This window comes from Takifugu rubripes, unplaced genomic scaffold, assembly GCF_901000725.2.
Source record: "Takifugu rubripes unplaced genomic scaffold, fTakRub1.2, whole genome shotgun sequence".
NCBI lineage: Eukaryota > Metazoa > Chordata > Actinopteri > Tetraodontiformes > Tetraodontidae > Takifugu > Takifugu rubripes.
Window position 1 is genome coordinate 4,346 of NW_021821657.1, and position 71,707 is coordinate 76,052.

Here is a 71,707-nt window from a genome sequence, read left to right on the forward strand (position 1 = left end):
TTAAACAATTTCAGATTCTCTTCCTTCCAGTCACTCTCACCTTTAATTCAGCTTATGTTATTGAGGTTGTTGCCTTTGATGATATTTGGGTTGGATGGTAAATCCAGGAAAGGACGCCAATTCATTACCAGGCTGATATACAAACAAGCTAAATTAAGAAATCAATTAACCAAATGTGCCGTTGTTAGACTCCAGGTCGATGGTCGACTTTAAGCAACAACGATCTCCTTTTGTTCCTGGTATATAAGTGACTAACATCTCTAATCACTAACAATAATATACTAATAACACTAATATACAAACGCAACTCTCAGATTTATATAAAAAATATATCCCAGATGCATAGCAGAGGATTGTGTACAGGATCGAAGTAGTAAAAACAGATCATTCAATTGTAAACTACTGCATACTGCCTAACGGATCCATGCTAGCCAGAGAGATAACCACCTGCCACCGCTTCTGTTTTATATTTATTTTCATCACCAAGTTTACACTGAGATTCAACTGCAGTCGTTTCATCAAATTCTGAGAAATTCTCAGACTTGTGTGGAGATTTCATGGGTTTCTCAACATCAATGTCACACTTAATCTCAGTATCCTCAAGAGAAACTCTTGAGTATTCCTCAGGAGAAACAACTGAAGGAAAAATCAGCTGTAAGTGTTTGTAGTGAGTGGTTCAGTGCATTTCCTGTTATTTTCTTGTCCAAAGAATTTGGGCTCAGAACAAATCATTCACTCTGCATGTTAGCGTCATTACAGGCTTTGAGAAGTTTAAAGGCTACAGTCAACTTAATTTGCATGTTTATGAGTCTGCGAAGGCTGCAGTGCCTTTAGAAACACATGCAGGAAGCCAGAATCAAATCTGTCGATGTTTTAGACGGTAATGTCTCAAATACCCAGTTTTAGAATAAAGTAACTTTGCACATAACTTAAGCCCATGTCTTGTTTGTTTCCTGTATGTGCACAAACATCTTGATCGCTGTGAATACAGCTAGTGTGATCTAAGGATGGACAAGCAGTAGCTCCTAATGGAAAATGGCTTTGGCAGACCTATTTTCTTTCTTTCCACTCAACTGTTTCAGTTGTGTACTAAGGCTTGTGTATGATCCCCCCACCTCTCTCTCTTTCTGTCTGTCTTCATACCCTAAGTTGGAAAAATTGTTAATTTGCACTGACATGAGCATTCAAAAGAAAATTCCTTCTATTTTCTCCGTCTGTCTTACATCAATGCACGCAGAGTTAAAATAAATATGGGAAAGGATTTTGTAACAATGTAAATGTATGTAATGTAAAGCAGGTTTATTCCTTCAAAAAAAATAAAAATCCAGGGAGGGCATTTTAGATGGAACAAACCATCAGTCCTGAAAGAGTAAAAGCTTGTTTCACAGCACACTGCACAACAAATAAGCACTACTGCAGCGGCGGCATGTGCGCCTGGACTGATTGCTAACCAGTCAACTCCGAATGGCTGCAACACACACTTCATCACAGCAGGCAGAGCACACCACCTTTACACTTTACACTGCATTACTCTTCATAAATCATAACAGAGACCTCTGAGAATACAAACAGCCGAAAAAAGAGAGGCATCAGTTATTACCTTTGCTGAGTCATGAATAATAGATCAAGCTGCTGAATAATCCCTGGGTGCTAACTAGTGAAAGGCCTGGAAATAGAACTAAAAAAAAACACATTTCCAGCATCACAAGCTCTGCACGATAACCTTCATTCCACCAGCTGTGACAGAACTGCCCTTTAAAAGTTGTGTAATCTGTTTCTTTGTTTGAACATCCATCCACCTTAAGAAAGGGGTCCTGGTTCCGATCGCCACAGCAACAGTGATTCTATGGGGTGTTTTATGGCTGCCGCATAAATCCGCTGCATAGATGGATATAGGTGGCACCTCTGAGGTAAGTGATTGTATTAGAGCTGTTCACCCTGCCACTATTTCAAAGCAACAAACTTTGCATCGCCTTGGAGAGCTGAATAGCAAATACACCCCCGTACCTGTTCCGTCAGCCACAGATCAACTGCGCCCTCACTTGACTCAGGGTGGGACTGCATGTCTCCAGCCTCTCCCCGAAGAGACGCTGGCTGTCTCTGTGGACACTCCCCCGCATCAGATGCAATTCACCATCACACCCTCGTGTGTGTGTGTGTGTGTGTGTGTGTGTGTGTGTGTGTGTGTGTGTGTTTCTTTCTCTCTCCCTGCACAAACACACACTCCCCTGCACTCAGGCATAAAGTCAGGTAATTGATATTTAATTTTAAGAAGGCTGCATTTCCTCCTCCATCTTTGTGGTTAACTACTTTACTTCCCACTCGGTTATTTTGATGATTCGGGAACTGAAATAGCACATTCCGATAAATGGACTTTTAAGTCTGAGAGTGGCTACCACGAGGTGTTTTTATTTTTACCAGATCATTCAGTTCGATAACTGGTTTTGTCGTACGTTTTATGTTGATTCGAAAAGACCAGGGGGCTGCTGACTGATATTGTGACCATGACAGATGAGAAAAGCTGAGCCCCATGTCACATTCATATCATCATATTCATATCAGTCATATCAGCTTTGTCATTTTTCCCTAATGACCTGAGGGTTCGTGATGATGTGTGTTTCACAGTGATTAAAATAACAGTGCATGAATTTGGCTTTAAATGTTTGACACTCATAGTCTTGATAAAATGACTCTAAGAGCAGTAAATCTACTAGTTGGTTTGCATTTGTATAAATGTTGATGTGGTGAAATTGTCATTGCTTTTGTGAAGAAGTTAAGCTGGACAGGTACATTTCACATCAGCTATCTGAAGTTTAAGGCAGCAAAGTTAAGTTCCAGTCATCAATGGAACCCCTAAAGCTCAAAATCATTTTAATATTTTTCAATTTTCAAATGAAATCAATATATGTTTATTCATGATGATTCTCCTACATGTAATAGCAGTTATTTATTTATGAAAAAAAGTTGTGGAAATAATTGATGCATAAGAATTTCCCATTTATTTCCGTTGTCATGGCGCCCTGATCGATTCCAATCTAAATGTCATCTGTGCTTCCTCAAAGTTGTTTTGCCCATCTGAGACTGTCACTAGCTGATGAAATAAGCGTGCATTTATCATGTTTAATACTATTCATTATCTGAATTTCCAATCACTTCATAATAATGTGAGATAAATCACAACCAGATAAAGGTTATGATATTTATCAAGTCTGAAATGTACAGTACTGATAATAAAGTTACCCTTTTCCCACTTGTATGGGCTACATATCTGAACTGTTTAATGTGTTATCTAAATTTGGGTCATTAATATCATGTGCTCTAATCAGTTTTCTGTTCAAAGCAGCAGGCGCATATTTACAATAATGTTAGAAGACATAAACTGGGTGAATTGAGTGGAGTTTTGGCTCCTGGTGTTTAAAATGGTTCTGACCTGCTTCAAGAGATCTATTAAAGTGCGGCTGTGCAGAATCTGAAAGCAAATCAAGGACTGCAGTAGTCCATAAAAAAAGACAAAATAATCAAGTATGATTTTGTGGTTCTCTCTCTCTCTTTGCAGTCTTCCAAACTACAACTGGCTCTGCACCATGCCACAATTAAGACTTATTAATTATTAATTATTATCCGTCTTGTTATTGCTGGATTAGAGTGCCATCAGCGCCTTATTCATTTTTCGGCAAGCCGGAGCCTTGTGTGCCAAAGAACACTGAATGCAGGCTGAATAGCACCATTGTTGCTCTGCTCCCCACATTTCATTCCCCCCTCTGCACCACTCTGGATTTTCCCAACCAAATGCGAAAATTGCCCGGAAAAATCGTTTGTTGACAATTGAGGTGGCCAGTCGGGTGGGGAGGTAAAACGCTGGTGCAATTCCTGAGCCAAGCAGGAGAATTAGGGTAAATGCAGGCGGTAAAGTCAAAAACTGAAAATTACATAACATTATTAAACCTAAAAATTTACTATTTTAACGAATGTATCCTTTGCCCTTTAAAGCACATTTATTCAATATGCTTTTAAGTGTGTTACTTCAGTGGTGATCTATGTTGTATTTCTTTCTTGGCAGACTCTGGCATATATGCTGAAATTCTGGAATCTGTACAAATACAAATGTGGTTAAGAGATGGCTTTATTTTATTTCCAACCTTGTGCAGGAAGTGAAGATTATTTGCTATTGCTACACTGCAGTTTGAATTAAATTGCATTTATAAATGCATAAATCTGAAGGACACTCTGAGTAGTCCACAATTTCTTCATAAAACAGCACAGTTATCAATAGTGTCCTCATTCTGTTTCAGGAAAAGGCTGTTTTTTCTTTAACTGGTCGAGCATAATAAAAGACAATGTAGAATCAGTTTCAGGTAGAAGTTGCAGTCCCACCATCACCCCCTGCAGATATCCAGTTATTATAAACTCTGAGGAGGAACCATGTATCAAACAAAAGAAAGAGAGGGGCAGCAGTGCGCAGCGGCTTGACTTTTACAACACAGTGGCCCAGCCTTCTCTGGTTTGATCCACTGGGGAATACAAATAAGTGGAAAACGGGACATCTGCATTCAGCTCAGCATCATTCAGCCCGGAGAGGGGCAGCTGTTCTCCGAGCAGAACTCTCTGATTATGCTTCACCCTCACAAGGTACACCTTGGGATAATGCATATATAAAGTGGCCCATCTTGTTATTGTTATTTTATACCATTAAATCCCATTGTGCTAGATTATTCCAGAAGTCATTGTTGTTGCTGTTTTTGTTCTTGTTCATGTTGTTGCTGTTGTTGCTACATGGTTGCTGTTGCTACTGCTGCCCATTTGGCGTAATCTATTCACTGTCACTCTTAAATGCTTGCTGGAGCTGCATATGGGTTAAGAGTCCACCCCTGAATAAGTCACTAGTTTATCGCAGGGCCTTATGTGAGCATTTGGGGGATCTGCGCCTTGCTCAAGGGTAGCTCGGCAGTGCTCTCAAGGTGTGCTGGTACTTCCCCCCTGCTACGAGAACACCTCCCAAGTTTAGTTCCTGCCAGGACTTGAACCGAGAATCCTCCACTTCTATGTTCGGGGAGGATTGTAGCTTTGTTTGTTGCTTGCAAAAACAGAGAGAATTCAGATGTCAATCAAACAGATCAAAGAAGAGTGGAAAGGAAGCAAATCAGAAGAAGAAAACAAAGCCACCCCCTTTGAAAATATAGGAGTAACAGCATGGCTCCGCTGTGGTGCAGCAGGGCGACATGTTTCAAGCATTGACAAGCTTCTTCATATGCACTGAAATTTTGAAACACAAACAGGTGTGACTGATGTTTACACACACACACATCAGTCACAGAAGACTCATTCATGTGCAGAAAAGGTGACACTAGCGGCAGCTGAAAGAGCTTATCATGGTGCAACATACTGCATCACCACATACAGGCTCATTCGAAATAATATGTTGCACAATGATTACAGGTCTCTTGCAATCAGACCTGAAGTAGGGCCATTTTGAACTTGACTATTTCATGTCCACGCCTAGACCAGATATTGGATGGGAGAGAAAAATCAGTTTATTCTGTTTTGTATTAGCAGCAACACCTTTGTAGCAAAATATGTACTTAAAACAATATTTTACTTACAATGATACCGAAAAGCATTACACTTCAAGGATAGACTGATGAGATGATAAGGCTGTTGAAGTGAAATGTGGATTCAAACCTGGAAGAGAATGTGTTTCTTTCTTTCATAAAGATAAGCGTACTGCATGATTGTAAAGAAAAGTTAAACTGCAAATAACCTCTGCAGCGTCAACAGCCTGAGCACAGCCCTGAATCTGTTTTAGCCTCATAACGGTGCTGATATATCCTCAGTCCTTTGTCGCTCTTTTATTAGGTTATATTTCTGAGTTTAACGTATTTTGCAACATGCTCCAGCATTTCCACTTTTTTTGCCCTTTCTTTACAGCCAATTTGGTGATACTAATGATTTATGTTCCTGTCTGTCCATCTGTCTCAGGTTAAGACAGCTAATCAAATCCAATAACCAATACATCTAAAAATAAGTGTAAGGGAAGCCTACCAAATTAGACACAAGAAGTGGTGCAAAGAAAATAGCACAGAAGGGAAGACAGGACCCAGTTAAAGACAAGAGAAAATGACAAAAATGAAATGAATGAATATGGAAAAAATCTGCACCGAGTGATGAATCCATGTCTGCCCTCTACAGTACAAAATCAAATTGCATAAAGTCCAGAAGAGTTTGCCTTATAACATCCTCTGATAGACAGACAGGCAGGCAGGCAGGCAGACAGGCAGGCAGACAGATAGATCGATCAATCCACTTTATTGTGGAAGGTGCTGTGTGAAGGTTAACGATGTGCTCCATTCATTAACCTGAGTTAAGAAATAATGTGATCCAACTTTAGCATTTCACTCATTTTTATAAATTCTTGAAATGTGAAAACAGTCATTAATTCTCACCTTTTACTGTGTCAAGTCTTTTAGAAAAGTGACAGCCATGGACACATTGCAGTGGTCATTAATCACACATCACAATGCATTACGTTCTATTCAAGGCTTATATTACAGAGAAGGGAATCAGAATAGAGACGCCAATGTAATATTCTCTGGGAAAATCAACTGAAGTACATATAATTATAAACCTTAAAAACCCAATTTTCCCTTCTTTGAAGGGGGTTTTGTTACTCATGCTCTGTGGGACCACGCCACAGCATTTTGTTTTGGTTTTGGTTCAGGTTTTTTTTTTCAGCTCACAGCAAAGAACAACCCAACCTAGATTATATTGTGTTTTTACAAAATCCTCCAGACACAAACTTCAATCTGTGATGCTCAGTCGGACATTTTGTGCTGCTAAATCGTAGCAAACTGAAAACGAGGGCACGGAACACAAATCTAATGCCAGCCACGGGGTGGTTTTAGTAGCAGCTGTTACATTTGTTCAGCTTCAAAAGAGAAAGACTGAATTTATGAGTCAGGATGTTGTGATAAAATTGCAAAGGCCGGATTATACGTGTAACCACAAACGCTGTTTCCTTTATGTAATAGAGACATATAAAACACTGATCATTTAAATGATATTCAGTAAAAAAAAAACAGCCCCAGAGTTACACTTTAATGTAAAGCGTGGGTGGCAAAAATGCTTGAGATTCGAAAACACCATACTAGTTTGAATAGAGATTTGTAAGAAAATTGACCAAAAAATGACTTTTATAAAAATTCTCTTCCTCGCCCCTTCTGGGCGGTGCCTCCTTCAGACTCGGGTCCTCTACCAGAGGCCTGGGAGTCTGAGGGTTCTGCGCAGGATCTTAGCTGTTCCTAGGACTGCGCTCTTCTGGACAGAGATCTCTGGTGTGGTTCCTGGTATCTGTTGGAGCCATCTTCTCAGGTTGGGTGTTACTGCCCCTAGTGTTCCGATCACCACTGGGACCACTGTTGCCTTCATGCCCCACATTCTCTCCATCTCCTCCTTCAGCCCTTGGTACTTCTCCAGCTTCTCGTGTTCCTTCTTCCTGATGTTGCTATCACTCAGGATTGCTACATATATCACCACCACTGTCTTCCGGTGTTTATCCACCACCACTATGTCAGGCTGGTTGGCCACCACCATCTTGTCAGTCTGGATCTGGAAGTCCCACAGGATCTTGGCCTGCTCGTTCTCCACCACTTTCGGAGGTGTCTCCCACCTGGACCATGGGACCTCCAGTCCATATTCAGTGCAGATGTTCCTGTACACTATGCCAGCCACCTGGTTATGCCGCTCCATGTGTGCCTTGCCTGCCAGCATCTTGCACCCTGCTGTGATGTGCTGGACTGTCTCAGGGGCATCTCCACACAGTCTGCACCTGGGGTCTTGTCTGGTATGGTAGACCCTGGCCTCTATTGCTCTGGTGCTCAGGGCCTGTTCTTGTGCAGCCATGATTAGAGCCTCTGCGCTGTCTTTCAGTCCGGCCTTTTCCAGCCACTGGTATGTTTTCTCGATATCGGCCACCCTCAATTTGCCATATAGATAAAACTCACAACATCTAAATTAAAGACAAACACATCTCAGTATCTTGACTGCATATAATCCATTTACCGTACAGAAAAACTTTAGAATTGTTTTAGGAAAATTGTCAGTCCAAATGTCAGCATTGGATCTGTTACAAACATTGTTTGCACTGAGGCACATTTGAAACCATCTCTTTATTTTTGTTCATAATTAAATGGTATGTGGTGTTCCACACCAGCTTCATTATCTCTTATATAAACCTCTCAGTGTTAAGTATCTGGCATTGAGTGAACAATGCAGCATGCCATCCAACTAGTACAATTAGAACTTCACTATTTTAAGAAGATAATCTGGTTGCTATTACCACCAAATTACTGATAGATACACTTGTTGTATAACACCTGCAAATCACACCATCATCTCTCATGCTCATTGGTCCCCGTTCTGATATTTCTGGTGCAACCATCCAGCTTGAGCTTCTGATAGACAAGCTGCTGGAGAGGCCTCTAACCAACACCACAGTCTGGTTCTTGGACTACATCATTGGCTAGCCATAGTACATCAGCACAGATGAGTACACTTCTGAGGTGATCACAAACAAAAACAAAGTACCTCAAGGGACTGTACTGGTGCCATTCCTCTTCCTAGTCTACACCTCAGGCTGCCACTGATCTGCTGCCATCTGCAGAGGTTTTGGTTTATCAACCGATGAATCAGCAGTGACGATTAAGAGGAAAGGGGACTGAGCTTCACTCAGCGTCACTACAGAGCTTCACTGAGAGCGTAACATCAACAAAAAATGGCACTAATGCTGGAGTTCTGGAAGAAGAGGATCATGTCATCATTGAGGGACAGGAAGAGGGTAGACTCATTCAAGTACCTTTGGGTGTATAGCGATAACAAAACTGGTAGAGCAATACTGGGCCGTTCTTTAATAGCAGACAAAAAAGGGTAGGAAGCTCAAATCATTCGACAAAGTAAAGCCTCTCTGGAGACAGTGGTGGGGGGACAAAATCATTGCCATCCTGGAAAACTGGTGTCCATTTGTGCCCCGTGCTAAAAGACTGTTCAGGATCACTGCACATCAGTCTGTGATCATGATGTTCTACACCCACAACCCCCCCTCCTCCTCCCGTGTTTGTCACACTCAAGAATCACATTGTCATTTTATTGCATACATATTTTGTCCCTTTTTCTCACAAATTTTATTATATATAGTTCATTTTTAATTGCATTTTTTCATATCATTCCTTAAACCCAATGGATGATACTTTAATCTAACAATGATGTCATCTTTTTATTGACTGCAGCTAATTATGTAAACTTCCTTTCTCAGTGTTTCCAGACTGCCTAGGATCAATATTATCTACAACATCTTACTGTGACCAGGGGCCTAACCCAAATGCCAGAATGGATAACGACGGTCTGTGCATGTCTTTCGTGAAATTGATCATTCCAAGCACACTGCGGGGACTGGTTACGTGCTCATCTGTGATTGAACACTGACATCAAAAAAGCCTGCCGACTCAAGTTGAATCAGTTTGCATGTTGTTCAAATTAGTCAGAACATGGCATCTGTGTCTCGCATGCCCTGCAGCAAACAACAATTTTATTACTTAATAACAGGAAGGGGGCAGCAGGTTGGGGTCTGATTCCACTGGTATATTTTTAAAAAGATTCACCCATCCGAGACAGCACATAAAGTAGTTGGTAATAGAAAACAAATCCTGCCAGTGTGCAGTTTTAGAACACACAGCTAGCAGCAATACAATCTCCAGAATGACATGGCTGCGAGATTCTTAAAGATAAACCACTCATCCTTGAAATGACTATTGGCTTTCAAGGATCAGCATGTTTATTCGAATTGTAGAAATCAATCCTACAACACGCAAACATTATCCAATTGAATAAAAAAGAAAAATCTTTACATTGAAAGTGATTGCAAGATTGCTTTAGAATGCAAAATTGCAGCAAAGAACCATGCACTTGTGAGCATGTGCTTCTATGGTAACTGGTAAAGGCCTCATTTTTTCTTTTCTGTTTATCCAAGTGATCATGCGTGACCGATTAAATCCCAAACTGGAGAGCGGTAGAAAAAGTTGGGTCCATTGAGTTTTAAGGCCTGCTCATCATAAAAAAGATCAAATGTGTCTTTAATGCATACGGCTCTTATAAAATATGAGGCTGACACATTAGAGAAACAATGAAGTGGGATAAAATGGGAAATGAGAAATTAACCTCATTATGAAAAATTATCCTAATATCAGTTTATTAAAACCTTACTTTTACTGTTTTCACTGATCTTGAGTGGGTTGGAAAATCATAACATCTGCTTAAAAGCTCCTGTCAAGCTTGAATTTCTAAAATCGTAGTCGTAGATTATAACAACATATCGATATGGAACAAATGCAAAACGAGAATGCGATTTGGGGCTAATGATGCTACAAACCATGGCATCTGTTCCTCCCAATTCCGGGATGAATTTTCAGCTTTATATTTGGAACAAAGGATAAATATTTAATCAGTCTGACAAACACTGTGGAGGACAGACAAAGTGCTTTAACTAGCTTCAAGGTTTGGCAAATAGCAATTATTCATGACACTTTCTATTTGATGTTGGCTGACTTATTGGTGGAAAAGGGGAAATGCTTTGTCTGTCCTAGAGCCTAGATTTAAGACTAATGTGTAAGTGTAGAGTGGTAAGAGGAAGGGGGGAATGGCAGTATTTGTGAACGATAGATGGTGTAACTCTGGGCACATCACTATCAAGGAGCAGCAATGCCGTAAGGACATTGAACTGTTGGCCGTTAGCATGAGGCCTCACTACCTGCCAAGGGAGTTCACACATGCCCTCGCGGTGGTTGTGTACACCCACCCCCCCCACTCTGCTAACGCCGATGCAGCCTGTGATGTCCTGCTCTCAGCACTGAGCGGGCTGCAGACACAGCACCCTGACGCCCTCCTCCTCATCTCTGGAGACTTCAACTATGCCTCTCCATCATCTCTGCCCAAATTCACCCAGTTCGTCACTTGCCACACCAGGGACAATAAAACACTGGATCTGTCCTATGCCAACACCAAGGAGGCATACCACTCTCTCCCACTCCCTCCCCTGGGCCGTGCTGACCACAACCTTGTACACCTCCAGCCTGTGTACAAACCTCTTGTGCAGAGGCAGCCTGCTGTCACCCGCACAGTGAAGAAATGGTCCGAAGAAGCCGAGGAGGCCCAGAAAGACTGTTTCAACACAACCCTGTGGGATGTATTCTGCGACGCCCATGGGGAGGACATTGACAACCTCACCAGCTGCATCACTGACTATATTAATTTTTGTATGGAGAACACCGTACCCACCAGGTGTACGGAGCTTCTCCAACAGCAAGCCCTGGATCACCCCAGACATAAAGGCCCTCCTGAAGGAGAAGAAGAGGGTTTTTGTGTCTGGAGACAAGGAGGAGCTGAAGACTGTGCAGAGGGAGCTGAGGAGGAAGATCAGGCAGGAGAAAGACAACTACAGGAGGAAGATGGAAAACCAGCTGCAGCACAACAACATCTGTGGGGTCTGGAAGGGACTGAAGACCATCACGGGCTTCAAGGAGCAGAAGTCCCAACCTGTGGGAGACCGGGGGTGGGAAACGACCTGAACTTGTTCTTCAACAGATTTGATCAGGTACCCACCCCTCCCCCAGCCCAGTCTCCTCTGCTGCTACCCCCGCCACTGTCTGTGCCCCCAATCCACTGTTCCTCCTGTCCCCCCTCCCCCTCTCTCATGACCTTCAGCTCACACATACCTGACTCTTCACACTCTGGCCCATGTCTATCCCCCCCACCAACACCTCCCTGCTCCAGCCTGTTCCTCACAACACACCAGGTGAGGAAGGACCTGAAGAAAAACAGGGCCAGGAAAGCGACGGGTCCGGATGGCATCAGCTCGAGGCTCCTGAAGTCCTGTGCAGACCAGCTGTGTGGGATCTTCAGTCACATGTTCAATCTGAACCTGAAGCTGGGGAGAGTGCCTGCATCGTCCCAGTGCCAAAGACACCGCACCCCAAGGAGCTCAACAGCTACAGGCCGGTAGCTCTGACGTATCATCTGATGAAGACGCTGGAGAGACTCATCCTCGATCACCTGCGCCCACTGGTGAGCTCCTTCATGGAGCCATTGCAGTTCGCCTACCAGCCGAGCATCGGGGTAGACGATGCCGTCATCTACCTCCTCCAGACCTCCCTCACTCACCTGAGAAGGCTGGAAGCACTGTGAGCAACATGTTTTTTGATTTCTCCAGTGCATTCAACACCATCCAGCCCAGGCTGCTGGGGGACAAGCTGCAGGTAGCTGGGGTGGATCACCACCTCACAACATGGATTCTGGACTACCTCACACAAAGACCACAGTTTGTGAGGGAGAAGGGCTCCGAGTCAGATCGCCTTCTCCACTGGGAACAGATCTCGCTCCTTTCCTGTTCACCCTCTACACCGCGGACTTTTCATACAGTTCATCATCATGTCACCTCCAGAAGTTCTCTGACGACTCTGCTACTGTTGGCCTCATCACTGATGGGGACGATACGGAGTACAGAGGACTTATTCAGGACTTTGTGGACTGGAGCCTGCGGAACAACTTCCAGATCAACGCTGGCAAAACCAAGGAGCTGGTGGTGGATCTGCGCAGGCGTAACAACCCCCCGCCCGCACCGGTGAACATCCTGAGAACAGACGTCGATGATGTGAAGACCTATAAGTACCTGGGTGTTCACCTAAACAATAACCTGGACTGGACACACAACACAGACGCCCTTATCAAGAAGGGCAATAGCAGACTATTCCTGCTCAGGAGGCTGAGGTCTTTTGGAGTGCAGGGACCACTCCTGAGGACTTTCTATGACTCTGTGGTGGGATCAGCCATCTTCTAAGGGATAGTCTGCTGGTCCAGTAGCATCACGGACAGGGACAGGAAGAGGATGGACAGACTGGTAAGGAGGGCCAGCTCTGTCCTGGGATGTCCCCTGGACTCAGTGGAGATGGTGGGAAATGGGAGGAGGATGGCTAAGCTGTCATCCATGCTGAACAACACGTCCCCCCCCCACAGGACACCCTGGCAGCACTGGGCAGCTCCTTCAGTGAGCGACTGCTCCACCCTCGCTGTGTGAAGGAGAGGTATCGCAGATCTTTCCTGCCGACTGCTGTCAGACTGCACAACAAGCATAATGCCCGATAGCACAGACTGAATATTATATATATTCTGTTATGTAATTGTACGCACCCTCTGTACTACATACTGGTATACAGGGGCTGAGTATCCATTTATCTGGATTATTGTATATATATATACATCCTTTTGTATAGTCTCTATTCTAGCCCAATTTTATTTTATTTTTTCTGTGTGCTTTTGCTGTTATTGCGCTGTAAATTTTCCCATGTGGGACAAATAAAGGATCTGAATCTGAATCTGAATCTGAATCTGAAAGTGTATCCCTAATGAAAGGACAGCCAGCAAGTGTGAACTTAAGAGGCCTGTAAGACACAGCACCAAGCTGATGCTCAGCTACCGTAACTCATCTAAAAGTAGCATTGGTTGGCCATGTTATGGCAATATGCTCAACATTATTGGCATTTACTGTTTACTGATAAACAACAACTTATCCTGAAGCACTGATAAGAGAGAATGAACTTTTTGCTTTCAGCTTCAGTGACTCAGAGATTCATGAATCAGGTTTAGTGAATCAGAGACAAAACAAGCTAGGAGGATTTTTTCTGCATGTGTCAAAAAGTGTTACTGGTTTTGCTATGATCTTTCTATAGTTTGATGAAACCTTTATGTGTAGCAAATTACCCCCAAAATACAAATGATGTTATTTCAAATTCCAGCTCAGCTTTCATCATTCATTAAAATATATTTTGTGAAAAAGCAGAGGAGTGGAAAAGTGAAAAACATGCAATAGACCATTTCAATTGTCTCTCTCCAACTCAGCAAATTGTAATATGCAATCACCCATTTAGGGCAAAACTCATTAAGTGTGAACAAAATGTGAGAAACTTCTAACATGCGTACAGGCATTGAGTTCTCTCATTGCAGCCACAAAATGTGATTAAGTCCAGTGGACATTTCCATGTATACACTATACGTTTCTAAAAATGCCCTATAGGTTGCACCTGCTCCCCCAACCCCAGTCCTTACAAATGGGTCATTTAAGGTATCGAGTGCCAATAGATGCTAAGCTTTTGGGATGTCGCACTGTTGTTGGATGAGGAGATGTCCAATTATTCCAGGACACCAAACTTTTAGCCTCATCCTCTCGGGTAAACTTGTTCCACGGTAGAAAGCAATTGAGTTTCCTGGATTTACCCCACCCCCCTCTGCTGCCAATGTATCCGCACTGAGAATCACAATCACCCCTTTCCTCCTCTTGAAGGACATCCAATTTTCCATTCCTTATATAGCTTGTCCTGTTTTTTCTGAGGACACTGGAAGATTTCAGACAGTCTGAGTGGACAGGCTACTGCTCATTACAGTGATCGTTGCAATGTTGTTTCTTTTGCACATCTGCTGCCTCTGAAGGTTAGCATCCTAACACGAGAACAGAAATTGCTTGAACAGCATTTGTGTTTGGGGGAAACAGCTATTTTCGTCAGGAGCGCTCACTCTTGCACTGGCATGGCACTAAAACAAACTGACATTATGATGAATCATGTTCATGATCGTGCAGTGAGTAATGGTCATCTACTCACACCCTGCCACGTAGATCTCAACTCAAAGGACAGTTACATGGTTACAATTGATGTGATTGTCCTAATGGCCTTTAGCAAGGCATCACCTCATCCCTGTCATCTGTCACATCCAGCAAGTTATTTTGCCATTATCCTCGCACCTACATGCTAGACTTCCATGGCTCTCACGGCTTCTTTACAGCACTGATTTCTTCCCACTTTTGCTTCAGCTCGGCATCCCATTTTGTGATCATGGGAACTATTTGATCTTTGGACAGATTCATTTTATCTATGTGACCTTGAGGTTTCTTTCCAACAGCTCTGCTGTGGGGGTGGAGTGGCTGGTCTCACTTTAATTTGCCTGTCTTTAAAAAAAAAATCCTCAGCAGCTGGTCTGAGCCCTGAAGAGCATAATTACTCCCAGTATTTTGAGGCAAACATGAAAACATGCAGCCAACTCCAAATCTTTCTTCCAACATTTTTATGAAAGAGACACTTAATTACTGTATATGCTTTGGATAATGGACTGATATCTGAAATTGGACTTCTTCATTTCTTTTATTAAAGAATGGCATGGATTCTAGGCTGTGTTCTGCACATGCATCCTGTATCCCAGCTCTGCTTCATGGCCACAGGCCTGTCACCGGCAGCCACAGCCTTTATTCACTGGCATGATTAAATCACAGTTTAGTGTTAAAGCCTTGTGAGCCTCAGTCCGACTGGTATTTGAACAAATGCTGAGAGTTTTCTACTTGGTTATTCTGGTTACTCAGGCTTTTAATTAAAAAAAAAAAAAAAAAAAAAAAACGGGCACAAACCTTGATAAAACGCACACAGACCACTTCACCACTTACCGCCCCCTCCTGTAATCTTTTATCATCAAATAATAAATCTTAGTGTGTTTCTAAAACATCAGACCAGGGACGCTACAGTTAATGTCAAATTTTAAAAGAAAGTGCCGCAGCACTAGACAACTTCTAACCAATAAATGGCTTTCGGTGCGTGTTCTTAATCATCACTGTGTTGGGAATGGAAATTTATATTAGGTGAACAGCCCATAGGTCGCAAAGTGGGGCTAAAGCACTGTCCGTCATGTCAGTTATATAAAGCCTAAGGAGACATTGTCATATTAATTTTCATTACTTCATGATTTCCTTAGTAAAACATTCAGGAGTGAGTAAGTGCATGTAATCCATCTACTTACTGGCCAAAGAGAATGTTTTAGCATTATTCTGGAAAGTACAGTATTGCTACAGATACCACTCGGGTCTTACGGTATAATGGCATTGCTTTTGTTTTCTGTGTCGTTTTAACTGAGTAAGAGAAGGATTGTCTTATGGTCATGATACATTAACCTGTAAGACATTACACTGAGGCTCTGTAAGCAAAAGTGCCAGAGTAGCTGGGAAAGGCAAGAAAAGGTGAGCAGACTGTTCCAGGTGTCTTGACAACAACAGAAGATGTGATCCCAAAATGTTTCCTAGATGAGGGTTGAAGGGTTGAACCAAGACATTTGAGACACCAATAGAAAGGCTTTTTGTGTGATGCCTACTAGCTTTATCATACAACATAAAAAGGGATGCACGGGTGTGAAAAGCAGTTGTTCCATGGACAACGGTTCTAACGCTTGCTCTGGGACTCCAGAAGTGCAGTCCACAGCCTTCAGACTAAAACTGTTTCTCAAGCACTACAGTTAATGTAAATCATTTCAATTTGGAAGCCTCACTTTGAGAGTATACTTAAAATTGAAATGTAGCAGCACATATCAAACAGGTCTCACTTTACTCACCCTCGCAGATAGTAAAGTCCATTTCCTCCATGGAATCATCCTCATCCTCCGAGACAGTAAGGGTCAAGATGCAGGTTTCCCCACACTCTGCATCCAAAGGAAGCAGGAATCCAGAACCTCCCTTCTGGGCCACAACACTCCCAGTCCATAAGGTAATGAAGACCTCTACCCCACTAACAAGAGCGGATCAGACAGTGGGAGGTGATGGTGTTTCAAATTGTTCTGGACTGGCTTGGAGAGATGATTGGTAAGGTGAAGTCACATTTCGTCTGGCACCATGTGGATTGTGAATGGCCTGATTAAATTAGGTACCACCTTTTTGGTCACCATCGGGAGGGGGAAATCTCAGGTGGAGAACCACACTTGATAGGTGGGAGCAGGTGTGCAGCAGCGGTTAGAGGTGACAGAAGAGCATCCCACAGGATGACAGAGGATTGAGAGCTCACAGCCATGTCCTATAGTAGCAGACAATGAAGGCCAAGACATACGTGAAAGAAACCTCCTTCTCTTGTGCTAGAAGTAGCAGTGATTGACAGCCATGCACATTTATACATTGAAAAGGTGAGAGACTAGTAGCAGAGCAGACCGTGGAGTTGCAGTCATATTGAACTCACAGTAGTTGAGATGAACAGGAAGAGGGGTTCTTGGAGGCCATGCACCACAGCGCTACTTCCAGTTCTTGGTTCAAACGTCAATGCTCTTCATCGGTCTGGAGATTGAACTCAGACAATAGACTGGTAATGGATCCCAGTGTTTTGAAGGAAGTTTTACAAACTGGGGTCTACGGTCTGACACCACATCACCTGTGTGGCCATGCAGGCGGAGCAGGACCAACCGAACAGTCTCCAGGTTCAGCAAGTATACTCCACGCTCACATTGTGATCAGTCCACACAAGAAAAGGCTCCTTGTACCATCCAACCAATGGCATGTCTGCCACAGCATAATATGCTTATGGTGTCACTCATTGCCTCTTGGGGATAATTCAAGTGTTTTTTCTGATTCTGAGTGTGCTGGTGCGCATAAAAATTATGTAGAATCAAGAGGCAAAGAACTTCCAGCTCAAAGCACACTTTGAGAGGTAAAGACAGGTTCTGTTACGTACAGCACAGACTTTTTGTATTCCAAGCACGTTCATGAAATGTTGTTCTGTAGGCATTACATTTATGTGCCTCTTCCAAATGAAAGTGGTCTTTCAGGTCACAAAAACAATGAAGTCCAGTTCAAAAGTAATTGGTAACTTTCTGAAATCCTCAAAATGAGTGTTTTCATCAGTATGAAATGGTTTGACGTACACCATTTTGGTGTCTGTGGTGATTTAATGAATCATAAATTTTACAATTTTTGCAATCCAGTAGAAAACAAGGGGAAAAAAGCAGATACTGCAGCATGTAACTATCTGCTCACTGCAGATGGGCAACTTTGTCCAAATGTCAAGTGTAAGATAGTTATGCCTACAGCATTAGCTTACAATGTATAAGGATAAAAATAAATGTAAGTCTATCAGAGAGAAGTGACAGAAAAGTTTAAAATAAGTTGTATTCCGACAGAGAGAATATTACGCGTGCAAGTTTTGTGGTGAGTGAATTAATAGCCATGAAGCTGAAACCTCACGCCGAAGGAGAGTTCGTGAAGGAGTGCCTCGTAGCCGCTGCTGAGGCGCTCACGCCGGACAAAGTAAAATTGTTTCAAAGCGTGATTTTTTTTTAGTGGATAACTACTGAACTAAGACATATATTGTTATGATTCCAGTGGCTAACGGTATGTTTTATGGTCAAGGAATCTAAATATGTAGTCAAAGTATATGTGGGACTAATATTTATGGTGGAAAGCACAATATGCCAGGAATTGTTGCACTTGGCGGAGGTCTGCGCTCTCCGAGTGCTTTCTAGTTGTTATTATTATTGTCTTTATCTTTCTTTATTTTCATTTATTTTCCTGATTATCTTGTTGTATTGCAGTTTTTGTGAGTAGAGGCCTCGAACAGGCCCTTACGGGTCTCTTGCCTCAACTCTGCACCTCTTTTTTTATTGTTTTGTATGATCATGTAAACATATTTTACTTGTTTGTCATTTTATTCAATTTTTTTTGGTGATTTTATATGCATGTGTGCTAAATAAATAATTCAATTTCAAATGCAGCAATCATGAGACTTAGTAACACAGTGGTTATAGAATTTTCTTTTTGTCTTTTTTTTGCATCCCTAGGTATGTGTTCATAATAGTATGGCCCTCGGAGGACTTTATAAAAATTGAAATGGCCCTCGATATGAAAAAGGTTCCCCACCCCTGGTCTAGACCTTGAAATGCAATGAAATGTTTTTACTTAGATATTCTGCACACATGCCAACTTTTCCAAATAATTGTTTTGTTTTTGATAATGTGATTTTAGAATACAAAGTTTATGTTTTATGAATTAAATTGCTGGAAACAGTGCTGATACTATAGTTTTTTGGGTTTTAAAAAGCATCTGAACACATGACAGAAAAATTAACCCATTGACTGAAGTGCAAATGGGCAGAAAGGAGTGTTTTCGCATAAGACTCAGATAACAATTTGGATGCTAGAGAAGTGTAACTGTATGTGGTAAAGTGCTGTTTGATTGCAGTCCAATTGTAAAGTAGCACAATTTAATGGCTTGTGTAAAACAGGGCTGCTTGCATCCATTAATGAGAATTTTCCCACTGTGCTGCCAACTGGTCAAGTAAAAAGCCTGTAACCAGAACGGTATATTTGATCAGACTGCGTGGTATAAAAAGCATCCATCCCTGGTTAGGAGGGGGAAACAGCAGGTTTAATGTACAGTATACATTTTAATAAATACACTAAAATAAAATGATAAAACATTTCATGAAATATTAGGAGCACATTTGAATCAGCCTGAGTCAAAAGCCAGAGAAAAAAATGAAGTCTTCAGCAATTATTTGAGGCTGCACAGATGAATGCGATACCATGCAGTGGGAGCTTCTTTGGACATGTTCAGGTGAATAGTTTTGGAGGATCTACAAAAGTTATTGTTATGTTTTTTTCTTCCAGCACTTTAGACAGGAAGCGCAGATTAGAATAGGTCTAATGTCAGCAAAATGAGTTTACATCCACCTTTTTCATTTTGATTTTTTGGGACATTGTTCTGTGTTTGGAAGCTGTTGGAAAGTGGCATGAAGATGTGCATTGACTAAAACAAGAAATACTGAGTCACCTGATTCAAAACCCCACCTTGAAGACTAAATGAGAGAATGCTGTCTGAGGACCAGTGTGCGGGCTACAGTTTATGTACAATTTCAAATGGTATGAACAACAACCGTAGATATATTGTGTTTCAACCTGGTGCCACAGACTGCCATGTTATTACAGAACAATTGAAAGTTAAAAGGAAACTGTTACATCACATCAATTGTATTTTTTTATTGGCATTTATAAAAGATTTGGAGAATATTCCCTGACCATTTTAGTTTAATCCTGTAATCATATTACTCAATGTAGCAAATTATGCAATGAATGGTATTTTTTTCTTACTTTACCTTTAGATTTCTAAGACAGCATGAGATGGTTTGAGCCAGATGTCTGTTCTAGGGATTCCCTTCCCCTGTTTCTAGACACCAGACTAATGCTGTGTGTGTGTGTGTGTGTGTGTGTGTGTGTGTGTGTGTGTGTGTGTGTGTGTGTGTGTGTGTGTGTGTTGTGTGTGTGTGTGTGTGTGTGAGAGAGAGAGAGAGAGAGAGAGCAATTTTGTTCAAACAACTTCTGGACTGGGATTTCTCTATTTTGTTTAAATGTTTCTCAAACTCAGGATTTAAATTCACGAAAGGAAAAGGGTTTGCAATTAAATGTCTTAATGATGTAATTATTTATTTTTTACAAATACTGTTTATTTTTAACATTGGAGATCTCACCCAGGTCTGGAGGACTGTGGGCGTTCCCGTTTTAATAAAAACTTCCTGGACAGCAATGTCACTCTTCTATAAAACTATGTCCTATTGGTTCATTATCAGATCTCTGCTCTGTTTCATCCAATCACTTCGTGATGACCGATAAATGGGCGGGACTTCCGTAAGCGCTAACGCTTCAGCGCCTCAACCGCTGGTCTAAAGGACTGAAGCGCTTTAGTTGCTACATGAACTAGTTCAGTACCGGGTTCAGTCAGATTTATGCTTTAAAAGTGAAACACATTAACATACACGGGAGGTCAGTGTCGTTTTTCTTTTTAACTCCAACAAAGGTTATCTGATATTGTCGCTCGTATACGCTAAATGCTCTGCTCACTTGACTTTCACAAACTGCTAGACTTTGATGTCTAGTTTTTCTTTTATTATTTCGCATGTGATAGTCAATACTGCGTGTATACCATTTCTCAGTAATAAAATAATTAAAAGCAGAATTCATGTATTTATTGTCATCACTTTTAGATCATTTTACTGTGCCCTTTACTACCCTTGTAATTACAGCCTGTGTAATGAAGTAATGATAATGTAATGACGTCATTATTATCACCTTCCTTTGAAGCAACATATTCAATCAATAATTTTATAGTATATTAAGCTGGGAACAATCCCTTGTCCACTTCTTCTTTCACAACTGTAGGACACTCCTTACAGCAAATTCATAGTTTTGGTCGTCCATTCATATTATTACTCTTATTTTTCTATCTTTTTCCGATGAAGACGATGACTGTCTCGAACCTGTCCTTTGCTGCCTCTGGTTTCCTGGGTATCTACCATGTCGGTGCTGCAGAGGCTTTCCTCCGCCACGGAGACAAGCTGCTGGTGTCCCTGAGGGCCTGTGCGGGGGCATCAGCGGGGGCCATGGTAGCTGCTGTGATGGTCACTGCTCCTGACAAATTACAGGTAGAGCGCTCATCTTCTCGCTGGTCCCTCAGAGCAGTAAAGCTAAAAAAAATGACTGGATAAACTTGCTGCTGCTGTAGAAAGTCTTTTTCCACTACAATCTGAATTGAATAATGCAATTTTAATTAGGTGCAAACTTATTGATCTTCCAATCAAAACAGGATAAATACCCTAGAAGCTAATTTAGTTGTTCGATGGTATTATGTACGGTATATACTTTGAGAGTCCAAAACTGCTTGTATGTGGCTCTTCACATACCTTCACACAATAAAATGTGTATGATTTAATGATGTAATGATACAGCTGGCTGTTCCTTAGATTTAGTGTTTCTACTCTGAAATTTAAACTGCAAAGTAGGCTACAGAGAGTGCTGGTAATAATGGGCCAGATTCACCAATATGTTCTTAAGAATCTTCTTAGATTCTTTCTTAAGTTGTTCTTAAGAAGTTCCTTAAGAAAACCCTACGTCGGATTCACCAACGCGTTCGTAAACCCCAGAATTGTTCGCAGTTGTGTTCTTAGATTGATGAATGCCATCTGTTCGTAAGTTGAAAGCGCGTGCCAGGTGAGTCTAATTAACATACGATTAGCATAAGTCACCGCCCACCAATGCCCATAAAAGGAACTGCAGCAGGACCTGTAGACAGAGCAAAAAGCAGCAAAATGCCCAAAGCGAAATGCCCAAAGCTTGCCTCTCCACGGCTGATTTCTGACGCCGTGTTGAACAATCAAGAAAGGATGGCTAACATGCTTGATAAAATTGCCTCAACCCTGATGACTATAGCCAACACGCTTAAAGAAATCAACGAGAATGTAAAAAAAAAATAAGAATGTAAAAAGAATAAAAACGTGTAAAAGCTGTGCTCTGAAACCGGTCTCTCTTATTTTTTCTTTTTGAAGTGAATCAAGACTGTTAGACTAAAATTGTGACAATAATGCATTTTATTCACAAACGGGCAATTAATCGCGCTCGAACGTGAACCGCGTGCCTGCAGTCTGGCCCCATCATTGCGTCAGGACGCACATCCTCAAGGGGTTGTGGCTCTGTGTCCAAACACATCCAGCGCCCCTTTAAAATGCTGATGGTGCGTTCAATGGTGGAGCGACTGCGCGCATGCATCTGATTGAATAAAATTTCCTGTGGAGTCTAAGGGTTGGTCAGTGGTGTCAACAACCAGGGAGCCAGGGCATATCCTCGATCCCCTAATAAAATAAATCAAGATAAAATCAAATAAAAAGACAGTTTTGGCATGGTTTCCAATTTGGTTGATTAAAGTTAAGTCATTGGCACATTATACAAAAATAGGAAATAAATAAATATGACATAATTATCATTGTAATATGAAGAAAACACAACCATGCCAACATGTCGGCACTGAAATGTGCGTAAGAGTACTCCTGAGTGTTCGTAGGATTTGTTCTTACCTACGCATAAATCCAGGATAAGAAGAAATTGGTGAATGCCACAATCTTCGTAAAATGTTCGTAAATGGGACTTAAGAACAAATTTGTTCGTAAGAACGTTTCGTGAATCTGGCCCAATGTCCTCTGTCATACAAGCTGTGATAATAGCGTCTGATTTAAAGAAAAATTCAACATTCATGTTTGTCTCTGATGTTCTTTTTTCTCTTGGCAAAGTGACTTTTTGTTAACCATTTGTCAAACCGTGAATGTGCTGTAGGTAAGATGTAATACCTGAATTAGGATCAACAACAGGTTTTTTTTTTAAGTAACGAGAACAACAAACAGTTACAATAATCATTAATGCTGGATTCATAGTAAAACTTTCTGTTACAGATGACTAAACAGTTTGTCAATGAGCTGGCTGAGAGTGTGAGACATCGGAAGCTTGGAATGGTTGTACCTGGACCCAACTTGATGCTAACATTACGGTAATCATTCCACGGTGATAAAATCTGAAGACATGGCGTAGGCTTTCGTACAGAAGTCTTTAGTCTGTGTGGAGTTTTTATGATCTCCCAATGTCTGCATGGGTCCTCACCAGAAGCTGTATTGCTCTTGACCTGACTGTGGTTTTATTGTTTTGGTTGAATTTTTTGAACATTGTTTTATATTTGACAAAAGACGGCTTGTGTGAATTCTGTCCAGACAGTTGATGGAAGTGGTTTTACCCATTGACGCTCACCATCTGGCTACTGACCGTCTCCATGTTTCCATAACGAATCTCAAAAGTGGGAAGAACCATTTGGTGTCCAGGTTCACCTCCAGGGATGAGCTCATAATGGTACATGCCCCCACTCTCTAAACACAGGGATCTTACTTATACCTTAATTTCATAACACTGGCGCATACATGTAGCATTATTTCATATCCTTTGCTGTCCACATGTGCCATCTTGCTTCTTAATGATGCTTCATTTGTATCTTCACCAGGCCCTGTTAGCTAGCAGCTATGTGCCTGTCTATGCTGGACTTAAACCGGTGGAATTCATAGGAGAGGTAATGGCCTCATCCCATTATAATTGTTATTTATACCTTTATTTGAAAATTGAATAATCATCAAAATGTTTTTAGAATTCTGTTCTATGTGCAAGAGTCAGTTAAATCCAGAAACTCTTGTGTTTTGTTTTTGATTAAAAAGACACCAAAACGGATGCATGCTCGGATTTACATAGATAAAACAAACAAAAGTTAAGGCATATGCATATTAATGTAAGTTCTGATTAAACCTTTCAAATGTGTCTCTTTCAGTAGAAATGGATTGATGGGGGCTTCACTGACAGTCTTCCAGTTCTCCCAGTAGGCCGTACCATCACCGTCTCCCCCTTTGCTGGAATTCAGGATGTGTGTCCCCTCCACAGCGGCCAGTTCAACACACACCTCAGGCTGGCTAACATGAGCATGATGGTAAGAGATGGATGCTTTAATCAGAGCGATCAGGGGAAAATCAAACACAAACAACAGCTTGTCCTGTATTCGGGCACGTTATAGTTGTTATTCTACTCAGGATGGTGGTCGGGAAGATGGCAGTGACATCTGTGTGTTTAATTCCTCTTTAATATGCCAAAAAAATCCTCTTCTGATGTTTAAACCATTATCCGTCGCTCATCGTCGCACACTGACTTCCCTACAATCGTTAATCTCTAAATATGTTAATCTTAAGATTAATATGATTATCAAAGTACAAATTAATATTTTATTTACTGTTCAGCTTTTTTTTTTATGACAGACAACGGACAACCATTTAGAGTAGACTTTAGCTCTGGCCCCCTCATGAGAAGGGTCTGGGCTCAATTTTAATAGGAAAAACAACAAATGCGTCTTTAAAATTGAAAGAGATTCATTGAATTTGATGAAGCCAAAATACATCTTTAGTAGAAGAGGTGAAGTGCCGAATCTAGCACCAAGGTGGGGTCTGAAAGAGGAAGTCAAGAAAGAGGAAGTTTTCACATTTTCCAAACCATCCCATTCTGTACATTTCAGGGAGCAGCCTTTTTTTAAATGTTGTATGTATGACCCTCTATATCTATACATGCTTTGAAAAAGAAATGTATGTGATTGTATAATTTTTTGTGATTATTTTTAGCTCTCGGTGGACAATCTGAAACGCTTGCATCAAGCTCTGTTCCCACCACCCCCCAGCGTCATGCGGTTGTTATGTGAAGAAGGTTTCAGGGACACGGTGAGGTTCCTGAAGAGAGAGGCTTGGATGAGCTGACACTCTCCCGGAACCTTGGAGAATCGTTGAAGGAAGGGGATTTTTCCGCGCATGCCCTGAATTTAGAACTGTGCTTTTAGTTTTGTGTTACCTGATGCAACATTCTGAGGGCGAGTGCACAATCAACATCCTGCACGCCGTCGTCATGGGCGACGAACGCTCCCTCGGGACAGAACCGCCACGTCTGAGGTGCCGGATGCTTCCACGGGATCCGTCTGCTCGACAGGTGAACGCGTGCACTGTTGCACGGGTGTGAGAGCGGCTCCATCATGTTAAATAAGGTGTCTGTTTGTTTTAATCATATACGTTGAGATGAAAAACACAATTATGTGATTGGAAACTTTGATATTGACACACAGGCCAGTTTTTAGATGAGAATTAGCATCTGACCTTGATTTTTGGATGTCAGTGAAGTGTATTTAAATAACTTAGTTTATGTCCTCTGTTGGTTTTATGAACATGCAACTGTAGAAGCTGTTTCCTTTTCCTGTGAAAAGAATGTGCAAAGAAAAGAATCGTTTCTCATTAGAACAACTCATTGCCTCGTCTCATTCACCTGCAGCTAATTGACAGAATGCTAAAATATCAGCAATGAAAACCTCCCTTTAATCAAATGTGGCCTCTCAGACGCATCAAGAATTTATCATAAAGTGTTTGAGTCTAATAAGTTGGATTTTTAACAGGACGTTCACGTATTTCCTTGGATTGAGGGATCCAATTTTGATGTTGATTTGAGATCCTTCTGGAGGCGAAAGGTGCATTTGAAGACGCCGGCCTTCTGCTTCTTTTTCACCTGGATGTCTCTGCAGACACCAGTCGCGCCGCTGATGTTCTCCTCCGTCTGATCCGGAGAACAGAGAGGAGTCAGTGACAGATGCTTCCTCTCCATCCCACAAGGAACAAACCTCTGCGTCTGACTTGTGATCCAACAGGTCAGGAAAGGATCATCCAGAACGTCCAGGGGATCAGCTGGATTCGACATCAAACTTTTAAATGTGGCAATGAGTCGTCGATCTTCTGCTCCTCCGTCCCTTTTTATTCTTTCAGAAGAAATTCTGGAGTGTCTTCTTCATTGAAGTTCTAACTAAACACAAAATCCCTCATGTGTCCTCTTTAATCCAGCAGGTAATCTGCTTGTCGTGTGATCACTTTCAATGAGGCCCAGCTCCTCCACACTGAAGAGGTTGACAGCTAAAGCCATGTGTGAAACCGACACGCTCGTGCTGTAAAGGGACGGCTTCTCTGTCCAGCCCTCCAACCAGATGAGATGACCACCACCCCGTCTGGAGCCGGGCTAATAGTTTTAAGAACAAGGGAGAAGACTACTAATTCTTTTTTTAAATAAATGGTTTTATAAGCTGACAGTGATCAGGGGTCAGGTGGAATTCATCCTAACCTAACCTTTGTTGGATCGCAATATTCTCGTGTGTCACTGCCGATCAGCGTGTTCTCTGAATTAAGGCTTTAAGGAGAAACATGCCAATTTCAAAATGTATTTAGCAAATAGAATCGATTCAAGATACAAATAATACAGAGCTCCAGGCCAGTTCAAAACCCTACAATAACAGAGTCAATTGTCAGGGCATGAAGTCTGACAACCTAACTATCCCTTGACCCAGTCCTTTATAGAAACCCATAGGCAAATTATTGATGCTAATTCAGTCGAATGTTGTCTTCTGATTGGATGACCTCCTCTTCTCCTTCCAGTTCCATTGGATGCTGGCACAGTCCTTGTTCTCCGTTGTTTTTAACTGTTTCCCAGAGAGCCAGGTCAAAGTTCTGTCCAGTGTTACGATGTTTGTTTAACACTTTCAGCCTGACCGTTTCCCCTGATTACAATTAGCTAAACAACAGTCATGTCAAGGAAGGGTCAACTGACTAGTTATCTTCATGAGACTAGCTAATGATTATACTTTCCCTAACATCTAAACTAATTTTAACAGAAAACAGAAACATACAAAAAAAAGCAGACACAATTCTCTTCACCTTGGATGGTGACACCTACGTGATCCCAATAGAACTTCATCCATAAATGGAGTACGGGTAATCCACCTTATGAGGGGCCAGATTGCGTCAGAAATGAAAATCTCATCGAAACGAATCAGCATCTCATTGTAGGTGTTCAGAGAGGTCGTCAGTTTATAATAAATTTGCGCTGAATCATATGCAGCACGTTCAGCTGTCGGTATTTGTATTTGTTGGCTAAAAGTCCTGTAATGCTCAAACTCTTTCTACTCGTTTTCCTGCATTTTAAAAACTAAAAATTGCGGTCTGATGAGGGTGATGATGAAGATGCAGATGATATTCAATGCCGGGAACAGGTGAAGGTCAGAAGTGCAGCGTTTAATAAAGGCAGTTTAAAAGAATCCACACTTGGGTTCTTCAGTGTCTGAGACTTGTTTGTTCACCCAGTTGTGGCACTGGAATAAACAGGTTCTGATTCTAAGACAATGGCGACTTTATTGTGTTTTTAAAGTACCGTAAAGCAAATCTGGATGTCTCCAAATAGGGATATTGTTTTACATCTACAGCAACATTTGTTAGAAGACATCATCAGCTAAAGAAAAATAAAAAAAACACATAAAAAGTTCAAGCTTCTGGATCTCTCAACAATAAATGTATTTAGGCCTCAAAGTACACGTAAAGTATAGTTTAGTGTGGGCCCAGTCCTCTACTAGATGTAATATGAACCAGTAACATATTCATTTAACAGCCATTGAAAACAAATTCAGGGAAATAGGCTGCAAAGGGGATTTAGCTTTGACACTAAAGGCACAGGGAATGCTTCCCACATGGAGTATTACTTTAAAACAGAAAAGAAATAAATGCGATGCGTCTCACTGCTCCACACAGACCAACAGATTCAGAGAGTTTGTAGCAACACTGCAGCATATAAACATGTCAACATATCAGACCTGCATCACTGAAGTCCCAAGTACAGTAAATTTAAAATGGGATGCTTCAGATATTCCCTGAAACAGGGATAATAAAACAGCATCCATTCAGGGTTTTTTTGTATTTGCATCCTCTTTATTTCTCCCCCAGAGTCTTATAGTCTTCAAACTCCACCCGACCATGTTTTATTCAACCCCGCTGCTGTGCAGCAGCATCATAAAACACATTATGAACCCTGCAGTTTAACTAGCAAACAGATCAACATCTAAGAAACTGTGCTGCATAAACATGCGTGTCATATATCCTGCTACAGTTTCCTCGGAGGTGTTGCGCTCGCTCACCTGCTGACTGCGTTCGTAAAGCTCAATTAATGATTCCCTAAAATTAGTTTCCACTCGGGGTGGATCTACTCGTTTGGAAAATTCTGCCTCAGTAATGAAGCCACAGAGAAGCCTGTAACATGCCGACAGGCCGGCTCCAAATGCCGATTTACTAGTGCAGGTATGCAGCTGCTGACTTCAGGGTGTTCACCCTCCATAATGAAGTAAAATGAAGGGGGAAACGATGTTGACACGTGTGAAACATTAGATCCTGACGTGCAAACAAAAAGCAGGTGAGATTTACGTATGAGTTTCATGAAACACACCCCATAGGAGGGTGTTCTTTTGTGGTTTAAATGACCTCCGACCCTGCTGACCCACTCTCCTCTTATACCAGCAGCTTGGACGATTAATGTATTTCTATGATATCTACCTCTCCTCTCTCCTCTCCCTCTCCTCTCCTCTCCTCACCTCCCCTCTCCTCTCCTCCTCTCCTCTCCTCTCCTCTCCTCTCCTCTCCTCTCCTCTCCTCTCCTCTCCTCTCCTCCTCTCTCCTCTCCTCTCCTCTCCTCTACCCCCCCTACCCCCTACATGAGCCTGGTCCTGCTCAAGGTTTCTTCCTGTTAAAGGGGAGTTTTTCCTTGCCACTGTTGCTTGTCTGGGGTCAGGCCCTGGGATTCTGGAAAGCGCCTTGAAACAATTTTGATTGTAAAAGACACTATATAAATAAAGATTGATTGATTGGTTGAAATTTCAGAAGTTTAGAGATTTTTCTTTATGCTCTTTCAGAGGTCAAAGGTAGAAATCACAGTCGGCCTTATTCCAGTTGCGCATTTGACGTGAACTCCTTGAATTAGGGCCACCGAGGGAGGGATGCAAGTGAAGGAATAATGAAAGGAATGCTGAATATCCAGTTAGGATTTAAAAATAACCATTAACTGCTATTTTGGAGTTCCCTGTCTCATTCAAGTCCACATGGACATGTAGTATGCAGAGGTCCGGGATCAAACCGGCAACCTTTTTAACACTGCCGTGACTACGGTACCACCACAAGCTCTGGACACATCAGACAACTGATGTGACAGTCAGAGAATTCTTCCATTCGTGAAGAAAACGTCCAGACAGGCCTGTGAGAAATGAGTCTTGCTAAAGTCTATAATCAAGCTAAATGATCCATAAATGCAAAAGTAGAGCGGCGCATTTCAGGAAGGATGGAAGCGCTCTCATTTTTCAGAGTTCATGAATATTTATGGCTGTTTTGGTGTTTACTGATACCACTGAGAGATTTAGTGGGAACAGTCCTGAACTGCATAGATGTATAGTCTGGAAATGACCTTAACATGCTCAAGACCTGTATATGAAATATTATATTGTAAAGAACAAGATACAAAACATTACCGATGAGCCCAAAGGAGGGTTGTTTTTTTTAATGGTGGTAAATTTGGCAGCAAAGTTGAAAGAAGAGGTTTAGCTTTACATGCCAGTTTGACTCTATGGAGATGGGTCTGTGGACTCTGCGTCTAGTTGGCATTAACCTCATCAAACCCATCGAGCGAGGCAAATAAACACCAAATTGCTTCCACTTATTCCCAGTCAACTTATTTTCATGATGAAATCACATCTGAGCTTATTACGCTTAACAAATCACTACCAATTCAAATTGCTCTGCTCGGTCCAAATTTAATTAGCCTCAGCTCGTTCAGAGACAATCGCTTACACGCAGCAATTTAGGGCGTAAAACCTACGACATTGATCGAGGCTAGCCTTACTTCAATATTTTCAAGTGCATTTTTTAATTGTTGTTAGCCAAAAATACATTTACCATTTATCAGTAATCAATTACCTGCATGATAAGTGTTTTTAGCTGGATCAAGAAAACCAATAAAAAGGGACAACGGCCTAATAATTCCACCTTAAACATCTCCCGGAAACCTTGAAACAAATTCATTCTATTTTTAGTCATTGTGAGGTGGCTCCTAGAGTCTGACTGGCAGCAGCCGTTACACATCACGGGAACTGTTCCCAAAGGCCAACAACTCAGGGTTCGCTTTTCAAACTTGTTTGGTGGGGAATCCATTTAACCACGCCTGACATTTCATCACTTCATTTTAAAGGTTCGCTGAAGACCTGAACGTAAAAGTCTGTCGGGGAAATGATTAAAACTGCAAATCGTTGGACGCCGTTGTGGAAAAGTGCTCTAATGACTTACGCAGCAAGTTGTGGGAGCTTTCAGCTGTAATTATGTCAGTTCCAAATAATTGTTTTTTTATGGATTACATCTCCTCTTGCACACGCAACCTGCAGAGCTCAGTGTGCTCATTTACAATGTTCGCCCTTATTGTTTCATCCTCATGGCTTTGTTGCCGAAGCACAGAAATGAACATTTACAAACGCAGTTGTTAACTTTTCATTATCGTCTTAATTATTGAAACCGCAATAATATTCCCATACAAATAAACCACATTAAGGAATTTAAAACACAAAGTAAGTAAATCACAATTTTAAAAAAAAATACATGGAAATTGTAAACAAGAGGGAATCTAAAATAAACAAGATCCTTAAGGAACTCCAAAAAGCAAAGGTGCACAGAAGGTGGAGGCATCTTTTTATAAAATATCTATCCAGCAGACAGAGAATCAGCCTGTTTTGTTGTTTAGCAGCTGTTTGCGTTAGCTTAGCACCAACAGGCAGAGAGAAAAATTAGCTTACGGCAAAACATTAAAGTCAATTTCAAAACTATTTTCATCAGTCCACAATCAAGCAGTTCGAATAAATCAAACAAGACCAAACCAAAAACATTTGGTGATGTCAGTAGAGCTAATGAAGCTAATCCAAGCAGCGATGAGATTAGTCCCAACAGCCAAGATTATGTTTTTATACCTGGTGTTTAGTGTCAACTTGGGTGATTTGGAATCTAAACATTAAAGCAGGCGGCATTAAAGAAGTGAGTCAGTACCAGTTGCTGTTTCAGATTAAACATTTTTATCATTTCGAGGATACCCGATTCTGACCCTGATTAAAGTGGTCCTGCTGTTTCAACCCTTGCATTACACTGGCGTTGCGCTGGCTTTCTACTGACAGAGCTGACTGAAGCTGGAGCGGCACGGCTGCAGCCACGGCTTCCATACCACGTTCCCCAGTGACAGCTGGCTTTCCACAGGCCTCACAGTCCTCTTGTGTGCCTCCACAGCCTCCTCCATTGCGCTCAGGACGGCGTGAAAGGCCGGCTCCGTGTCAGGAGTCAGCGGCGTCGTTTCCGACGGGTCCCGCGATAGGTCGAAGAGCAGGGGAGGACTGTGGTAGGTCACGTGCTCCGGTGTGCAGAAGCAGACGTGCGTGTGGAAACAAGCCGTCTCGTTCTCCGGGTAGAAGTTTGGTGTGAAGTAAAAGGCTTTCCACACTGAGCTACCTAAGGGGAAGGGGATGAAACTGCAGCATAACAAATTTGCTCGAGGCTAAATAATGTGGAGGATCATGTGATTAACAGTCTGGGTGACCACAGCTATTAAAGCAGACTAAAAACCAGCTGTTTCTTTCTAAAGTAACTCACTGTGATTGTTCAGTCTTACTGTTTTGGGGGCGCCATCTGACTGCGTTCATGTAGCTGTTGCAGTAATGGAAGAGAAATTCGTGGTTGGACCGTTCAACTCTGCCCTGGAGCAAATCCATGAGGTCACGGCCGTCTATCTCCCTGCGGTCAGATCATGCAGTGATGCAACATATGTGTGTCAAAATGGTGAAGCAGCACTCATGAAATAGTACAGACACTTGACAAGGTCAAGTTATACTTCTGCAGCCTAAAATCCAAATCAGCTTTCTCGTACTCACGAGCTGGACGGGCTAGTTCCCTTAAACCTTCACATCTAGTGAGGGAACAGTATTGCAGGGTAATGCGAGGAGCACACCTCCTCGGGGAACTGCCACCCTGTGTTTGGGCTGGGGTTTGAATGCTCGTTTAACCTAAAAGAGCCATTTAATTCCGCTTGTGGGATCTCCCGAGGCAGACTGGTCCAAGGGGAAGAGCCAGGCAAAAGGAGCATGAAGAACAGACTTTACCCTCGGGGAGCCACCCAAAGATTCAGTCCTGGGTGTTCATTTGGCGAGAATCTAGGTTGATTTAACATCAGGACATGGGTCGGTAGAAAAACCCAGATCTAGATAAACTGATGATGTAGACGGTTTTGATGACAGAAGTCAAAGAGGAAAAACAAATGCAAACAGGCCGCACTGTCTTTAACTGGACTTTCTATGGGTCGAAAGAGGCGCTATTAGGACTCATCTGGCTCCGAAAGAGCTAAAGTATTGATGGGAATCTTCAGAGAAGACAAATTTGGCTTAATGGTGCCTGAATGTTTGCCTTCAACTGAAACAAGAGCCGCAGCAAATTGAAGGAACTCTGTTATAAGCTGAAAATGAAATGGCCATCAATCTATCCTGATCCAGATTCTGATGTAGTACGTTTTCTCCTCTGCACAAATTCTGCACAGTCTTGTTTTAAACCTGGACATAATTCAAGGATACAGTGGATTTTCTAAAACTGAAGAGTGAGCGTGTGTGTGCGTGTAAATACAAGTGTAGGTGTTTGCTACATTTCAAGTGGGTGGTTGTGGACACGTATTACTGCTGTCCATTTGTCTCCACTCTACTATACCTCAATGCCTCCTTTATTAATATATTACAGTCATTACGTTATCGGACAATAAGCTCTTATTTGTCAGTTGTACAGTATTCGGGGGTGGTTGAGAGCATTACAATCGCTGGTCATGTCACAATCGCAAGTGTGAGTCACAGTCAATAAAAGTGGAAACACACTTCATTAGCGAACACATTCTGCTCCACTCGCCTTTTTAAAATGCGACCCAGATTTCAGGCTCTACTTGTGTTGACTGATGCCTGGAAGGAGTATCTGTGTCACGGCTCAGACTCACCGGTCCAGCGGGACGGAAGCTCCGCTCAGCTGCACCACCGTAGGAAAGAGGTCCATGTTACTGGTGGGCTCATCTATCTTCCTGCCGCCTGGAATCTTCCCTGGCCAGCGCAGGATTCCAGGGACCCGGATCCCTCCCTCCCAGTTGGTGGCCTTCCCTGCTACTCAGAGAAGCACATTAACAAAAGTACAGGATTAGTTATCCAGAAATGCATGTCAGAATGCTTCATCTCCCAGCAAGAGTGGGATGATAACAAAGGCACTGAGATTTTTCCTCAGGACAGGCCACTCGCAGACATAAAAGAGCATCTCAGAGCGTCTAGCAAAAGTCTCCCTGCTCTTTGATTCAGTCCAAACACAAAGATTTCATCACGTCTCCACACTGTGAGGCTTTGTTTGCCTCTCTGAGGATGAACCAGTTCACAACTATTCTAATGTGGAGAAAGATGATCCTATTTTCAGTCTGAGGCTACAGCCAGAAACTACTTTTTGGCACACTTGCATGAAAAATAATGTCTAATTTTAGATGAGCTCCAGTTCCTCAATCTCTGCGAAGGATTCTTGCAGGGAGCCTTGAAATTTGGTTGATTAATTTTCAACCCTTCGTCTGTTTTCTGATGACCATAGTTTCCTATTCCAGGGAGCTGGAATCTGTATGTGGGGCAGATCATTAAGGCTGCTTACAAGGAAACAGATTTCTAAAGTGACGAGGTGATTTATGTCATATTGTAAACAACATGAAGTTTATACCCAGATCAGATAACTACGGTAATACAATGATCTGAAATCTGATTAACTCAACTGGATTTCTCCCAAATACGTTGATGATACGCATCATTTTGATTTGTTTTATTTCTTTACTGGAGTGACTACGGAGGAAATCAAAAGACAAGAAACAGCACATGGGAAAGCTAACCATCAGCCACTTCTGGAGTAAGGAGGGGACAAATTTTAGGTTAAGTGGAATAAAACCCCACAACAATCCAACACTCATTGTGCTCAACGTGACAAGGTCCAATGTTCTGCAAATAACAGAAAGTTGAATTGTCACTTCGCTTATAGGAAATAGAGCGGATAAACAGCCTGAAACATTTAAACACGGGTTTGCTGCTTTTCTGAAGTATATCTACAAACTTTGGATAAAAACTACAATTCAAGGTAGTTTTCTCTGTCAACTGGACTGGGTTTCTTCTCTTGAAGACGTTTCGCCTTCTATCCAGAAGGCTTCTTCAGTTCTGAAATCGCTGGGGAGAGAGCTTGAGAATATATAGCCCCTGGACCATTTGCATGCTAATGATCTGGGTGGTCACCTGAGAGTCGTTAGCAGGGTCGTTGGTCGGGTCGTTGACCTAGTTTCTGTTGAGATGTCTCCCCTTTGTCTGCTGGGTCACATGGTGATGAGTCACTGGGTCTCTTGGAATGGTGTGAATGTTTGTTTTGCTGTTGGAAGGAGTGGAGGACTGCATTGTATGTGGGTGATAGGAAGTGCCTCAGGCCACCACCCCTGTTTAAGGATGGTTTCTCCAATTTAACATGGATAGCTTCCTTGACCCCCCTTTCGAACCAGCGGTCTTCTCTGGCCAGTATCCGTACTTGGCTGTCCTCGAAGGAGTGCCCACTCTCCTTTAAGTGTAAGTGGACTGCTGAATCCTGACCCGAAGAGGTGGCACGTCTGTGTTGTGCCATTCTTCTGTGTAGAGGTTGTTTGGTTTCCCCAATGTACAGTTCCTTGCATTTCTCCTGGCACTGTACAGCATAAACAACATTACTTTGTTTGGGTCTTGGTGTCTTGTCCTTTGGGTGTACTAACCTCTGTCTGAGAGTGTTGCTGGGTTTGAAATGAACCGGTATGTCGTGTTTCTGGAGGATCCTCCTAAACTTCTCCGAGACTCCAGACAGGTAGGGGATGGAAACGCTGCGGCGTTTGTTTCTCTCCTCCTCTCCTTTGCTGAGGTCTTGCTTTCTTGAGGTTTTGGTGAAGGCCCAGTCTGGGTAGCCACATGTTTTGAGAGCTGTCTTAATGTGGTTCTGTTCCTTCTTTCTGCCTTGGGATGTGGTGGGTATTTCCCTGGCCCGGTGTTGGAGAGTTCTGATCACTCCCAACTTGTGTTCCAGTGGGTGGTGAGAGTCAAACTGGAGGTACTGGTCGGTATGTGTAGGTTTTCTGTAGATTAGACTCAAGGTAACAGCCGCTCTTGCTAGTGCAAAACCTCCCACCTCCAATATCACGAATGAGGAAAAAAGAGCCATTGCATCCTTAGCCAAGGACAAGAACATCACCATCTTACCAGCTGACAAAGGTAGGTGCACGGTCGTACTCAATACCACTGACTATGACACCAAAATACTCAGTCTTCTGACAGATACCGCCACGTATGAGAAACTCAAACGGGACCCCACCAGCTCATACAAGAAGAAGGTGGTAGACTTACTACAGAAACTGGAAAAGGATAAAGCCATTGACAGACCACAATACTACCGTCTATATCCAGGAGAAACCATCCCTTGCATTTATGGATTGCCCAAGATCCACAAACCAGGGACCCCTCTCAGACCCATAGTAAGCAGCATCAATTCGGTAACCTACAACATTTCCAAATACTTGGCCTCCATCTTGTCGCCCATGGTTGGCAACACCCCACACCACATCAAAAACTCCCAAGACTTTGCCCAAAAAGTCGTTGGACTCACACTACTTCCAGAAGAGACTATGGTATCTTATGATGTCACGTCACTCTTCACGTGCATCCCCACCGCCAGCGCCATAGACACCATCCACAAGCACCTTCTATTGGACAAGAATCTTACAGAAAGAACAACCTTAACACCGGCCCAAATCTGCACCATGCTGGACCTGTGTTTGAACACCACCTATTTCCAGTACAGAGAAGGCTTCTACAGGCAGAAACATGGCTGTGCCATGGGCTCACCAGTATCCCCTATAGTTGCCAATCTATACATGGAGAAGGTGGAATCCCAGGCCCTGACATCCTTCACAGGAACTGCGCCAAGCCACTGGTTCAGGTATGTGGATGACACCTGGGTCAAAATTCAAATACAAGAATTGGAAGCGTTCTCCGATCACCTCAACAAAACAGACGAGCATGTAAAATTCACCCGGGAAGAGGTAAAAGGAAACAGTCTGGCCTTTCTGGACTGCGCAGTCAAGATCACTGAGGACAGAAATCTCACCATCGAAGTCTACAGAAAACCTACACATACCGACCAGTACCTCCAGTTTGACTCTCACCACCCACTGGAACACAAGTTGGGAGTGATCAGAACTCTCCAACACCGGGCCAGGGAAATACCCACCACATCCCAAGGCAGAAAGAAGGAACAGAACCACATTAAGACAGCTCTCAAAACATGTGGCTACCCAGACTGGGCCTTCACCAAAACCTCAAGAAAGCAAGACCTCAGCAAAGGAGAGGAGGAGAGAAACAAACGCCGCAGCGTTTCCATCCCCTACCTGTCTGGAGTCTCGGAGAAGTTTAGGAGGATCCTCCAGAAACACGACATACCGGTTCATTTCAAACCCAGCAACACTCTCAGACAGAGGTTAGTACACCCAAAGGACAAGACACCAAGACCCAAACAAAGTAATGTTGTTTATGCTGTACAGTGCCAGGAGAAATGCAAGGAACTGTACATTGGGGAAACCAAACAACCTCTACACAGAAGAATGGCACAACACAGACGTGCCACCTCTTCGGGTCAGGATTCAGCAGTCCACTTACACTTAAAGGAGAGTGGGCACTCCTTCGAGGACAGCCAAGTACGGATACTGGCCAGAGAAGACCGCTGGTTCGAAAGGGGGGTCAAGGAAGCTATCCATGTTAAATTGGAGAAACCATCCTTAAACAGGGGTGGTGGCCTGAGGCACTTCCTATCACCCACATACAATGCAGTCCTCCACTCCTTCCAACAGCAAAACAAACATTCACACCATTCCAAGAGACCCAGTGACTCATCACCATGTGACCCAGCAGACAAAGGGGAGACATCTCAACAGAAACTAGGTCAACGACCCGACCAACGACCCTGCTAACGACTCTCAGGTGACCACCCAGATCATTAGCATGCAAATGGTCCAGGGGCTATATATTCTCAAGCTCTCTCCCCAGCGATTTCAGAACTGAAGAAGCCTTCTGGATAGAAGGCGAAACGTCTTCAAGAGAAGAAACCCAGTCCAGTTGACAGAGAAAACTACCTTGGATACAATGACCTGGATGACTGAGAATTTACACAGACATCTTGCATCACATTTTGGGAGAGATACCCTCCGGTTGGTGCGAGAGCTTGAGAAAACAGCCAAGAAGTTAGCGGACTTTAAGAACCACCTCCGCTACAACCTCAGATGTCGACAGCAGAAGATGACTCCCACCTGTCTACGCATCAGATCAACAGTAAAAGGACACAGAGCCCAGGTAATTCTTCACATGACGGAAAAACGCTTACTCAATGAAAGGATCAGACAAATCCACTTTACCATAAACACCCTGGAAGCTAAGTTAGATGAAAGAAGGGAGGAACTACACCTACTGCTCCCCTCTGAAGTAATGGAAGAAATAGCCAAACTCGTTTCCAGGACTCAGCACACCCAACACACCAGGACCAAGGAACGTCAGATCCGAAAATTCACCACCCTACTGGCAAAACACAACCCCAGCGGAACCAACCCCTTCTCCAACCATGTCACATCCCTGTCTGACTCACAACGGGAGAAATGGGTGAAAAACCTATCAGACAGGGAGCTCACACAAGCCGAGGAGGAAGTGCTGTCCAAAGGTTTGAATTTTTCAGTCACCCCTGAAGAGGTACCGACTGTCGAACTCATCACAGCCACTGAGACTGCCATTAGAAACAACAAACTCCCGGAAGCAGAAGCAGAACAGATTAGACTCAAGGTAACAGCCGCTCTTGCTAGTGCAAAACCTCCCACCTCCAATATCACGAATGAGGAAAAAAGAGCCATTGCATCCTTAGCCAAGGACAAGAACATCACCATCTTACCAGCTGACAAAGGTAGGTGCACGGTCGTACTCAATACCACTGACTATGACACCAAAATACTCAGTCTTCTGACAGATACCGCCACGTATGAGAAACTCAAACGGGACCCCACCAGCTCATACAAGAAGAAGGTGGTAGACTTACTACAGAAACTGGAAAAGGATAAAGCCATTGACAGACCACAATACTACCGTCTATATCCAGGAGAAACCATCCCTTGCATTTATGGATTGCCCAAGATCCACAAACCAGGGACCCCTCTCAGACCCATAGTAAGCAGCATCAATTCGGTAACCTACAACATTTCCAAATACTTGGCCTCCATCTTGTCGCCCATGGTTGGCAACACCCCACACCACATCAAAAACTCCCAAGACTTTGCCCAAAAAGTCGTTGGACTCACACTACTTCCAGAAGAGACTATGGTATCTTATGATGTCACGTCACTCTTCACGTGCATCCCCACCGCCAGCGCCATAGACACCATCCACAAGCACCTTCTATTGGACAAGAATCTTACAGAAAGAACAACCTTAACACCGGCCCAAATCTGCACCATGCTGGACCTGTGTTTGAACACCACCTATTTCCAGTACAGAGAAGGCTTCTACAGGCAGAAACATGGCTGTGCCATGGGCTCACCAGTATCCCCTATAGTTGCCAATCTATACATGGAGAAGGTGGAATCCCAGGCCCTGACATCCTTCACAGGAACTGCGCCAAGCCACTGGTTCAGGTATGTGGATGACACCTGGGTCAAAATTCAAATACAAGAATTGGAAGCGTTCTCCGATCACCTCAACAAAACAGACGAGCATGTAAAATTCACCCGGGAAGAGGTAAAAGGAAACAGTCTGGCCTTTCTGGACTGCGCAGTCAAGATCACTGAGGACAGAAATCTCACCATCGAAGTCTACAGAAAACCTACACATACCGACCAGTACCTCCAGTTTGACTCTCACCACCCACTGGAACACAAGTTGGGAGTGATCAGAACTCTCCAACACCGGGCCAGGGAAATACCCACCACATCCCAAGGCAGAAAGAAGGAACAGAACCACATTAAGACAGCTCTCAAAACATGTGGCTACCCAGACTGGGCCTTCACCAAAACCTCAAGAAAGCAAGACCTCAGCAAAGGAGAGGAGGAGAGAAACAAACGCCGCAGCGTTTCCATCCCCTACCTGTCTGGAGTCTCGGAGAAGTTTAGGAGGATCCTCCAGAAACACGACATACCGGTTCATTTCAAACCCAGCAACACTCTCAGACAGAGGTTAGTACACCCAAAGGACAAGACACCAAGACCCAAACAAAGTAATGTTGTTTATGCTGTACAGTGCCAGGAGAAATGCAAGGAACTGTACATTGGGGAAACCAAACAACCTCTACACAGAAGAATGGCACAACACAGACGTGCCACCTCTTCGGGTCAGGATTCAGCAGTCCACTTACACTTAAAGGAGAGTGGGCACTCCTTCGAGGACAGCCAAGTACGGATACTGGCCAGAGAAGACCGCTGGTTCGAAAGGGGGGTCAAGGAAGCTATCCATGTTAAATTGGAGAAACCATCCTTAAACAGGGGTGGTGGCCTGAGGCACTTCCTATCACCCACATACAATGCAGTCCTCCACTCCTTCCAACAGCAAAACAAACATTCACACCATTCCAAGAGACCCAGTGACTCATCACCATGTGACCCAGCAGACAAAGGGGAGACATCTCAACAGAAACTAGGTCAACGACCCGACCAACGACCCTGCTAACGACTCTCAGGTGACCACCCAGATCATTAGCATGCAAATGGTCCAGGGGCTATATATTCTCAAGCTCTCTCCCCAGCGATTTCAGAACTGAAGAAGCCTTCTGGATAGAAGGCGAAACGTCTTCAAGAGAAGAAACCCAGTCCAGTTGACAGAGAAAACTACCTTGGATACAATGACCTGGATGACTGAGAATTTACACAGAAAAACTACAATTATTAGATTACTCCCAGGTATAAGACTTTTATAGTCATGTAAATGTTGCCATTAAATCCACATTAAAAAGACATATTTCAATACACCACCTTTATATATGCCATTCCATCCTCCCTGGACCACCCCAGTGGCTGAGATTTCCTCCACATGACCTCCCTGGTCTGAGGTCAGATAAACCAGGGTATCGTCTTTCAGATTGAATTTGTCTAGAGCCTGCATGATCTGACCTGAGAGCAGACACGGGGGACATATTAGAAATTTAAATAAACACCCAACATTCAAATACATTCTTCATATTTCTACTCTACTTTGGTAAGATGATAGCAAAGGCGCTACTTTCCAGAAATATTAAGGCATGTTTTGTTTCTTCATTATTTATATAAAACACAATAATTATTTGCCATGCAGGAGTCTCTAAATGCAGATGTCACCCTGAAGAGAACAAAAATATCAACCATAACAGAAAAATCACTTTTTGTTTAAGTTCAGTGATTAAAAACCTTCAGCCCTCAGCTTTTCCGTCTTCTAAGTGCGCTCCTTCTGGCGAATGACCAGGTCGATATTTTTGATGGTTCGACATAATGACAATCACAGACTCACCTACACTCCAGTCCACTTCATGCACAGCATCGCCGTAAATGCCATGTTGGCTTGTTGCTCTGAATGCTGCTGAAGCAAACATGGCTGTGTGGACTTGGAGGAAGGAGAAGAAAAGAAGGAAAGGCCTTGCAGAGTTCCTTTAAAAAAAGATGGTTTGAATAAAACAGCAATGAAAAACCAATAGCAGTTCAGAGGCAACCTTTCACAGTCTCTACCTTTCTATGAAGTCCACGGCCTCACGCGTCATCCTTTGGGTCAGATTTTCTGATACAAACGGCTGCTCCACAATGCTGTGGTCCTTCATGAGAACACAGTTGAATAACGGGATAATCATGATGAATCCTACTATGAAACTCACGACCAAAACCGCTGCAGCCAGAAGGCAAAAGGTCCTTTTTCTGCTGATACTGATGAGTCCACTGAAGTACAGTAAGACTGTAGAAGCCAACACGGTGCCTAGCGTCCTGTACGGTAGGTACTTATGGATCTGAAAGACCGTACCATGTCCTGGCTGGCAGTCCCGGAGGTTGGTCAACGGGATCCCAAAAAAATAGTTAAAGCCGTGAGCATTGGGGTGGTGGCAGTGATCATCTCTGCTCTCACAGTTGAGTCCAAGGTGCCATTTCCCTGAACAACAGAAAATACGATGATGTAAAGCTTATAATATATTAATTATACTGCAGTGCAATAACCAGTAACACAGCAAAGTGTATATATAAAAGATGCAAATGCAGCATATCACAGACTCTAACCCAGAGCCATAATCCCAAGGATGGCAGGCAAAATAAATTGATTAACCTCAAAACTGTGCAGATGTCCTTCAAATTGGATCATTAGATGTCATCAGATATGGTATTGACAGTTTTCCCACTCATAATGTGTTAAATGTAATGTGTGTTATGTTACTATACGTACAGTATATTAATATAACTACACATACCTATAAGAGCTGTCTCGTAGCCTTGTTGCTGGGCAATCTTAGCAAAGGTAACCTCTTGGCTGGGAAGACCTCCAGATGCCGCATTAAATATAAAAACACCTAATCTCAAATTTCCAGCCATACCTGTAACAGGAGGAGACGTGTGAATAGAAACGACGACGTTAACACAACACTGATTCCAACACGAATGTGATGATAGTGATGTCACTGAACTAGCCTGATCGTACAGGGTAGCGCCCCGTGAGAAACGCTGCCCTGCTGGGAGTACATAGAGCCCCCGCTGCAATGTGGTGAGTAAGCTTCACCCCTTCCTGCGCCAATTGGTCAATGTTGGGAGTCCTGCAAAATCACAAGAGTAGCAGCCAACGGGCTGTTTTAACATTTAATTCACAGGCAACGTATCATTTAAAAGAGCTTTTTATTTACCAGCCCCATCTCATGAGCAATTGCTCATAATCACTTACCTGACATTTTCTGCTTAAATGCACTAAAATTGTTTGTGAATATGAATTGAAATGTGTTAACACTCACAACTGCCCCTGATCAATGAGAACATATTCCGACAGCCAAAAGAGAGCGGATAAGTAGATGTGGTAAAATCAAATTGATTGGACATAAACAAGAAAGCAAAGTCAGTGCATATTTACACCAAAGAAGCTCTTGTAAATTAGACCATTTGAGACTAATTCAAATTCAAATTAACGCTGCTTACAAACTGCTTTTTTCACATTTAAAAAAAAAAATGGTGTTGAAGCAAATCTTTATTTGATTCTTTCCATCAACATCACTGCAAAATTGTGAAGTACAAATTATTTTGTTTTATTTAGTGATGAACAAAAATGTGTGTTTGTGTAACAGGCTTCTTTATTTTGCTAAGTGTTAAGAAGACACAGAGCAGTGAGTTTATCATACTTAAGTGTTGTGTTGCCGTAGCAGCCCAGGTCCCCAATTCCAAGGTCATCCACCATCATCAGGACAAAGTTTGCTCTCCGGGTTTTCTGTAGAGACACCAGCTCTAAGAACCCCAGGAGCAGAAGAGAAGGTGGCCACCGTGGCTTCATATTTTTAGAACAAATGTTGACTGCAGGCAAAAAAGAAATTTAAGCAGTGAGAAGACTGTCACACAGGTTATTGCTGCCTTCCAGAAGCTCAAGTAAAGCCAACCGGGTCAGGACATAGCAACAGTTTAACTAAACTTGCCCCATTACAACCATACTGTAGAAAGTGCAGGGTCAGCCCAGGCTGTCTGTCACCCAGTAACTGCTGGGATGAGATCCCATTGGCCCATGAGCCTGACTAGGAATAAGCTGCAGTTAACACATAGTGTCTGCAACATCTGCAGTCAAGTGTGTCAAGGCAAAACGAGAGCTACTTGCAATTAGTTTCAAGATCAACTGTTAATCACATCACACATGTGTAATACACTTCTTATTACATGACACCTCAGACTGCAGTTCAAATAAGCCATTTGGACATTAATAATGTAAAACCACAGTATTATATTTATGATTTCAAGCATATTTTGCATGCACACTTTAAGGAAGCATACAAACGTCTACAATGTCATATGTATTACTTTTACCTTAAACTCAGAGAGGCGACGGGAAACATTTCAAACCTTCCGGAAAAGCGCGAGCGAGACTTAGCGAAATCTCGCGATCACGTGATCGTGTGGGTGAAGTTCTGCTAAATGACGTTGCGATTTGTTTATTTGTTTATTTTTAAATGAAAAGTCTGTCAAATGGATTTTTAAAAAATTAAATCTGGAAAAATAAAAATGATTAAAAATAAATGTGGAAATAAAGAAAAAAATTGGAGAAATGTAAAAAGGAAATAATAATACAAGTAAAATAAAGCAGAAAAATAAACTAACAAGTCAATTAATAAATATACATATCTACATCTCCCAAATAAACTTATTTTTTTGGTTATTTTTTTGGTTATTTGTTTGTGATTTGGGGTGGAACAGGGAGACATCCTTCAGACCTGCTCTGTTTTTAATAAAAGAAGCTCCTCTCTGAACATACAGTCAGCGTCCAGATGACATAATATGACAAAAACATAAAAAAGTAAAGTTTGAGGAAAAAGTCATCCCTACTAACTTTTGTGAATGTGAAAAATAACTATATGTACAAAAATGCATTTAAGGATACTTAGATGTTGCAAAACACTTAGTATTTTCCTGCAATCACCCTTCCAACTATTTAGAATTAGGTGCACTAAACCTTTAAACTGACAGAATCAATGTTGTGAATAAACCTTCAAAGTTGTAAGAAGAGATATTTTATCTTTGTCAGAATCAGACTTTACTGTTCTTCCGAAGGAAATTCTTCAATTAGAAGCTTTAGACTTCTTTAACAATTAAATATCGGTAGCTGACACATATAATTGAGGCAAGTGGTAACCCAGGTGAAACAGTTCTCTACCTGGTTGTTCAAAAAAACAAAAAAACATCAACTGCCCTCAAGGCCTAAAAACATCTGTTATGCTTGGATTATATTACGACCACAATAGCAGAGTCAGACGGTGACGAATGGCGGAAATAAAATCTTTTAATATACAAAAATGAAAAAGCAAGCCAATGGACAGAAAAGACTAGCTTTTGGGTAGGAGGTGACTGGAAACAAGCTGGTCACGGCTGGCGGTAAGCAGGAGGTTTCAAAAACCCACACAGTGGAGGGCAGCAGTGAGGTTTAGACAGACAGGACGGGATTATCTGGCAAAGTGGTGGCGAGCCATAGGTGTGCCTGACTGCAGGTGGAGTGTGCTGTAGCCACGCCTCTAAGCCACAGGAAGACAAAAAGGAAGGAGGTAAAAGTTGGGGAGAGCAGAGAAAAAAACACACAATACTCAGACTATGACAGATACCACTGCTATAAAATATGATTCGGTTTATGTGGGAGGATTTTAGAGATTAGAGGCAGTTATTATTGTGCCTTTTTTTTATTGCCTCCCAAAGTTTCACAGCTACAAATTCTTCTTCACAAAGACTTCAGTAGTTTGACGGGTGGAGGACAGAGAGGGTAAATTTAGTGGTGAGTTTGGTGTGAGTGATTTTTAAAGAAAACTGTAGCATAATTAGGTCCCCGTGTTTTTGTCTCATCTGGTGTCATCTTCATCCGCTTATCCAGGGCTGGATCATGGAGACAGAAGTCGAAGCAGCGATGCCCGGACTTCCCGCACTCAAGACACTTCCTCAAGCTCTTCCAGAAAGATTCCAAACAATTCCCAGGCCAGCCAAGAGACATGGAATTTACAAAGTTTTGCATGTACTAAAACAAATTTGATGTCACCCACAAAATAATGTGCAAGCTGATCTACTAACAGTGTACAAAGAAGGTTCTGTCTTTGAAGTGAGCGAAACAACAGACACTGTCCATTTCGCACCTTGGTCTTAATGAATATGGAATATAAATATGGAACATTTTCTTCCTGGGTTAGCAAAATGCTGGGAGGAAGAAAATGCTAGTGCATGCAGTATGATTTATCACACCTGGGGGTATTTCCAGTGATTGCGATTGTGTTTAAATACGTTAGTATGTCGTAAGGGCAGGCACAAATCGCTATTTGCACAATGGAGGTTGTCATTTTGCCAGGCGGAGACACGGGAACAATGAACAATTTTCTCAGTATTTGGAATAACTGCAGAAAAAAAAATTGAGACTTACCTAACCGGCCATGCCACCTCGCAGCTGCTTGGAGTTTTGCTCCCAGATGTACTAAATACGATTAACTAAGAATGAGCAGGTACATAAAATATCCATCCACCAGGGAAGCACTGAAACCAAAAAGGTTTTATGCGGTTGCAAGTACGGTTGTGTTGGCTAGGCCCTACGCGGACCAGCTGTTTAGTGGGCTCAGTAATGGACTGGGAATTTTTTGTCCTGACAGAAACTTGTAGAGAGAGATTTTCTTTTGTTCTGCTCTGTGAGCCTTTCCCTCAGCCACCTTTTTTTTACTCCTTTTTTTACTTCCTCCACTGTCCTGTTTGTTTACGCACGTTTTTTCTTTGGCACAGATGTCACGACATACCAGATTTCTTTTTGTGATGTTTAGATTTATCTGTTAAAGGTCACAATTTTCCTCCTCTGCAAGCACTTTTAACTCAGTTGAATAGAATATTGTTTGGTATTTTCAGTCTTCCTCTACACTCACCGTGGTGGGAAAAGGCTGTAAACTCCTTATTTAAATAAAGCACCTTACAGCTGTAGTCACTTGGCTCATTTATTTTAGTAGATCACATGTCATTTACTATCTTACCATGATCATGCAATTTAGCGCTCCTTATCAAACATCTTAGTAAATCAGGCCCATAGTTTTCTCCCCCCGCCTTCTGTATCCATCTACAGGTCTAGTCGCCTTCATAGCTGCATGCTGACCTGATGACCTCTGACCCCGCTGACCCACTCAACTCCTATACCAGCAGTTTGTTACAATTAATGTACTTGCATGATCTATGCCTATTCTCTCTACCTGTCCTCCCCCTTTTCCTCTCTCTCTACCCAGCCCCCATCAGCAGGAGGGCCCCCCTACATGAGCCCGGTCCTGCTCAAGGTTTCTACCTGTTAAAGGAGAGTTTTTCCTTGCCACTGTTGCTTGTCTGGGGTTAGGCCCTGGGATTCTGGAAAGCGCCTTGAAACAATTTTGCTTGTAATAGACACTATATAAATAAAGATTGATTGATTGATTGATTGATTGATTGATTGATTGATTGATTGATTGATTGATTGATTGATTGATTGATTGATTGATCGGTTATTGAGTGATTGATTGATTGATTGATTGATAGTCTTCCTCAGGGCCTCCTGGGGGACATGTGGGACATGCCTGGAACACCTCCTTAGGGAGGCATCCAGAACCACTGTCCAAGTCATCTCAGCTGACTTTTCTTGATGCAAAGGAGCACAAGCTCTACACCAAGCTCCTACTACAGTAAGAGTTACTTTTAAAGGTGCCACCAGGCCATCCTGCAAAGGAAACTCATTTTGGTCGCTTGTATCTGTGATGTTATGGAAGCTAGACTGGCCGTTATATTGAGGGCTTCGCCTTTTGACTCAGCTCTTTCTTCACCACAATACACTGGTAGCATAACTGCAGAGGGTGCAGCAATCCACTTGTCAATCTCACAGTCCATCTTTCCCTCACAAGAAGAAGACTGAGCCCTGAGATACTCCTCAATTTGAGGTAGCACTTCTTCACTTAATGCAAAGAGGCCGGTTCACCCTTTTCTGTTTGGGAACTATGGTCTAGGACTTGAGAGTGTGGATTCTCATCCCAGTCCCTTCCCACTCAGCTGCAACCCAACCTAGTACACAGTGAATGAAGTCAGCAGGACATCATCTGCAAAAAGCAGACATGAAATTCTGTGGTTCCAAAACAGGACCTGTGAACTGTGTAATGTGAACCAAGCAGAGACAGATTAGCCCTTAGCAGAGGGCCTTGGACCCCATACTCGTGAAGAAGCCCGACAGGATAGTATGAATAACACATTTGGATACCTTTCCAGATCAGGAACGCACATGTTGACTCATTTGGCGAACTCCCTGGAATGCTCAAGCACTCTGTCAAGGGTCTAGAGCTGGTCCAGTGTTGTACGGGACGCAGAGTGTTCAGAGGTGTTCAGTGAGGCCGATCCATAGTCCTTCGCCATGGGTCGGCCTCACTGAACTCCTCTCAGACCCCTTTTTGCCTCCAGAACAGAAGTCCTTTTCCCCTTACTTTAGGTGTCTGCGTTTGGGGGTTGCCGCCACAACAGGCACCAGAGAAATTATGTGCACAATTCTGAACTGTCACATTGACAATGGAGGCCAAGAACATGGTCCATTCCAACTCAATGGCCCTAGCCTTCCTCAGAATCTGGGAGAAGTTATTGATACCGACCTCCATAACAGAGGACTCGGCCAAACATTCTGAACAGACCCTCACGGTAGGTTTAGGTCTCTCACGGTCTGTTCAGCGGTCAGCTTCATCCAATTCCCCACCAGATGGGAATTGTTTGATAAAAGAACAACAAATCTTATTATCAACCTCCAGGCTCGGGTGTCCTGGTGTCACTGATGGACATGCTTCTGCTTGAACATAGTGTTTGTTAAGGAAGCTGTGACTAGCACAGAACTCTAATAATAGAACACTACTTGTGTTCTATTATTAGAGTATGTCCAGTATACATTAATGAGATATTCATAGACATATTGTCTGTCTATGATAGTAACTGGAACTACTGAATTAGTAAAAATAAGCTTTTTCAAAGAGGTAGGTTTTGAGTCTGATCTTAAAAGTAGCGATGGAGTCAGCCTCCCGTACCTGGACAGGGAGCTGGTTCCATAGCAGGGGGGCCTGGTAGCTAAATGCTCGGCCCCCCATTGTACTCCTGGAAACTCTGGGAACCACAAGTAGACCAGCTCACTGTTGTTGCCCACATGAGCATTATATAACATTGCATTCACCAGTCAGAACATTATCAATTAGCATCCCATGGACTTCAAGAAGACAGGGTACTCTGCACTGTTGTTCAGTTTGGTGTGAGGTCATCACACCATTGCACTGGCCCCTCATGGACCTTACTGCAGCTGTTGAGCCTACCGAAAGGCAGACCCATGTCGCTATACCGAGCCCATGGTCAATGGAGCAGAAACCAAATGCTCGCCTGCGAACCCCAACCCTAGGTCTGGCTCCAGGGTTCCAGGGTTCAGAAACTTGGTCTTTTTGGGTGAGGCTAACCACACAAATTCTCAATGTATATTAATTAAAACACACACATGCACAAGGACAGAAAGGGATTTTTGGGTTGTATCCAGCAGAACGAGGGCAAAGTTTGAAATCATGCATATGACAATGAGGATTTAAACGCATGCAAGTCAATGCATCTAACACAAAACAGAGCTGCTGTGGAAGAAACAACAACAATAACAACAGCACCAAAATGAAACAGACTAAATCAAAATTCCGGACCTTTTGGGGTTTCTGTCATGCAGCAAGAAACATTTTAAATTCTCTCTGACAAAGAAAGTTCCCCCACAAAGAATAAAAAGTTAATGAAGATGAAAACACATTTCTTGTGATTCAGGGACAAAGTCTTTCTCCCTAACATTTGTTCCCTCTAATCTTGTTTTTTTTTTAATCTTGTGTCTATATTTATCTACTGATTGCTGAGGTTGAGAGGCTGATTCTGAGTCTAAGTCTGGAGGACTTTTTTATCAATCGCCACAGTCAGACTGATGTTCAAGGATCTTTTGCAGGCAGGGACAATTTTCAATTGCTCTACATCTGCAAGCAGCTAAACAGTATAAAAAACATTTATCAATGGCATTGTATTTTTTTTATTATTGAGGCATTTGCTTTTTTTAAACTTTACTGTTTTTTTTCTAAATATTTTGTTTTGATGTCTATCATTGGTCTATTAAAGAATGTTATTATGGTATCTGAATAAGCTTGTTTAATGGCTTCTTTTAAACTTTAAAGAGACAGATACCAAATGTTTATCAGAGATGTGTAGAAATGGAGTCGGAAGCTGAAATGTCAAAATGATGTGTTAACAGCCCAGCTTACATTTGAAAAATACAAGCATCAACATCAGCAACGCCAGCAGTTACCTAACATTTATAACATAATATATGTTAGAATTACATAATATTTGTAATAACACCCTTGTGCCTAAAATATGCCATGCATGCAAATATGCTAATGACCAAATTCTTCACTGAAACTGATTATGATTGACTGGAAAGAAACTTCATCACAACTAGTAGCATCTTCCAAATTTGCACCTGGAAACGCTTGACAGTGAAATATACCATTAAGGCGGTGATACCTGTAAATTAATACAGAAGGGGGGGGGGGGGGGAGAAGCAGAAAAACTACACAAGAATCAGCATAACTAGTCTACTTGATGAGGAGGAGGAGAGGAGAGGAGAGGAGAGGAGAGGAGAGGAGAGGAGAGGAGAGGAGAGGAGAGGAGAGGAGAGGAGAGGAGAGGAGAGGAAACCATGACCCAGTGGGGTGACAGAGGCCTGTCAGGTGATCATGTTTCCGGACCCCGGCAGCCTTGGCCTATAACAGCATAACTAAGATGTGACCTAACGATTAGACGAAGTATGATAATTTGTCTGTCTATGATAGTAACTGGAACTACTGAATTAGTAACAATAAGCTTTTTCAAAGAGGTAGGTTTTGAGTCTGATCTTAAAAGTAGCGATGGAGTCAGCCTCCCGTACCTGGACAGGGAGCTGGTTCCATAGCAGGGGGGCCTGGTAGCTAAATGCTCGGCCCCCCATTCTACTCCTAGAAACTCTGGGAACCACAAGTAGACCAGCATTCTGAGAGCGGAGCGGTCTATTGGGCTGGTAAGGTGTCACTAGCTCCTCCAGGTAGGATGGAGCTAGGCCTCTGAGGACCTTGTAGGTCAAAAGAAGGGTTTTAAAAATTATTGTAAATTTAACGGGCAGCCAATGAAGCGATGCCATTACAGGAGTTATGTGATCTCTTTTGTCAATACCTGTCAGAACTCTGGCTGCAGCACTTTGGATCATCTGGAGGCTTCTTAAAGAGTTGTTTGGACACCCTGATAATAAAAAATTACAATAGTCCAGCCTGGAAGTAACAAATGCATGGACTAACTTTTCAGCATCATGCCGCGTGAGTAGCTTCCTGATCTTTGTGATGTTCCTCAGGTGAAAAAAGGCACTTCTAGAGACTGTTTTAATGTGTGAGTTGAAGGAGAAGTTTTGGTCAAAAGTTACTCCTAGATTCCTCACAGAGAGACTAGATGTTAATGAGATACCATCTAGAGTGAGCATGTGATCTAACCTATCCCTGAGAGGTTCGGGACCAAACACCATGACCTCAGTTTTTCCTTAGTTAAGGAGAAGGAAATTTGAAGACATCCAGGACTTTATGTCTTTAAGACAGGTCTGAAGCTTCGCTAACTTCTCTGTCTCCTCTGGGTTCATGGATAAATAGAGCTGAGTGTCATCAGCATAACAATGAAAATGTATCCCATGCTGCCGAATAATGTTCCCTAAGGGAAGCATGTACAAGGTGAAGAGGAATGGTCCAAGTATAGAACCTTGAGGAACTCCATGGCTAACCCTACTGTATGAGGAGGGAACACCATGGACATACTGGTATCTATCAGATAAATATGATCTAAACCAGTCTAATGCTGTCCCTTAAATCCCAATCACATGTTCCAGTCTATGTAACAGGATGCTGTGACCAACTGTATCAAAAGCAGCACTGAGGTCCAGCAGAACCAGCATAGAGACCAGTCCATGATCTGAAGCTATGAGAAGATCATTAGTGACTTTAAGAAGTGCTGTTTCTGTGCTGTGATGAGCTCTAAAGCCTGACTGAAACATCTCAAACAGGCTGTTTCTCTGCAGGTGATCCAGTAACTGAGTCACCACCACCTTCTCAAGAACATAACCTGTCACTAAAGAACCATTGATCTGGTCCAGGACAGATCTGCCTATCAATGGAAAAACATCCTTCAACAGGTGTGTTGGGATGGGATCTAAAAGACACGTGGTGGTCTTGGATTTCTGAATTAGCGATGACGCCTCAGAAAAATATATAGGGCTGAAGGAGTTTAAGGGCTCATTGGAGAACCTGTATGTTCCCACAGTCAGCACATCTGGTGATGATCCAGTTGTTGGGACGGCCTGGTTAGTTTTCTCTCTGATGGCTAGAACTTTATCAGTGAAGAAGCTCATGAAGTCTTCACCACTAAGGGAAGAAGGGATACGTGGATCTAAAACACTGTGACTCTTGGTTAATTTGGCCACAGTGCTGAAAAGAAACCTGGGGTTGTTCTTATTTTCCTCAGTTAAAGAAGAAAAATAATCTGTTCTAGCCTTGCGGAGGGCCTTTTTGTAGACTAATAGACAGTCTTTCCAGGCTAAATGGTAGCTGTCTATTTTACAAGAATGCCACTTCCTTTCCAGTCTTCGCACTTTCTGCTTGAGGGTCCTGAGAATGTGAATTATACCAGGGGGCACACCTCCTCTGATTTACTATTTTCTTTTTCAGGGGGGCAACAGAATCAAGCGTGATTCTCAGTGAGGTTGCTGCACCTTCAGCAATAGAGTCAACCTCAGCAGGGCTAAGATTATAATGATTGATCCCTGGGGAAACACACAGTGGTCCTGGGATCAACGCAGGTATTGTTTCCTTAAACTTAGCTACAGCATTATCTGAAAGACATCTGTTATAGTAAGACTGTGCTCTGAGCATAGAAGAATCCTTAATTATAAATGTAAAAGTGATCAAAGAATGGTCTGACAGGACTGGGTTCTGAGGGAACACTGACACATGTTCTACCTCAACACCATAAGCCAGAACTAGATCTAGGGTGTGGTTGAAGCTATGAGTTGGTTGGTTTATCTGCTGGAGGAAACCAACTGACTCCAGTAAAGAAATGAAGCCATTTCTAAAGCTGTCATTTACAACGTCTATATAGATATTAAAGTCTCCAATGATAATGACTTTGTCCGTTCTAAGGACCAAGTCAGATAAGAAATCAGAGAACTCAGACAGGAACTCTGAATGTGGCCCAGCAGGGGGCCGATATACAACTACAAACAGAAGTGGCTTTTCTGCCTTCCAGTTCAGATGGGTGATGCCAAAAGTCAGGCTTTCAAATGAACTGGAGCCATGTTTTGGTCTAGGATTAACTAATAACTTGGAGTGATAGATTACTGCCACTCCCCCTCCTCGACCAGTAACACGAGGAATATGATCATTAAGATGGGTAGGAGGAGTAGATTCATTTGTCCTTTCATTACACATTCAGTTGGCATGCATCTCTCTCTTTCTCTCTTTGTACATGTGCAGATGTGTCATCAGTTCCTGTGAATATCCAATAAACATGGATATTGAGCAGAAAAGCCAGTGAGTGATTGCAAACTGTCACCAAGCAGACGTTGGTGCCTGCAGCTTGCTTGCAAAAATCAACAATCCATATTGACGAGGCCCCCAAGCTACTGACTGCTGTGCTGGATCTCTCTCCAAAGAGCAACAATGTTGCCTCAGTAGAGGCTACAAGTAGAATACTCTCAGATACTAGCTTGAAGCTAGTAGCTTGAATCCATTTGATTCAGTTTTGGGAATTTAGTGACTTCAGAGTTATAAACTCTTTCAATTTCTTGGTCTAGGATACATACCGCGTAACGGCATGAACGCATCGCAGTAGTTGTGGCCTGTATTGTTACTGTGTGTAGTAACGTTTCTAGTCATGTTAGGGGACAGTGTTGAGGGTTTGTGTAGAGATAAGACCACAGGTCTCTTGGTGTAAGACTCCCCACGGAAAACAGGAAATTTAGGCAAATAAAGGTAGGAGAATCATCCCACAACAAACACGTAAAACATTTTTTTTTCCTTTTCCTTTGTGTTTTCATTTGCAAAGGATCATAACAGTTAAGTGGATCTTATGAATCAATATTAAAAATGGCCACAGACATCATGTTAGCTGAGACTTATGCCATATCAGTGAAGTATCCTATTATTAGTTCTACATCTTAAACCATGAAACTTGAGAAGCTGTAAAAGATCTTTTTAATTAAATGCATGATTTATTTGCATATCTATTTGCACATGCAAGTCACCGCACACCTCTGTCACTATGTGCTCGACAGTTATTTTTCACGGTCCATCTGCTTAACACTTCCAAATAGTGTGGAAGAAGCAGCTGGTGAGGAGGATGGAAAATATTATGGGCAGTACAACTTCAGAACCTTTTGTTCTTACATACACGTACATTGATGAAATTACATGCAATTATTGTGTGGTTAACTTAAAGAACTTTCAGGATCTTTGTGTTCGCAGCTGTTAAATGCTTGCGCTATTAAAGATTTCATGTTATTTGAGTTGTGGATAATTGATTTTTATCATACAGCAAAAGCGTAAATTTAAAGGGATACCTTTCACGCCAGCTTTGTGAAGCTTCAGGCACCTGACTGGGCACCATTATTCTCTCACCTGAGTCTCTTGGCTATCTCTGAGTGTTCCGGAGCAGAGATACATCAAGAGGTCATTCTTAAGGTCAACACTTTATCTTTAGCCCAAAAATTGTTCTCTAATGACTGTGTTTCAAACAACAGGACATTCTACATAAATGTGGCATGTGTCACATGTCACATTTGTCATTCTGCTCCATATTTAACCATGCTAGTGCTGTGCCTGGGTGAATATATGATGCAATATATGATCAGTAGGTAAATAGATAGGTATGTTCTCTACAAAAACAGCACAGAGGACGACTTCAGAGGGAAGGATAAATCCCATTGAATGAAATATGTAAGTCTGCTTGTTCATTATGGAGAGCACGTTCATGCTACTTCTTAAATATGATCAGAAACCGACATTTAAAACCATCATGTATAATGTGGAGGGTAAACGTGGTCAACATGGAGACATAAAACATTTCCCCTTTCTGCCCCCTGCTGGACTGGCACAGAGTCACCCTTTCATATCGTTCCTGAAAATTATCATTTCACACAGTTCATTTCATGCATCCCCTTTGATGCCTTATACATCAAAAATCCATTTTTTTTCCCTCTCTCTCTCGGCCAAACCTGGTTTGGGCGTAAAAAGAAGAGAACAAGTTGCAAACCTCTCGCAGCATGGGAGAGGTCGGGAAATCTGCATCCTCAACTTTAAAGAATTACTCCGGGAGGCAGAAAATATAAATGCATATTTTCTAAAGCAACCACCTACAGTAGAATTGTGCATCAAAAGAATGTGAAACCACTCGGTACTCTGGCAGTCTTTGACCTTTTCATATGTGGTGGCAATATCCTGAAATCAGGCATCCATTATTGTTCTTATTAAGTCACATTGTGTACCTAATTAATCAATATGTACATGAAAATATTCAGTGCATAAACATGCACATGCTTTGTAGTTATGTAACTAAAGATTATTATTAATTAATTCGACTTCCTATTTTCAAAACAAACAGCCACAAAACCACAGAGGCTCCATTGAGATCCAAGTCAACCCTGCAGAGTCATTCTTGTGTTCAGCAAACCATTCCTGAAGCCTTTTTTTTGTTTCGCGGCATTATCCTGCTGAAAGCGGCTATCAGCCATTATCAGAGATTTTTATTTCCATCTCTGGGTGGACGTGGCGTGCAACAGTGCTTGGGTGGGTGTTTCATGTCAAATTGCGCTGTGTTACGATGAATCTGTACCCAGCCATCCACCAAAAGAGATCAGACCAGTAATTCATCAGACGGGGCCATCTTCATACATTTCCCACTGGTCCGTTTCTGATGATAATGTGCACGCTGTTGGCAGTGGGTGGGAGCGCTCAGCATTGGCGCCCTAGACAGGCCTCTGCCATGCAGCCCCATAAGCAACAGATTGTGATGCAGAGAAACCCAGTAGGTTGCTTGTTGTGTTACACCACAGGGGTAATACATAAGCATCTATCAATATTTTAGCCCGGCATCCTTTCATGAGCAGAGCCCTCTTCCATCCTTGGAGCACTTTTGATGGACACTGGCCAACACAGACTGGGAACCAGTGCTTCAGTTTGGAAGGTGTTCTGACCCGCTCATGTAGCAATCTGCGCCTGGCCAAATATTTCCATCCCTTAGGCTACCCAGTTATCCTGTTTCCAATACATTCACTTTGAGGATAAAACAAGTTGTTTTTGTTATATATCCCAGGAATCATGAGAAAGAGATAATCGACCTATTCAACGGAAGGTGTGCATATGTGTGTGTTCTTGCAACATAGTGAGGAACAAAATAGACACATAATACACACAAAACACACTAGCAAATTGAGGACAGTTGACCGTGAACCTGTGTGTCTGTGTGTGTGTGTGTGGGTGTGTGTGTGTGTGTGTGTGTGTGTGTGTGTGCGTCCTCAGGCTTGTTTTGTTCTCACCCTGTGAAGAATAATGGAGGCAGCCTTTACACCATCATTATTAAATTTTCTCAACGGACAAAGGTCAGAGCTGGAAAGTGGCAAGAAAATAAGACGGTAGTGAAAATCAAATAATCTTCGAGCCATGCATGCACACTGGCATGGATCCTTTTCTTTATTAAAAAGGAAAGAAAAAACACCATACTTTACAGGATCTCTGGTTGTATTGATATAGGTAAAAACATAAAATTCAGTTGTATTTTTGCAGAATGCCCGGTCTCTTTTATACCACCTCTAATAAATAATAAACATTTGTACAGAATTTACAGAGTAAAGAGGAGCTATCGTTGTAAACAACAAACAAATCTTATCACTCAATCAGTTGCATCAATTGTTGGTATTTGCATGCATTTAGAGGTCTTTTTAAAGGTGCATCAAGGGGAAAGCCCTGAATGTACTTAAGGAATAAAGTCTTCAAGTCAGCAACATGGATGCAGCCGGGATTGATTTTTGGTTTGTTTTTCTATCAGTTTTTTTTTTTTACATTGCTTCCCTAATTGTGTTCCACCAGTTCCAATTCTTAAATGTAATTAAGACAGGACTAGTCCTTCATTATTTTAGTCCAATTTCATAATTTGGATTCTCCTGGTCCTGTTTCCAAAATGTTCTCTTCATAGTCCCACAGGTCACTTGTTGCTGCTGCTACTACAACATCATGCTACATTATGTACACTCGCACATCACAAAGAACCTGCCTACTGGTACCGGGTATTCATACATTAGACGCCGGGTTTCGGGTCAACGAAGGGACTGAACAATAGCATGTATGGTCAGCACGTCTTTTGTTCCATCTTCTATAAGCTATCAGAGATTTTCCGTTATATTTTGGTTGGATTTAAATGAAAGTGCAGACATAAGCTTTCAATGACAATGTCAATAACATCAGCCCGGTGTTGAGGCTCTGCATTCTCGCATTCCGATGAGCTGACAGCACTCACTGTCTCTCCATGATGGGTTGTTTATGGTGCTTCCTCAGCCTGGACCCTACATTAGGGAATATGGAACAAAACATACATTTTGAAGCTGCTGTTAACAATAATAATGATGATCACGCATTTTAATTAGAGTAGCATTACACAAGGTATTGTAAGATACTGTCTAAATGTACATTTCAGCTGCAAAATCTGGAACAGACACACAATGCTGTTTGTCAATTGATTTCTCACTGTGCTTGGGGATGCTTTGGCGTGTAGGAGTCTGGAAGGTTCTGGAGGTTGTAGGTCCTTCTCCATCTTCAGTGATAGCCTGGACTTCCAGCCTGTACAGACTTGCAGGGTGCATGTCTGATACCACCAGAATATTATGGTCCTAAAAAGACAAGGAGAAAACACAGGAGCGCTAAGGTTAATGGACCCTGAGGTTTGCCTGCACATAAATGTTGATGTGGGATTCATTATTGTTTTCTCACAGCTCACAGAAACGCTGGTGCAGAGGAAAAGAACGATTTTTTAAACAGGACCTTATACACCCTTGTATGGTAGCAAAACATTCAGTAATACTGTTATATTATTGCCATAATTTAAAACAAAGGATAAAACTATTTTAAAATCAGCTACTTTTGAGAGAGGTGTTAAGAATCAGATAGACGCTGCATTAATTTACCTCATTTATACATCTCACATACTGATCAATTGCACTGAGAATCTGGGTGGCACTGAATTGGAATATGAATGCAGATATGAAGGAGCAAATGTGTGCTAGGGAGCGGCTGAGGCAGGAAGATGCAGTTTATGTTGCAAGAGCTCAGCAGAACCACTCTTCAAACTCGACTAACCCTCACTCAGTGGCTTCAGCTGTCGCTAACTTTACACCCTTTTGTAGCAGAGTTTGGCTCATTTCAAATGGGTTGATTCCATACATCACATCTAATTTAACAGCCTATTCGAGCTGTCGTCGTAGCTCAAATTAATGCAGCATGTAAATGTACTGAGTAATATATTAAAAAGGCTGTGTAAATGCCACATTTACAGTAAATTGTCCTTTACTGTAAGTAAAGGACAATTTACTGTCAGCAAAAATGCAGAGATTCAATTTTCTCTCTGAAAAAGATCACTACATTTCTCATGCTGGGGAATAGCTGATTAACGCTTGCTTAGTGTTTTGTTTCATATGCCTTTTTTATTTCTTCAGGCTCTTTCTGTCTGAACCATTAATTTTTATGGAACCTTTATTTCTAATAATCTACTGGAGGATTGTGGGGCAGACACGATGGGCTGTGCAAACATTCAGTCTAAAATCGTAATGAAATGGAAGTAAGTCTGTATAATATGTTTTTACCTTATATTATCAAATAGAAAATGGTGCGAATTGTTTTGAGCAGTTTAAAAGTAAATCTTCATGTAGTTATTGGAAAATGAGGAAAATAGCAGCACTGACCGGTGGTAGAATCTGCGACTGTGATATGAGGTTTTGAGACATCTTGTTGCTGTGGTGGTTGTTGGGGACGAGCTCCACCCAGGTCACCCGGTAACCTGTAAGTGGCTGATGGGATGGATTTGTGATCACATCCCAGCTAAAAATGCCTGTGACGTTGCCACCCCAGAGCTTGAAGGACACCATCAGGTTGGCTGCTTTCGCCACAACCTTCAGATGGGACTCTGCTGGAGGAAGCACAGCTGGTAGTTAAACCAGTGCTGAAGGCAAATAGAGCTGACACATAATGTGTGGTTTAACATACAGCGGGTCTTCAGAAAGGCTCAGAAACAATCTAATATCGATAATAAAGAAAGAAATTGGGATGAAGGTCCAAGCATCTCACCTTTTTCCCCAGGACAGATGATGGGTTTTGGACTTTTGTCTTGGATGGTCAAGCAGGAAGGTGTAAAGAAGCTGGTGCTCTGAGATGTTGAGTGACTCCTCTTACTGACTGGTTGCAGGAGCACTTTATACTTACAGGAAAACAGCAAACCCTGAAGGATGACGAAGCTCTCCTAGGGCAGGAAAAACTAGAAAGTATGAATATGGTTTCGTCCTGCTGCCCCTGAAATCAACATACCCGACAGTCCCAAAAGCCCCTTCTGCGAAGTCCTTTGGGCATTATTGCTTTGATAGTGACAATATTGCTGTCGATAGACTACCTGTGAAGTGGTCTTTGCCATGGGTTTGGTCTGGTTGTGTCCGCAGAACTCCGGTCCCCAGCGGATTATGTAGTATTCAATGGAAGGATCTAGACAAACAAGTGGCGTGGTCATGTGAGCGGTTTATTTTGTCTATCTTACCCAGAACAAAAGGTTGGTACCAATTTATTTGTCTCAGACAGAGGAAGGTCACAAACACGCAGCTTGAAAGCTCAACAAATACATCTAACAAATCCCCAGTAGTCTTTTTCTTTCCCACACATTGTGGCCCTCCAGCTAAGACCAGAATTTTTTTTCAAGGCGTCAGCGCTGTGCATACAGAACACAGACGTGAGATCGATCCTCTCTTCTGCTACCAGCTATACCGGCCACTGATGTAAGAAATAACCCTGAAACTGGAATATACTCAACAATAATGTCGATACGGGATAATAATTAGAGTGTTTAGAATTCTAAAGACTTCTAGAGACTGAGATGTTTTCACATTTTAGTGTGATTTTCAAGTTAAACAAGATAATAATGAAAACGGGTAAAGTGAATGGAGCCTATATGGGTGAAGGCAGGGTACCCCCCCGAATGAGTCGCCAGCTCATCGCGGGCCCCTATGTGAGCATTTGGGCGTTCAGTACCTTTCCTAAGGGTTGCGCTTTCAACGCTAATTTTTTGGGGGAGATGTTTGCTTGTTTTTTGGCACACTGAGAAAGCACTCAAGAATTGTACATTTGAATCTCCTTCACATACAAGTCACAGTCACACATTAGCCTAACACAAAAATCCCACCCTACAGACATGTCGTTGCCTACATACCCAGAGGTTTCTGCCAGTAAACATGGACCTGCAGTTGTCCATCCTGGTAGAATGGTGTTCCCACATCTACAATGTCACCTGATGAGTTCCCTGAATTTGTGACTTGAAAGGGAAATGAAACTTCATGAGGTGAAGCCAACCTCTACTGTAGTGGCATATAAAGCTGATAAACATCAATTAAGACCTTCTTTAATATTAAACATCAAATCAGATATAGCATTTGTCACTTATACTAAAAAGACATTCAAAGAAAAAAAATGTTAGAAGCATTGTCACAATTTATTTAACTAGAAATTAGTTTTCTATTTTTTGCATATTATTAGATTTACAAAATATGTGAAAAAAATCTCAATCTCAGAATCCAGGGGTTTTTTTGCAGAAAGAGCTCTGACTCTGTGTAAAGACTAATCAAGGCCTTCCCAGAGGACTTTCTCATCTACTTGTCAGTATGTCATTACCATGTTTCTGACTTGTGGTCCGACCACAGATCAGTTTGCCACTTCATCATCATGATCAAAGAATATCTGCTCTCGAGCTCCTGGATCTGGTTTGAATGTGGTTTTCTTAGCTGTCTTTTTAAATTTCAGAATGTACTGCAGGGAATAAAAAGAGTTCTTTGCTTTTTAATATTGAGGAATATGGACGTTCCTTGCGCTGGTACGATAGTGAAGTCTCAACCACTCGGCATTATTTCAATATGTTACATCTAATTTTCTTTTTTTGTCACCATTCTTAGCTCATTTTTGATTCAGAACAGGTTTTTTAAAATGAAGGCCCTTATAATATTTAACGTTTGATTTGATTCAATACTACTTTTCATTAACAATTTGGGATTTTGGACCTGACTACAGGTTTAGGCTGTAAACCATGCAGCATCCTCTGGAGTTTTACCAGGGCTACACACACTGTAAATGCTTGTGCAGTGTGTGAGGACGTACTCTGTTGTGTGCTGAAGTGGATGATGGCCCGAGGGCCTTTGAGTGGAGTCTGACCCCAGAAGGACACCGCCTGGACCTCCACACTGTAGGTCCTATCAGAGCGCATGTTGTCCAGATCCACATGGTTCTGCACAACCAACACACACACGCACACGCACACACGCACACACAGGGTTATTACACTTGATTTACACAACATCGGAAGAGTCAAGTGATCACAAGGAGCCCTGAAATCTTAACTGCTGACCTCTGGGAGTTTAATGTGCAGTCTGAAGTGCTAATAAACTCAGCCAATCATGCAAAAACCTCAGAAGAACACTCAAATTAGACTCTTAATGACACACAGTGAATACAAAGTAGACCTCCTGCATATGCTACTTTTAGTTGATGTGTGTATAAGCAATGCACATGTTGATGGTCGTGCATAGCACAAATATTACCTGTTGGACTGTCTTTCGTCTTTTGTTCACGGATGAGGCAGCAAACTGTCCAGCGTGGCTCCAGCTCCAGCTCACCTTGTAGTGGTGGACAGGCACATCCAAGTCTGCGGGCATACTCCACTGGAGCCTGGCCGACACGACTCGTCCAGGACCGAAGCTCATGTTGGCCACTCTCAGCTCAGTGGGAGGAGGAGGATTGGAGGGGTCTGAGGAGGAAAACCAAACTCTTTCATGAATAAAGGACATATTGTCTGTCCAGGCACTTCTGATTAGGCAATGGCATTTTTAGCCAATGAATTAGTATATCTAGTGCTGCAGTCACTGGGCAACAATTAAAGTTATCAGTAATTCTATTGTCTTGTGAAAGGACAGCTAAAAATGAAGGCCACCTACTGTCCTAGTAGGTTTCAAGATACATGTCTAAACTGTGGTGAACATACAGGTACCTGCTCTCAAAACCACAACAAAGTGTTAAAACCAATCAGAAGACAGAAATGGGTTCTCCACCAGTTAGATTTGAAGCTGGTGAAGGGGGCGGGCCAGGCAGGTTTGTTTGGTTTTGAGAATATCAGAATTGCTGCGAAAACCTTAAAGCAATGCATCCTGATAAGCCATGGTAAACGCTTATTATATCACAGCTAAGGGGCCTTGTTCAGCCTGACAGTGTAGCCTAGGATCATTTAGGCTAGCATGAATTTAAGTTTGGAGCTTGTCATTGTTTCTTAGACATGGAGTGACGTGCTAACAGTGTCTACGCTCATTATACCACAGCTAAAAACCAATCAGATGGCTTCAATTCACCTTTCCACCAAAGTGATTCACGTTATGGCTGCTTTTGGTACCGTGTAAGGGACCGACGCGTTTGGGGAGGTCGAATATGCAGGAAATCAGAAAATAATTTGGGAGCCCTTGAATCTTGACTTCATCTACTTCATCCTCAGCAGCTGCATCTTATTATATTCAGCTCAATTCCTAGAAGTTTTATTATTGATAGCATGACCAGCATCATTAGGGAAGCGTGCTTTTTAGTGTTTCTGATTTCCTGTTGACTAAGCGTTTACCCTCAAAAATGACCAGAACAAACTCATCTCTTTCACAAACACATATTGTATATATCAATGAATAATGTGAGCGTAGGACCTCTGCTGGCGTGGATATGCCTGCTGGGCGTGGTAAAACCTCTAGTCCCACGGGTGTTGGTTGCCGCAACCCTAAACTGGTACCAGCGGCCTGGTCGGATGTCCACGAGCCTGGCCCCCTCCTCTGTGGTCTGGGAGGAATCAGCAAGAGTTGTGAAAATCCACACAGTTTCAGAACAGAGTAAAATACTGACAATAATCTCATTGTGTGAACACAAAGTGTGACGAATCACAGTGGGTTGAGTGACTTCAAGCTGGGTTAGAGAAAGGCCTGCTCATCTTTGAACGTGCAAAATATTCCTATTCATTTATTCTGTCTGTTTCATTTATTTTTAGTTCACATTTCTCCCACTTTTGCTGTTTGCATACAAAACGTTGGTAGAAGTTTAGTCTCTTGTTCACTCTGATCCTTGAAAAATGTTTACTGGTACTTCTCAGTGTTTTGTGTTCCTACATTCTGGCTGAAAACCATGATATGACTGAATGTTTCATTAACTATTGGCCTCAATATATTTATAACCCCCAAGAAAATCAATGCTACTGTATTTTGTTCACATAAAGGACCTGTGATGGTGATGAATGAACTAGCATTAACGTTGGTAGTGTGATTTGTATGGTTCCATAGTATTCCAGTGTAACTGAAATGTCTGCAGAGACACTTAAATTATACTTAACGATTTTACAATATAACTTTTATGATTTTAATTTTAATATGGAAGCATAAATACTAAATCAAAAGTAGAAGACAAATGCAATAGTGTGGAGGACCGAGTTGATTTCCCCTCCAGTTCAACAGTAGACTGACAAAAGTGAACTGACCTGTAAGACCACCCGCCAGGAGGTGGCGGTGTCCTCGCTGGGCTGGATGCCGAAGTTCCACCTCCTCTGTAGGACATAGACGACCGGCTCAGCCGAGATGTTAAAGCGGGAGGACCATCGTACTTCTAGCACACCAGAAGGAAGCTCCTTGAAGCTTAGTTCCTTCCGAGGCCTCAGTGGGACACCTGCAAAAGCAGCATCATTGGTTTATTGTGATGCTGCAACCAACCACGAGGATGAATATGAGACTCAACCTTATTTATAAAGAATTTTACCATAACTGTGCTGATGGTCTGTACACAAATAATAAACTAGATAGATAACTTTGTATGGAAATTACTGATTCAAATGGAGTCTAAACTGCCTGTTTATCCCTAAACTGTTCAATTATTATACTCTCTACTAAAATATGAACGTCTCTGACCTTTTCTAAAATGCCAATACAAGCCTCATGGAATCGGCAAACCGAGTCGAATTATTTATTTCACATCACCCTCTACCGTAATTCTCGGCCAATTAGAGTACACGGAGGTCTCGGTCAGGTCAGCTCACATCCCTCAGGGACTGCAGAGGTTCATGGCCCCACTCAAAGTGAAAAGTGAAAAGGCAAACAAAGTTTCCAAATATCGCCGTTATCCTAACAAGTGTGTTACCTCGAGAAAGACTGTACTGCGAGAACTGTTTTCCTCAGCTTCCTTTGATCTCCCTTCTGACAATTGAGGACTAAGTAGGGCAAACTCCATCTGACTCACAGCCGCAGAGCCACACATTTGTTTGTTAGCCAGACATTTCCCACCTGGAGATACCTCATTTATATGAGTAAAGCCCCAAGAGGCAGAAATTACATCTTCTTCCAGGCTGAGTAAATTTAGGACAGTTTTAGAATTTCAGTGTGTATTAATCACGGTAATAACAAAGACACATTGTTGCTCTCAACTGAAAACAAGCAGATATTTATCAGAATAGTGCTTAGTGGAGATTTTTTTCAGGATATTTTGTATTTGCATATTCTTCCTGTGGCTAGGAATAAACAGGGTAATGTGTTTGCTCCAAAAATCTTGAAAGCACATTAGTTTGATTGAAACCTCTGGATTGTCCTGCGGTGTAAATGTGTGGGTGAATGTTGTGTCCTGCAGTGGAGTCACGACCTGTCCAGGGTGTATTCCCGCTGCTCCCTCCATGAGCATTGACGTAAACTACACCGCCATTGGGCTGTTATTCTAGCGAAATGGTTTGCAAAGGTGTCACATGATCCAAAGTATTGTAATGGAATATGTAAAGACATACATCTACTATACTATACCTATAAAAACTGTGATACGATCTGCAACTGTGTTTAAAATTAGCAAATGTGTCAACACTCAGCTCAGGTGTAGGGACCTCTGTAAACCCTCACAATGAAGAAGACTTTCAGGAATAAATTCAGGAGGGGGGGAAATTCATCAGTGATGGAAAATATTTGGCTAATCCAACCTCTGAGACTAAACAAAGCAAAGTGCAAGTTCAACATCCCCGTCTTTGCTTTAAACTATTTGGGAGAACCAGTTAGGCAGAACTGTAGGGTGGACAAATGACAGGCAGGTTGGGAAGTTTCAACGTTTATTCGACAAGATGGTGCCATAAATCACTCTAGGCAAACAAATCTGGGCAAATACTCAGACTGAATTAGGGCAGAAGTTGAAGAAATGTAATGGTAATTATATGATCCAAACAAGATGCAAGGGTCTTTGACAACAGGGGACTAGGGCTTAAATCCACGGGGAGGGGAGCAGGGACTGTCAGGTGCAAGGTAGATGACATGATAAGGTTACATGACATGATGATAATCGTGCTTCAAGGCTGTATCAGTGACATGATGTCCCTATCGCTGACAGATGAAATATTCCCAGAACAGGACAGTGCTCCTTCATCAGCATGAAAGGGGAACATACATGAATGTCAGAAGAATTCCAGCCCCATCGGCTGGGTCCATTTCTCATTTTGACCAGTGTTTAAAGGCCAAACATGTATAACATTAAAATGTACATGAATGTAAAACATAAAATTAAAAGCCAGGCAGTTTGTAAAAGTTTGGTGTTTGCTGCCATCATAACCTGCTGCTTTGTTCAGCAACGCAAAATCAGACATGACACCCACTGATACACATGCTGTGTACGTGCATGTAACTGGCACAGAACCCCACTCCTGCCCTTTGATTGGCTGGAACACTTTGTCGTGGTTTTGGGGAGGTTAACAACTGCTTGTGAATGTTTCTTGGCCTTTCACTGTCATCTCATTAGACAGGTTACAAAGTTTCTAAGGATAAATGTAAATAAATAAATGTAAGAGCATTGATTTTTTGCAAAAAATTGCTAATACAATCTTTAAGACAGGTAGGGAGGAAAGGCAAGGTCCTAGATAAACAGGACAGATGTGATCGACATGTGGCAAAGGTGAGCCCAAATGAGACAGAATATTTTTAACCAATTTGGAATAAACTAAAATAAAGTGTGATTAAAATGAGCGTACAAAGTTCACTCACCCTTGTAAAGGTCTTTAGGGGCCTGGCAGGTGTGCCCACAGCCGTTGGAGCAACATTTTTTTTGGGCGGAGCATTCTTGGTCATGATCACAGCTCTCCACGCAGGCTGCTGCGAAGCCGCTGGCCCTGTCTGGAGGGGGGCAGGTGCCCTGCTTCACTGCCAACACAGACTGGAGGAACTCACAGCTGGTCACACACTCCCAGTTCTTCCTGGAGAATGCCCGCTTTAAGGTTGGAAGGGGGGGAAAGTGCAGCATTGATGAGATGCCCCAAAAATGTTTGCATCAAATTATAGGAGACGCCCAACAATTCACGCATAGTATTTCACTGGAAGAAATGAGCCAATTTTATTTTTTTTTAAATAATAATAATAAAATACCTTCCATCATCATGCTACTGTTTGCTTGGATTGATAGTTTTTGTGTAATCATTTATTGTAGAGAAACTGAAATTAATGTACTTTGGAGTAATGCACCACAAACCGCTCCATTGTACTTTTGTCTTTGGGAGAACTCTCAATAACACAGTTATCCCAACCAAATGCCAAACACCTTCAACTAAATCCCACTCTAAACGTAACCTTAGAGCTCAAAACCATGCAAAAGCCCTTTAAAGATGTGCGGACAAAATGTCAGCTCTCTAATGCTATGCTATATTTTGGTTTTTGTTTCTTTTTAAAAAAGGCCATCCTTCCGCTTACAGAGAGTCTAGCATCATATATAGAAGGTGCAATATACCTCACAGAAGTCTTTGCAGTTAGTTTTCCTGTCCATCCCACGGGATTCTTTACAAGGTTCCCAGGCCACTAAAAAATAAAAGAATTGCAGATATTTGGGCCCACATAGTCAGGTGACGTAGCCTCACAAAATCAAGAGAAAATTGCACAGGTAGACTGCAGGTGATGCTAAAGCTGCCCTTTGCCCTGTGGGCCAAGCAAGTGCAACAAGTGCCCTTTGAAAGTTCATTTGTCTGTGTTTTTTTTTTTTTAACAGTGTACGAATGTGGCCCATGTTGACATGATCATTGACCAATCCTCGATTAATCCCCCCCCACCACCCCACACACACACACATCTTCCATTGTCAAGGTGAATACACAGAGCTGAAAAAATATAAATACTTGCATTTATTTGCCTCTGTTATGAGGTATTCTGTCTCACACAGTGCTAAACAGCTGAGCCTAAATTAGCTGACTGTCCACTACTTAAGAAGCTAAAACTCTAGCCATAATTAATAATAGATAGAATATGATTACCACTACAGAACTAATGTCATTAGAACTTGTCATGTGAGGCTTTTAGTCTGCTTATCTGGATATTTTGCATTGCATTGGCTTAAGTTAGAGTACATAATTAACACTTGGAGTAACAACATTAATACTGTTCAGACTTCATACTGTTGGTCTCTTTCATTTAGTAATCGCAGTATTATGCCTAGAAAGAAGGGCTAAGATCAAAATAAGAAATAAAGCCAGAGGATTTCACTGTGTGGATGTCCCAGAGAAATTAACAACAGTTTGACTAATCACTGCCCTAGCCAAAATGAAGGGTCATTTTATTAACATATTTACATAAATAAATATACATTACATTCAACATGTGGCCTGTAATGTGTTTTTTTGGGGTTTTTTTTTTAAATCTCACACTGCTATGATAAACCAGCCAGCTGTTCCACGTGCCTTAATTTTTTACTGAAGACCTGCCCCCACAAACATGCCAACGGTAATAGATGATCCAGGAAGCAGCGCAGCCTATGATAGTGTTTGTTAAATGTCAGCTAAACGCTGCTGAATATTAGCCCTGTTTTCAGAGCGTTTCTGCTCTGCGCACCACAACACTGCATCCTTCGCCAGTAAGCACAGGTGGCCCAGGGGAGAGACTGTACACCGACTGTAATTTCATGCTGAAGTGAGAAACAGTGGGGAGGAAAGCAATCTGAAGAAGCACCACAAGGATGAGTGACTTTCTCTAAAGTTAGAGAACTGCTGAATATTTTTATGTTGGCGGAGGTCGGACGGCTCTAAATATCTCAACAGTTTGAGAAACTCCAGCACAGACAGGATTTAGATGCAGTAATTGCATTTAAATTCAAGATCTAAGAAGAGAAATGTAGAGCATTAAGGACAAAAGCTTTGAGAACACAATCATTTTAAAAAGGAACCGCTTCCTCTTTTGTTTCCAATCAGATGCTCACATTAATCATCATGTAATATCCAGTTTGCATATCTCATGTAAGTCAGTATTTTTTTACAGGGTTTTGGTTTATTAATAATAAAGCCACTCTCAGGTGGAGGGTTAGACACCGACGGTTGGATAATTAAACTGATAGATAATCACATGACAGCCATCTCTCTCTCAGTCACTGGTGTAGTTCAGAGTATATAAAGGTTTATGATGTATAACCACTATTATTTTCAGGCAGCATTGCATTTAGCCACTTCTAAGTCCGTTCCTGAGAAGCACCATTCAGTAGTATCTGCACGCCAAATTGCTCATTTTGTCGGTAAAGCCATGACTCGCCCTGTTCTGTCTCTAATTGGCTAGTACTCGCTGCCTTCACTGGTTAGATTAATTAGCTTAAGGTATGAGGACTGAGGAAGCAGCAATCAGGTTACAAGTACAAGTTCACTTGATATGTTTTTGCATTTAGAATACATAAGGAACAGGTACGATAAAAATGACATTCCAAAGGTTTGTTGTCACAACTACAATGTCCTAACGAATCCACCAGCCAAGACCTCAGCTTAATGCTGGTGACATTACAATAGTGCAGGTAGCCAGGAGCTAAATGATATATCAAAATTAGCCAAACATCTTTGTTGCTTTAAATATTTATGTTTCAGTGTAGTTATGCCTATAAACAGTACAAATAAAATGAATGATATGAAATTACAAATGTCAAAACAGAGACAAAAACATTTGCTCGATAACTTAATGGGTGGTGATTCTACAGCTAATACATGTCAACAAGCTCTGGAGACCCTATGCAGGGCTGTCCTCTCTCAGGACGGGGCTTCACAGCTGCTTGGTGGCTATAGATAAAGACGTCTTCTGAGGACCCTGTCATTTGCGTGAGTAGGCCACTTGGAGGACAATCTGGTGCAAGCGCTTCTCGACGATTCCAGCACCAACATCTTATGAAGATTGAGCAGATGGATTTTGAAGGACGCCACAGTTGTTCCTGCTGCCACCAGAAGGTTGCGGCTTCATGTTTGGGAGGTTTGCAGGTTACTCCGGGAGTCCTCTATGGTTTTTCAGCTGGTTCTCATTGTCGTTTACCGTCTGGCGAGATGGGATGCAGAGGCTGACGCTCTCATCTCACATCAAGAAGGTTTTGGCTCCTGTGCTCAAACTGGGTTTGCATGTTCTTCCGGGTGTTCGGAGCTTTCTTATAGGGATATAGCTGGCGTAAGTGAGCTTCATGTGTATGTCTGACTATGGCGGCACCCTGAAAGATCAAGCGTGATGGCTTGACGGATGCTGTGCTTTGTCAGCTCAGAATCCTGTCTGCAGGTGTCAGTGACAGAGGAAAGCCCGGAACCAGAACAAACTGGTGCACCGGGTACGCGCAGGTCCGCACCGTCGACACACCAGTCAGTCTGGGACTATGGATTTATCTTTATTATGCATAATAACTTAAAAGAAGATGGTGAAAGATGACCTTTACATCATCATTAATTTACCACACTTTAGTATGCTATTAAACGCATCAGACGTAAAATGAAACATTTCTTTAAATTTCCTGACTGCGTTGTGTTGCAGTTTTGGAGAAAACCATAATCTAACCCCTTCAGCCCAAACGTGGATTTTTCTGTTTGTTTGTTTTTTTTTAATTTGGAAAAGAAGCACTGTTTCAGAATGCAACCTTGATTGTGACTTGATTGTGTCTAATATAATCCTATAATAAAGGTTCCACCTTCTTTGTGTTGAACAAAGGAAACAATTGTGTTTCTATTTTTCATTTAAGTTTACTGGTTTGGCCCAAGCAACAGCTGACAGTCCAACTGAGGCACTGTCAAGCCAGTAAAAAAAAAAAATATTAAAAAAAACACATTACCACCATGAGCATTACAAGGGAACAACTTGCTGCTGATCCTCTGATGCTGGATATTTCTGGACAATTTAAATAGTTTAAAACAAGTCATGTAGACCTGATTCTCCCTCCATGGAAAAGGCTGCATGATGATGAGGAAACCCAGTGCTTAGTGGAACTGCACAGCAGGGCTTAAGTACTAGAATCTAGTAATTGCTGCTAAGTGTCATTACAACAAGGTCAATGTCAGATGTTTAGATATAAACTAAGACACTCAAGATTCAAGATTCAAGATTCAAGATAACTTTATTGATCCCTTTAGGGGGTGTCCACCAGGGAAATTAGCAATGTGCATTCCATGTGCATTTCATGTGCATTCCAACACGGGTCTTACCACTGTAACCACTCTTCGAAGAGTCGAATTGAGCTGGATCATGTGTGTTAGAGCTGCTAATCAGTTCTGGCATTTGCAAATGGCCGCCTGCCTGAGAGCGATAGCGACACGGGGATTAAAAAGTACCCTCATTACCACGAGGGTACGTGAGAATAATGAGGGGCCAAATGGTTGCGGCGCGTCATGGCAACAAGCCTCTCAAGATCTGGACAGTGATGCAAAGCAGAGAATAGAGTTTGAGTGCTGCAAATGTGTTTTTTCTTTAAATAAACAATGGAAAAGGGTAAAGCTTTTCTCTGCTGGCTGGGAACCGAAGAGGCCAAAAAGACTCCTCCGCCCATCACTTAGCAGGCTCGTTAGGATTGTGTGATGCAATCACAACCGTTACCACAGTACTGTTGCAATTTTATTAAACATCCTCTTGTGTTATTTAAAGGCTTTTTTTTTTAAATTCGGTGGACATTCCTGACCACATTGGTGACTATACAGCCTAACCACAATGAGCAGCATCTGTGGTCTTATTAATGCTCCAGAATTGTCTAAACTGGTCCTACAGATATAAGGTTTCAGGCAACATGGCTCTCGTGCTTACATTACAGATATTTTTAAAGCAACTGTACATCCAAACATCTATTTCCTGCTAACCACCACATGTTTATAATCAGTCTATCTCAGCAGCCTCCACACTAGAGGCAGGAATACATCCTGGACAGGTTAGTTGTTGAAATTATTTGGCTGCCACTGGTGTTGTGTAGCTTGACTTTGACCCGTTAAGTGTCTCTGACAGGGTAGACAACACCTTAAGACATCTGTCAGACTCTACCCAAAGACATATTTCTGCAGAAGCTCAAGGGTAATCCATTCCAAACCACAGCCTGACACTAAAAGTAGCTCACATAATGTAAAATAGTCCACGCTGTGCAACAAGGAACCAGTAATGAGCACTGAAACCCGCTGTAATGCCGACTAATGAACCTTCAGATGCACAAAACAAGCAATGCATCTGAGCCGAGCCGACCGTTGCCTCTGCGTCCGCTAATCACGGTGGCCTTTGATCAAGACACTGCCATCATGATGAAAGAGCCCCGAATGGAGACGCTGTGGATAGCGAGTACCTGTCATCACCGAGCAGCACCACTGATGGAAAGCTGGTCCATCAAGAGGTGCGGCTGCTCTGCTGCAGAAGAAGAGGAATGTTGTTTCACGTTGCACTCCAAGGTTCTCATTTCATAATTAACCACCAGTTAGCTGGTGTGTAATTGGACAGACTCTCCAGTTTGAAAGCCACCACAGGAACCGTCAAGTCCTCTCACAGACCAGACCAGCATTCTCAGAGAGACGCCAGTGTTAGGTGGTAAATTAGATTTATTCAATAATTTACTTTTAAAGATGTAAATCATATTAAAGCAACAATCAATCGCAGAGAAACACAGGCACAACTTGTAGAATAGTAATGAAAGAAATTAATTAAGATGTTGTTTTACATCTCATTTTACAGTATCAGCGCTGACTAAAAACTGTAATGCATTTCAATAAAATACAATATTTCTTGAAGATAGAATTTAAAATATACTTCAAGATCAGAGTAACGCTAATTTTAAATTAAACTAGTAATGAAAATCCAAAATGTAGTTGATAAAAGTATGTAGGAACTGGAGTTTAAAAACTATCTTGACTACTTCAATGCATCTCGGATATTTACGGACAGTGAGAGAGACTCCCAGAATTGGCACCACGGGTTGTCGAAATCCTGACTCGAATTCGGGCAAAAAAAAGAGCTAATTTTATGGAAGCTTTATGATACAAAAAGCAATATTATGGAAGGTGCATTTGACAGAGTGTCTTATTTATTACTGTGGTCGGAGTTGATTTAAGGCAGCGATCGCTGTGATGTCAGGGGCAGAGAGATTTATTGCACTGGGAAGCAGCCATGAGGAGTCCCAGCATGCTCCAATCT

The 71,707-nt window shown here is 42.2% G+C and overlaps 3 protein-coding genes across 9 annotated transcripts; 1 reads left to right on the plus strand and 2 right to left on the minus strand.

The window, feature by feature from the left end:
• The first annotated feature begins 20,517 nt into the window (after positions 1–20,517).
• LOC115246421 (patatin-like phospholipase domain-containing protein 4) lies at positions 20,518–26,345 on the plus strand. 4 transcript variants are annotated; one of them, XR_003887471.1, is made up of 8 exons: positions 20,518–20,646; positions 21,123–21,305; positions 23,103–23,197; positions 23,415–23,550; positions 23,699–23,764; positions 24,020–24,172; positions 24,852–25,264; positions 25,667–26,345. XR_003887471.1 is itself a non-coding variant. In XM_029832505.1 (8 exons), the coding sequence occupies exons 2-8, from the start codon at positions 21,126–21,128 to the stop codon at positions 25,076–25,078; spliced, it is 741 nt and encodes a 246-aa protein (XP_029688365.1). In that variant the 5' UTR covers positions 20,518–20,646; positions 21,123–21,125; the 3' UTR covers positions 25,079–26,345. The 4 variants fall into 4 exon arrangements, 2 of the variants coding, with proteins under 2 accessions (XP_029688365.1, XP_029688363.1); XR_003887472.1 differs by having other exon boundaries at positions 24,852–25,209; XM_029832505.1 differs by having other exon boundaries at positions 24,852–24,947; positions 25,064–26,345.
• Positions 26,346–30,597: 4,252 nt separating this feature from the next.
• On the minus strand, positions 30,598–43,304 carry LOC115248714 (steryl-sulfatase-like). Of its 3 annotated transcripts, none has more exons than XM_029832500.1 (10): positions 43,240–43,304; positions 42,570–42,738; positions 41,875–41,996; positions 41,658–41,780; positions 40,933–41,344; positions 40,718–40,854; positions 40,207–40,344; positions 33,127–33,286; positions 31,768–31,889; positions 30,598–31,607 (listed from the first exon to the last, which is right to left on the minus strand). In XM_029832500.1, exons 2-10 carry the CDS (start codon positions 42,716–42,718, stop codon positions 31,270–31,272), a joined length of 1,701 nt encoding a protein of 566 aa, XP_029688360.1. In that variant the 5' UTR covers positions 42,719–42,738; positions 43,240–43,304; the 3' UTR covers positions 30,598–31,269. The 3 variants fall into 3 exon arrangements, with proteins under 3 accessions (XP_029688360.1, XP_029688361.1, XP_029688362.1); XM_029832502.1 differs by having other exon boundaries at positions 31,469–31,607; positions 31,749–31,889; XM_029832501.1 differs by lacking the exon at positions 43,240–43,304 and having other exon boundaries at positions 41,885–41,996; positions 42,570–42,705.
• A 12,358-nt stretch (positions 43,305–55,662) lies between these two features.
• On the minus strand, positions 55,663–66,117 carry LOC115248716 (anosmin-1-like). Of its 2 annotated transcripts, none has more exons than XM_029832507.1 (12): positions 66,063–66,117; positions 65,327–65,549; positions 62,806–62,990; positions 61,988–62,117; positions 60,848–61,053; positions 60,408–60,534; positions 59,470–59,571; positions 58,663–58,751; positions 58,344–58,515; positions 57,962–58,182; positions 56,752–56,893; positions 55,663–56,569 (listed from the first exon to the last, which is right to left on the minus strand). In XM_029832507.1, the coding sequence occupies exons 1-12, from the start codon at positions 66,096–66,098 to the stop codon at positions 56,520–56,522; spliced, it is 1,683 nt and encodes a 560-aa protein (XP_029688367.1). In that variant the 5' UTR covers positions 66,099–66,117; the 3' UTR covers positions 55,663–56,519. The 2 variants fall into 2 exon arrangements, with proteins under 2 accessions (XP_029688367.1, XP_029688366.1); XM_029832506.1 differs by having other exon boundaries at positions 57,962–58,185.
• Between the last annotated feature and the right edge of the window lie 5,590 nt (positions 66,118–71,707).

Coding starts and splice junctions, on each gene's coding strand:
- LOC115246421 (XM_029832503.1), top strand. CDS start 21,126: ATGACTGTCTCGAACCTGTCCTTTGCTGCCTCTGGTTTCCTGGGTATC. Junction 21,306..23,102: donor CTGCTCCTGACAAATTACAG/GTAGAGCGCTCA, acceptor TTTCTGTTACAG/ATGACTAAACAGTTTGTCAA. Junction 23,551..23,698: donor CCAGGGATGAGCTCATAATG/GTACATGCCCCC, acceptor TATCTTCACCAG/GCCCTGTTAGCTAGCAGCTA.
- LOC115248714 (XM_029832500.1), bottom strand. CDS start 42,718: ATGAAGCCACGGTGGCCACCTTCTCTTCTGCTCCTGGGGTTCTTAGAG. Junction 41,997..42,569: donor TACGGCAACACAACACTTAA/GTATGATAAACT, acceptor GTGATTTTGCAG/GACTCCCAACATTGACCAAT. Junction 40,345..40,717: donor TGAAGTGGACTGGAGTGTAG/GTGAGTCTGTGA, acceptor GTCTGCTCTCAG/GTCAGATCATGCAGGCTCTA.
- LOC115248716 (XM_029832506.1), bottom strand. CDS start 66,098: ATGGACAGGAAAACTAACTGCAAAGACTTCTGTGAG. Junction 58,186..58,343: donor CATCTGTCCTGGGGAAAAAG/GTGAGATGCTTG, acceptor TGCTTCCTCCAG/CAGAGTCCCATCTGAAGGTT. Junction 56,894..57,961: donor AGTCGCAGATTCTACCACCG/GTCAGTGCTGCT, acceptor TTGTCTTTTTAG/GACCATAATATTCTGGTGGT.